Source organism: Rhamphochromis sp. 'chilingali' (genome assembly GCF_963969265.1).
Source record: "Rhamphochromis sp. 'chilingali' genome assembly, chromosome: 14".
Classification (NCBI taxonomy): domain Eukaryota; kingdom Metazoa; phylum Chordata; class Actinopteri; order Cichliformes; family Cichlidae; genus Rhamphochromis; species Rhamphochromis sp. 'chilingali'.
Window position 1 is genome coordinate 23050140 of NC_137941.1, and position 60948 is coordinate 23111087.

Genomic DNA, 60948 nt, shown 5'->3' on the forward strand with positions numbered 1-60948 from the left:
CCCACCCCACCAACCACACATCTTCCAGACTACATAAGACAATAAACACCCAGGCTGAGATCTTCTTCCACCTCTCCTGTATCTCCCCCTCCTGCAGAGGCAGCTCCTGAGGAGAGGAAAGCTCCTGTAAGATGTGACAATCTCCCCCACCAGTTGAAGAGCCCCCCAGGTGGCTCGACGCACCGGCGGCACCCTGCTCCAGGGCTGGGCCCCCATGCACCCACCCGCCCACAACCCCGGCAACACACCAACCAGGACCCAAGCCCCTGAGGCCCGGTCCGGGTCCCAGCCCAGAGACGGAGCGCCCCCAGAACCTCACGCCCATCCCGGACCCACCCAGGGGCAGCCAGGCTACCAGGTCAGTAACCCACGTCCGTCAGCACAGACCCTCCCCTAGCCCCGCTGCACGCAGTCGCGAGGAAACAGTCACCGGAGAGCCAACAGAGCCCCTAACTGGACATGACCGCTACCCCGGGTTGAGCCCCCCAAGGAAGATGCCTCCGGGGAACCCCCCGACGCCCTAAGCCTGTCCCTACCCCCACACCAATCACAACAGTGAAGGCGGGACCAAACTATGACCCCCCACCCCCACTAGGTGATGGAGCTGATCAAAGGAGCCCAGAGCAATTGATCTGATGTGGTGGCAGAGGCTGTATCAAGACTAATGTAATCTAATAGATAATTTCTATATTGGTTAGAATTAAGATTATTTTTATTTTTCCAGTTCATGAGGACTGTTTTCTTGGCTATGCATAGGGCAGTGAAAACCATATGGGCGATATTCTTTTCTGAAGTGACATTATCTAAGCTGCCCAACAAACACACTAAGGGGGAAGTTGGAATGTTACATTTCAGACACTTTGATAAGTCTTCACATATCTCGCGCCAAAACTTCTGAACTGGTGGACAGAACCAAAGAGCGTGGATATAATTGTCCGGTGAATTGGTTTGGCAGTGTGAGCAGTTGTTGGTAGACGTAAAGCCCATCTTGAACATCCGATGACCTGTATAGTGCACTCTATGTAATATTTTGTATTGAATTAATTGAAGACTGGGATTTCTAATTAGATGAAAGGTTTTTAAGCAAATCTGAGACCAGAAGTTTAGGTCTAAGTTAACTGATAAATCCGCTTCCCATTTTGCAATAGGAAGTGATATTGATTCATCTGTTTTAGAAAGCATTCTGTATATTTTGGATAGTAATTTGGGGGGTTTAAGAGTAAGAAATTGAACCACACTTGGTGGTGTTTGTAGTTCAACTTGACCCGGTTTAAATTTCTTTTTTACTATGGATTTAATTTGTTGATATTCTAAAAAATTTTTCTTGTTGATCCCATATTGTGTAACTAGTCCGTCAAATGAAATAAATTCTGTTCCTTCTAGTATATGTTCTAAATATTTGATTCCTTTATCACTCCAATCTGAAAAGTTTATCATATTATTGTTTTGTAATATGTCAGGGTTGTTCCAGATAGGTGTACGTTTGCATGGGATTAATGAAGACGCCGTCAATTTTAGAAACTCCCACCATGCTGTCAGAGAAGAGCTGATGTTGATGCTTTTAAAGCATTCATGTCGTTGGATGTTTGAGCTGATAAATGGTAGGTCTGAGATCTCTAGATTATTGCAGAGTGCTTGTTCTACATCTAGCCAAGGTTCATCTAAGAGGGTGTGTTTTAGCCATCCTGAGATAAACTGAAGCCTGTTGGCTAAGAAGTAGTGCTGAAAGTTAGGCAGTTCTAGTCCTCCTTTATCCTTGGTCTTTTGTAGTGTTTTTAAGCTTATACGTGGGGGTTTATTTTTCCAAAGGAATTTGGACATACATGAATCTAGAGATCTGAACCAATCTTGTGGCGGTTTAGTTGGGATCATTGAGAATAAATAATTTATTTTTGGTAAGACCATCATTTTTATAGCGGCAACCCTTCCCATGAGTGATATGGGTAGAGATTTCCATCTAGCCAGATCATCTTCTACCTTCTTTAAAAGTGGGATATGGTTTAATTTAGTTAGATCTGCAAGCTTGGGAGAAACATTAATACCTAAATATTTTATATTTCCCGATTGCAGTGGTGTAGAAGAGGAATTATGGAAGGAGCAATTAATCGGTAGGACTGTAGATTTTGACCAGTTAATTGAGTAATCTGATATTCTTGCAAAAGAGTTTATCAATTCAATCACCCCAGAGATATTGGTTTGTGAATTTTGGAGAAAGAGTAACACATCATCCGCATAAAGGCTGATTTTATGTTCCACGTTCTTGCATTTTATGCCCTTAATTACTGAATTCTGTCTAATTGCTGCTGCTAGTGGTTCAATAAAAATTGCAAAAAGTGAAGGGGAGAGTGGGCATCCCTGCCTGGTGCCCCTCAAGAGACAGAAGCTGGAGGATGTCTGGTCATTTGTTCTAACACAAGCTGTTGGGGAATTATATAATATTTTTAACCAGTTTATGAAAGAGGATCCAAAACCAAATTTGTGTAAAGTTGCAAATAGAAATTTCCAGTTAACTCTGTCAAATGCTTTTTCTGCGTCTAAAGAGAATATTGTAGTTTCTAGGTTTTTACTGTATGAGTAGTCTATCAAATTAAGTAATCTACGTGTATTTGTTGATGAGTGCCTACCTTTTATGAAACCAGTTTGGTCAGGATGAATTAAGAGGGGGGTTATTTTCTCCAGTCTCTTTGAGAGAGCTTTGCAGATTATTTTAAGGTCTACATTTATAAGGGATATTGGACGATAGCTTGAGGGATATACAGGGTCTTTGCCTGGTTTTAGCAGGAGATTAATGTTTGCAGAATTCATATTTGATGGAAGTCTGCCCTTTTCTTTAATTTCCAACAACGTTCTGTAGAAAACTGGTGCTAGAACCGACCAGAATTCTTTGTAGAATTCTGCAGGAAAGCCATCTGGACCTGGAGCCTTATTATTGTGCATACTTATCAGGGCTTCCTGGAGTTCACCTGGTGTCAGTGGTGAATCCAGTGCCATTGCTTGAGTGTCCAATAATTTTGGAAGAGTTATGTTGTCCAAAAACTGATCAATTTCTTTTTTAGATGGGTTTATTTGTGGTGAATACAACGTTTTATAGAAATCCCTGAAAATGTTGTTTATTTGTATCGGATCATATATTGTGTTCCCAGATAAATCTTGAACAGCAAATATAGTTGTTTTTTCTTTATTTATTTTTAGCTGGTTTGCTAGAAATTGACCGGATTTATTACCATGTTCATAATTTTGTAGGCGTAGTCTTTGTACTAAGAATTTTGTTTTTTTATCAATTATCTCATTTAATTCTAGTTTTGTTTTGCGTATTTTGTTCAATGTTTCCTGATCTTGGTGGGACGCGTAGGCTTCTTCTAGTGATTTGATGTTTTTTTCTAATTCCTGAATATTTTTGTTTTCTTTTTTCTTTTTATGTGATGAGAAAGAAATTATTTTACCTCTCATCACAGCTTTCCCTGCTTCCCATAGAACAGAAGCTGATGTTTCGGGAGTGTCATTATAGTTCAAATATGAAGTCCACTCTTTTTTAAAATATTTAATAAAGTCTTCATCTTTAAGTAGTGATATATTAAATCTCCAGTTTTTTCTTGGCGTAGTATTATTCTTGTGCATTAGTGTTAAAGATACAGGAGCATGATCGCTGACAGCTATAGGGTGAATCTCAGTGTCTGAAATGTCGTTCAGCAGTGAGCTGCTGACCAAAAAATAATCCAGACGAGAGTAGGAGTGATGGACATGTGAGAAAAAAGTATATTCCTTACTGGTGGGGTGAAGGGAGCGCCATGCATCGCAAAGACCAAAGTCGCTCATATACTGTTTGATTATATTTGTGGACTGCCAATTACGCTGAGTTCCCGCTGTATTGAGCCTATCCATGTCTTCATTTAGTCCAAGGTTGAGGTCACCTCCAAGAACAAGTGTGTCATCTAAGTGTTCAGAGAGTGCACTGAAAAAACTGTGAAAGAATGAGGGATCATCAACATTTGGACCATATACACTTGCAATACATAGCTTTTTATCACGTATAGATAGTTTAATGATTAAGAATCTGCCCTCTGGATCTATAACTGTATCGAGTACTGTGAAATTAATATTTTTATGTATTAAAATTGCTGCTCCCCTTTGTCTAGAATTATAACAAGCTGAGAACACATTAGGAAACTCAGGTGTTTTAAGTTCATTCGAACCTCTAAGAGGTCTGTGGGTCTCTTGCAGTGTTGGGACTAACGCGTTATTAAGTAACGCGTTACAGTAACTACGTTATTATTGTGGTAACGAGCACGGTAACTAGTTATTATGCCAAAATCAGGAACGCGTTACTCGTTACTGGGATTTAGATAGGGTCGTTACTCGTTACTTCGTGTGGTGGCTATCGCGGAGCTTCCACAGATTCAGTAACATTAGCAAGTGGTGGAGGCCAGCAGGTGGATGAAGGAAAAGGGAAGCAGAAGGAAAAGAGACCCGAGGCGGCCGCCGGTCCAAGTGTGAACTGAACTTCAGGTAAGAAGTTATGACCTGCAGTCTCTCTGGGTCAGATATGAACCAAGTTTAGGCGGAGTTTATTTTCGTTATTCTGACTTTTTCCGTACTGCGTGCTAGCTAGCATGACGGAGTTTCTAGCTGGGTGGGTGCTATGAAGTTAATGATGTTGCACTTTATTTTGTTCATAAGTTATTAGAGTTGCCAACCGTCCCGTCTGCTATTCAGAGAAAATATTACGCGTTTCTTATTGAGGTGAAAAGGAACAGTTTGTCCCGTAATTCAGCTACGATGAAAAAGACACAAAGCTGGAGTTATTCTGTGTCTTTGCTGCACAGCTGCCTCTTCTTCTCTCATTCTCCCCCCTCCCTCTCCCGTTTCTACTTCAATCATGAAACTGATCAATGATCAGCTGATCGTCTTTTCTCTCTTGTTTATTTATCGCTCACTTTGCGCCAGAAAGAGGAAACCAGCGGATGTCGCGCTAAACAACAGCAGCACGTTTAAGCTTGATCAGCTATTGTTAGAATTTATTTAATATTAATTTCTAGTATCAGCTGATGTTTGCTGGAGCCACAGCTGCAAAAAAGCTGCTGGTCATGATATCGGTTTGGTTATCTGGTGAGAGGGAAACATGAAGATGAAACCAGGAGATGTCCTTACTGAATCATCAGAGCTGTGATGGAGAAACAGGTTTACCTTTTAGGTGACATGAATGAGTTGAAGGGAAGTTATGAACTGTTTCTGAGAGACAAATAACACCAGGATCCTTTTTTAGGTAGCTGACAGCTGGTAACTGTGCAGGGGCGGGTCTAGCAAAGTGTTGCCAGGGGGGCATGTAGGGCATTAACGGGGAAAGGGGAGCACAAAGAAATACTTTTCTTTCTTATTCTCATTTAAAATGTCTCGCTTTTAAAAAATAATTATCTGAATCTTACAACAAACGATTGATAGATTGATGCATATATACCATCAGAACAGTGAACATCACTGTCACAACAGTGTTTATTTTCATTCAAAGGCGTTATGATTTTTCCTATAATGGTGGGCCGGTCTCTAGTCAAAATGCCCAGGCCAATTTTTTGTTCCAGTCCAGCTCTGTATGCAGCTCATCTGCAGTCTGGTGTTGCCTACATCTTCCTATTCAGAAGGCAGAATTTCCGAGTTCTGAGTACAATCGAAAGCACCACGACTGCAGTTTTTGTGTTGGATGTAAAAGGCGCACATGACACTGTGACGTAGGCTAGAATCATGGCAGCAGTAAATGACGGTCCAGGCGTGGGATTTCTCTCGTGGAAATATGCACATTATCTTTTCCTTTCTATTGGTAGGTGGCACAGTGCACTTGTGGCAAGTAAGCAAGCTAGAAGACTGGCAAAGTTATGGAAGCAACACATTAACAAGAGAATTCTGAGTAAAACCAAAGTTACTTTCCCTAGTAACTAGTTACTTTGAAAGTAACGAGTAACTTGAAGTAACTGAGTTACTTTTGAGAGAAGTAACTAGTAATGTAACTAAGTTACTATTTTAAAGTAACTTACCCAACACTGGTCTCTTGTAATAGGACAACATCTGCCTGTAGTTTTTTGAGTTGGTTAAATATTTTTAACCTCTTTTCTCTGGAGCCAGCTCCATTTATATTCCATGTAATGAACCTCAGTGTACCCATAGATGTTTGTGTATAACTAGGGATGTATGCTGTGTGCGTTGCTTAGACAGGTGGAGAGAATACGTCACTTGTTCATAAATAAAGAGAAGGAGAGAGAGAAAAAAATGTGTGGCGAGATGCTCCCTGAGTCTGACTTTGTGTATGCATAGTTACTAATATGAGTAGGCTTGGCTTAAGTGTGTGTGTGTATCTTATATGACTGTGTGCGCTGTCTGACTGATGTAAATGTGCTGCCGTTGAGCGCATGGTGCGTATGTGTCGAAATAAAGGATGTTTGTGGATGAGTGTCGAAGCGGGTGATCGAGGCAGTGAAAGGAATAAAGAAAGAAACCAAGGACAGGGGTGAGCAGCATAAAACCAAGAGGGGGAAAAGAGAGGAGGAAAAAAAAAAACGAGAAGAAAAAAAAAACAGAAACAAAACGTAAACATTCCAATTAAATCACTGACGGAGAGGGACGGTGTTAATTCTGCTATGAAATCACACTTTAAGATGCGATTTGATACTGGTAAGTTAAACAGATGTTAATGCAAGTTAGTGTGAGTGGATAGGGAAATGGTGTAGCTGATTCTTATCTGGTGTGAGGTTAATACAGCCACGGAGTGATGTTGGGGTCGCGGTGGAGCTGTCCGTCCACGTACAGCCGGTCCACAGCCATGACAGCGCGGGAGCCCTTCTGGATGAAGCCGCGCCGGATTGGGAAGAGGACCCTGCGTCGTTCCAAGATCTCTTTGGGGAACTGGTCGTTCACGCTGAAGTCCGTTCCTTTTAATTCCCTGCCGCGGCTTTTCACATGTTGCTTTTGTTTGAAGTGGCCGAATTTGGCCACGATAGGACGTGGTCTCCCGGCCGTAGCCCGAATGGGGCCGAGGCGATGTACCCGATCGAAGACGATGTTCTTCACAGTGTCCTCCGGCAGCTTCAGGTGGGTTTTGATGAAGCTTTTTACCGTGGTCTCCGCGTCCTCTCCAGCGGCTTCTGGAATACCAGAAAATACCAGATTATCACGCATGCTACGAGCTTGTAGATCGATAACTGTTTCTTTTATTTTTTTTATTTTCTCTATTGAGCTGGGTAACATTATCTGTGAGACATTTCACCGACTCCCTTAGCGTGGCATTTTCAGCAGCAAGCGTTTCCACCTGCTGCTGGCTGTACTCCAGGGATTCTCGCAAGCATTTAAATTCTCGGTGAAGAATCTCCACCAAGGACAGCCTTGCGTCGAAACTGGACAATCGCTTGTCGATTGACTCCAATATGTCGGCAATATCTTTGCCGGCTGGCGATGTTGAGCCGGGGGAATCTGCCGGGCGTTGTCTTTTCGACGACGGCGTCTCAGCTTTGGCCGGAGAAGCTGCACACGGGGTCTTCTTCATCACGAGATCCTGAAAGCACTGATCGATGTAATCTTGGAGAGTCTCTAAACTCTCCTCGTTGTTCTCCAGGGTGTTGGAGATTATTTAGACAAATAGTGTTAGTTATAAGACAATTGATAAGTGTATTTGGTAATGCTGAAGCTTAAATGAATTTGTTCAAATCTAAACTACCATTTCGTTAGCTTCATAGCATAAGTGCCTAAGTCATTTTTTGGTCAAATTGAGATTTTTGCCTAACTTTACTCCCCTACCACTGGTGCATCATCCTGTCCGTCTGCCTATGTCATTGGCCAATCACAACACTCATAAGAGTCAAAAAACATACTTGCCTAAGTCATTCATTTGACTTAGGCAGTTTTACCATTGGACTTAGGCAGTTTTGCTACAATCAATTTGACTTAGGCAGTTTTGATGTATGCAAAATGGCTGATAAGAAGAAGAGGTTGACCGCAAGTGAAGCCCTTGCTCTTCTTTTTGATTCATTTACATCTGGTAAAAGTTCATATTTTTTTAGTTTTTTGGTCACTAAATGTATTTTCATTCAATCAAAGAGGTTATGACCATGTTAAAAGATTACTTTTTTGTTGAAAACAAAGTATGATGGCTAGCTAACATTAGCGTTAGTAGTGTAGCATTAGCATAGTAATGTAGTACAAGCTAGCAGCTAGCTAACAGCAGCATGCTACCAGAGTAAATCTTTGGCAATTTCAAAGGCAATTTGAGCATTTTCAGCAAGTTTGCAAATTATATTATGTTTCAAACATTTGCTTTTTATTAGGAGGAGAGTCTAAGGACGGGGGACGCCCTGGGTTCATTGTTAATTGTTAAATTGGACTTTATATTGACTGTGTTCAAATGACTGATACTGGTTGAACTCTATTGCCAGTAATATTCATGTAGCCCTTTGAGGCGACTGTTGTTGTGATTTTGGGCTATACAAAAATAAATTGATTTGATTTGATATTAATAGTACAAATTGATTTTTTTTTTTTTTTTACATAGCAGACATTTTGACTACACAAGTAGATTTAGATGTCATCTTGATTTACCATTTTAAGATACTCCAACAGCATTTTATTTTCTGTTGTATCATCAGGAAAGGAAGTTGATGTGAACTTAGAGGAGTTGGTGGATATAGATGAGGGAGAAGGAGGAAATTATGTTGATATGGGGCAACAGACTGATAAGCAGCCAGAGGAAGGAGAGGAAGATGAAGGAGAGGAAAAGAAAGGGGAAGGAGAGGAAGATGAAGGAGAAGAAAAGGAAGGGGAAGGAGAGGAAAAGGAAGGAGAAGGAGAGGAAGATGAAGGAGAGGAAAAGAAAGGGGAAGGAGACGAAGATGAAGGAGAAGAAAAGGAAGGGGAAGGAGAGGAAAAGGAAGGAGAAGGAGAGGAAGATGAAGGAGAGGAAAAGAAAGGGGAAGGAGACGAAGATGAAGGGGAGGAAGAGGAAGGAGGGGAGGTGGAAGCAGAGGAAGAGGAAGCCAGTCCAACCCCCAGCACTTCTGCTGTTCGTCACAAGCGTCCACTGCCCCATACGTGGAAGAAAAATGTCATCAAAGAAAAGCGTCTGAAGGGAGAGAATTACAAGAATACAATGGGACAGGAGAGACCACCAAAGGCCATGGGCCCACCATGCACATCACAGCACTGCTTCAAGTCAACGAAAAGAAGTTGTGAGCTACTGACTGAAGTTGAGAGAAGAGGAATCTTCAACAATTTCTGGTCCATGCCTTCCTGGGAGACACGCAAGGTGTATATCCAGACTGTTGTTGAAAATGTGCCCATAAAACAGAAGAAAGGTGGTGTTGATTCAAGGAGAACAACATCTCTGCTATACCACCTGCAACTCTCAGATAGATGCAAAATACCTGTGTGCAAAAATCTTTTCTGTTCCACACTTGGTATTGCCCTGAGAACCATTGGATCATGGTTAACTGCAGGCATGAAACCCAACACTCATACCCAGCCCAACCCCAAGATCAACAAGACTGGTCCTCATATGCCAATATCAGATGGAGACCAGGCCTTCCTGAAAGAGTGGCTCTCTGGAATACCTACAGTCCCATCCCATTACTGCCGCCAGGTTCCCTCTTATCAGAACAAGAAGTTCCTGGAGCCAGGAACAGTTTTGAGAGAGCTTCACAAGGAATACCAGAATGCTGCCAATGAGAATGGAAAGCGTGCTGTGAGTGAGACATACTTTCGGAAGGTTTTTGGAGAGCAGGATTACTCTGTGTTCATTCCAAAAAAAAGACCAATGTGACATCTGTGTAAGAGAAGAGAGAGACAAACACACACAGACAGATACAAACACACATAGACACACGCACACCTCTTTTATGAGCCTACAGGCCTCCTCTGCAAATTAATGGGTGGGTGAGGTGAAGTGAGTAAGTCTCCTTACTCTAGCTGCCATTTTGTGATTAAAATTGAAAAGTTACAGTGTATTATGGTTACATTATAGTATGTCATGTTCATTTTATAGTTTGAAGAAAAACTGCCTAAGTCATAGGCATAATCTGCCTAAGTCACTTTTATTAGACAAAAGAAATGATGTTGGGTTTTGTTCTTTTTCCATACTTTTCCTCACATATACTTAAATGTTCTGTGAAAATATCAATTAAAAATATGCATGTGATATTTAGAAAATTAGTTTTTTCTTGTTTTCCGAAAACACAAAAAAATGACTTAGGCAATTATGCTATCAAGCTAACGATTTGCTTTAATTTTCCGCCAAAATCTCCGGCGTCTGACGTCCGTTACAACATGAGTCGCTTACCTTGTCCGTCACTTCCGTCACTTACTCACCTGCCCGAACCCTTAGATTTTTAGTTTTTCCAAATCGTCTGTGGGGCTTTAACAGCAGTACAAGCCCCCACTGCAAAACAAATACTAAATGGTATGTTATCTGAGGTGAAGAACCTCAGTGGGTCACTCAAAGCTACAAGGCTATTAGAAAGGGATTCCAAGTTCACAAGACCACTGCATATTCCTTCATAAAGAAGTTCAAGAGCACTCCAACTATGTCAAGGTTGTAATCCCAAAGTGTCCTCAGCCTTGGTCCAAAAAGGTTGTTCAAGTCAGCAGTAATCTAAGAATGACCTTCAAGGCCATCTTGGAGAACTTGTCAGCCTGAACCAGAAAGAAGCTGCAGTGTACCTGTTTAGCTTTTGGAAAGCAGCGCTTAGAGAAGAGTGAAGCTTTCTAGTCATTCAGTTTGTGATCTGGCAAAACAAAACTCGAGCTGTTTGGCCACATGGTAGCAGTCTTTATATAGAGGAGGACAGGAGTGCATGCAATTCAATTTTGCTTCCTTTAGTACAGGCACAGGATCACAAAAAGTGTGAGCTAGATTCTTGATCCTTGATGAGAACATAAAACAATCGGCCTCTTGTTTGGGTTTACGTGTAACTGTATCCCAGACACAAGGCCAAAGCTATCCAGAAATAGTTCACCAATAATCATATGAAGGTTCTTGAGTGGCCTATGCTGAAAAAGGAATGGCCTAAGATATGAAAGACACATGCAAGAATGTGGTTGTGAACTACAAGAAAACACATCACTAAAACAATATTTTATTGATTATTAAAATGGCCATGGTTGATTATGAAAGCTAACATTTTGAGCACTCTGGCAGAAAAACTTAGTAAAAATTAGAGTTTTCAGCCACTGGTGTTGGAGATCTTGTCAAAATTAATTGAATTATGAACACAAAAAAGTACCATGAGGTTTTGATCACACATCCAATACCATCCGGGGAAAGGATCTAATTCGCAATAGCTTCATTTTTCAGCAACACACTGCCAATGAAAAGCATCCCTTGGATAGAAAAACACACAGTGGAACACTATCAGCCATGGATTGGTCTCCCCAGACCCTGGATTTCAACATTGTTGAAGCAGTGTGGGATCATCTCGACAGAAGACAGAAAAAAAGGCAGGCAACATCCAAAGAAGAGCTTCAAAAAGCCTGGAGAACTATTCCTATAGACTCCTACAGGAGCTTGCTTCAATGAGTTCAGCAGTGTCATAGAAATAAAGGTGGTCACACCAAATATTGTAAAAACTCTGTTCTTACCTTATGTTCTTTACTACCATGTATGTCTGCACGTTTCAAAACATCACTTTACCAACTGACAATTTTTCTGGCAAAATATAATGACACGAGGCATGTCTCAAGATTCTTGCACAGTACTATATATATAGTGTGGAAATATTGGGAAAAAAAACTACTTTTGTGTAATCATATATTAAACAGATACCTTCAGTGAGCTCTCCAGCTGTATGGGTACAGTCCTTTCAGATAAATATAGATGCACACAATTAACTGGCAAGCAAGTGAATGTTACTAAAAATTTCCATATACAAGAGTTTGAAAACCTTTATAGAGTTATGTATTGTTGTAAAGAAGGATATGTCATATCATGCAAAAATAAATAGCAATGTTGGCACAATGCAGATAAAATCTGGGATTTAGACTCTAATACAACATATACGGTCAACCCACCTTCAGAGTGGGGACCGAAGACTACTGTCGAGATTTTAGTATCTGATTAGTAGGGCTGTGCGATATGACCAAAATCTCATATCCCGATATAAATCACAAAAATGTAACATTTTCTGTAAATTCTGTGAATGTCGGACAGCTCGACTTGCGGGAAGTGTTTCCATCTGCGCGTCATGTAGCTGGAGTCCAGTGTTTTAACTGATGCATGAAACTATACATTTTTAAACACAAGTTGTACCAGCCGCCGTTTTCTTTGTATTTATTACACGGCGTGCTGCGGGGAAAAGCTGTTGTTTGAGTCTAAGGTTTATTTTTTAGCACCTGGCGGCTCTTTTTTACTTCTCATCCGTAAATAATCTGCTCTTTCACGTGATTCAGTTTATTTTGAAAAGTCTCAACAGGATCTTGAGCTTTATTGTGAAAGGTTTATGTGGAAAATAAACAAGCGGACACGCGATGGTGGGTGTTACCGTCGTTGTTGCTAACCACAACGCATAAAAACAGGCGGTTGTCTGTCTGTAGTGTGGTTATATTAAATATAAGAGAAAGAGAGAACTTTAAGAAATTAATATAGCCACTACAGTGACCATCAAATGAAAAAATATTGCCGTAAACAGTTTATTTTGCGACACCACGAAACAAACGATAGTGTAAAATGAAAGATATCGTTATATGAACAGCCCTACTGATGAGGTTTTGTTTAGTTTTTTTGTATAGAATGACACTGCTTCTTCATTTCTGTGTGAAACTGTTTCATAATTAGTTTGTGCTTGTGGCAAAAAACATGTTTTGTGAGGTCACTCAAAAGTCTAGTCAAGGCCATCCTTGCACTTTTGTGAAGGTTTTTATCTTGAGGTTGTCAGAGTGTTGTTGTCAGAGTGCAGAGGCACAGTAATCTCCTTTTTCTTTCCGTTTGACCAGTCTTTTCTAATTAGCTTCCAGTACATTTCAGCAGTTGGAAAATTCGAGCATACAGACGCCGTTTGACAATAAATCCACCTGCAATAAAATCTGTTTAACATTTATCGGAGAACAAACAGTCAGGGCTAGGACTGCGCTTTGAACCAATTTGTGTGATGTCTGAATAAAAGACATTTCAGACATCAAATGCACATCTGTTGGCCTAGAAAAACCTATTAGCGCCTGAGCACTACACAGGAAAAACAGAAGAACAAAAGCCAGCATCTTAGAAAATCTTACAGCTCATACAAATCGTACGGTGGTCATAGTGTATTAAGTGTAGTAAACAGGCTGATGTACCATCTCTAACCCAATACACAGACTAATCTACACTTTGCTGCATTAACATCACACCTGCTGTCATGCCTTTTTAACCTGCACAGGAGCTTTACAGAGTTTTCCGAAGACACCTCAACTTTTGGCTCAAATGCCAACAGATCCATCTCTGTTCAGCCAATAGTGTGATGCAGCTTTTTCTGGAGAAAGAAAACGTAAGAGGACTTTCTTTCTTTTTTTTTTTTTGTGACTAGCAGCAGCATTTCCAAGAATAGCCGGTATAGAATTACATATAAAAACAAAAAGGAAAATATAAACATACCATCTGCACTCAAAAAATAAAATTCTGTTTTTTTCCTCATGTAATTTTGTTATACAAGTACAGTATAAAACATGACATTAACTTGAAATTGATCAAATGGAATTTACTTGCTTGGTATCTATTTGGTTCATACAAAGCATATTTTCCTTAATGATTAAATATTTGAATTAATAAACTTAAAAAAAACCCCAAACATTTCAAATGTCAAATAATTGCTTCATGTTTGCCTTTTTTGAGTGTCCCTTCTATTCTACAAGACATAACCTGTCTAAGTTTAAGTGTTTACATTAAAAACAGAAGTCAAGGATTTTTGGTGAGGTAAGTATTTTCTTTAATTTAACTAAAAACAAACAAATAAACAAACAGAAAAAATAATTCACGGTTCCAGTGCTCATGTCCTCTTTTCAAAAAGTATGACTACATATGCTTTTCTCATTGAAACATAACATTAATTAAAAACAGATATTAAAACCAACAACACAACATAAAACTTAACAGAACAGACAATCACTCAGTCAAAAGACACAAAGATATTGCGCCGTGTGCCAGTGCAACACTTTATTCTAAACCTACCACAATATTGAGGTTCAGTTCAAGTTTGTTCAGTCAGCAATAAATACATGAGCTCCTCAAGAAGTTTTTTATGACACGGGGGCCTCGTGCAAGAACAGATTTGTCCCTAAGTGACAGATTTAAGAGAACTTCTCACATTCTGAAATGAAATTCATGAGAGGTCCACTCGTGCACTTTATATAGAGATTTTTTGTTAATTTGAAAGACATTTTCTTTAATGTTGCCTGCTGTGCTGCAGTAATTTCACCAATATTTCTGTAAGACGGTGACCTATTTGCAAGTCACTGTCCGGGTGCAACGTGTGTCTGATAGGATATCTAACTCGTTTAGCTGTTTTCACACCTTGAATTATTCTAGACATTACTTCACAGAGGCGCATGTGATCGGAGACAGTTTTAACCTGCCCGCTCAAGCCTGTGTGAAATCAGCCCGCACTAATGTGAGAATAGCGCAGCTAAATGTTCGTCTGGTGTATTCACACATTTTGTGTCTTGCCTCCTGCCTTATTCAGATGGCCCCCTCACCTACAGCAAATCTAACTGGTAACTGTTTCCTGCTGTGTGCCACATGTAGGAAAGAACAACTATGGATAATTTTCAGATCTAATTCCCTCGACTTTTTCCAGGGAGTCTTGTGTGAAAACAGCTGTACACGGTTTCAAACGGTGTTCTTAGATGCTGGACTTGAAAGCTCTGCAGTGTAAAACTGTTCTTGCATGAGGTCTCATGTATAAAACCTTATGCACATTCCCTGTGTGTATTAAGCTGGTAGTTTACATAAAAGTTCCCAGTGTGAGAGGTTTACCCAGCCTTCATCGGGTCACCTGAGTGGGCTGGATGACTGACATCTCTACAAACACAGTTCTGGACAGCAAGTGAAATTGCAGGGGTGAAGCCACCTTTTTCATGTTCCCTAAAAGGCACCAGTCTTTCTGATTCCTGATGTGCTGACTTGTTGAAATACAAGCGCTCACTCCACTGCTGCTTTTCAAGGCCTTTAATATTTTCAAAGCTATCAGTCCTCCTCTCACGGTTTTCGCCCCTCTGGCTCTAATAATAATAATAATAATAATAATAATAATGGATACTTTATTGATCCCCATGGGGAAATTACTTGTTTTTCTCTGCATTTGACCCATTCACTCAGTGAAGCAGTGGGCAGCCCACTAAGCAGGCGCCCGGGGAGCAGTGTGTAGGGACGGTACCTTGCTCAGGGGTACCTCAGGGTAGCCGTTAAGTGGATTCGAACCGCCGACCTTCCGATCATGGGGCGACCACTTTACCTACTGAGCTATCCCTACCACCGATCTCTATACTGACCCGAACTCAGCCATCCAGGCTTCGTATTTTTCCAGGTCTGCAGCAGAAACAGACTTTGAGATCTTCTTGAGTGTCAGTGTGAAGTCCTCCATGGTCACGGGCATCTGCAGCTCTTCTTTGGACAGAGCTCGGATCTCCTCGGGGCTCAGGCCTTGGATTCGACGACGCATCGCCATCATGGAGGCGTCCCTGACGTATGTGTAAAGAAACAAGCAGGGAGTGGACAGAGGCAGACAGAAGACAGTTAGTCTTGGCACGCCAAACATAATTGCACTGTTTTAAATTACACATTTGCTGTGTTTTAGCCCTGTCAGAAAGGATTGTACCTGAGCTGTGATGAAATCCTGCAGGCTATGCTGTATGTTGGACAATGAGCATGCATCCAAGGTCAATGAAACAATGTGAGGGAGAGATGAGCAGAGACAGCTTTGGATGCATGAAATGCCTGCCATTCCTGGCAGTGCTACAGCAGAAAGGATCCCCACATCAAGGACAGGACAGTGAGGATAAAAGTCTTACACTAAAAAAACTGCTACACTGCACTACAATCAAAACAGTGCTGCGTGTTTGAAGAGACAGAGCTGATAAAAACACAACAGGGACGACGTGACCTCATGATCTGACAGTCAAATTATCATTATCGTGTGTGCAGTTACTCTTTGCATAATTTGCTTATTTAGCAAGTAATAACAGAGTTATACATTTAGGTAGAGATGAAGCAAATTACTAGCAGCCTGTGTTCCTGAGTTGATTGGTATTTATATGGAAAGGTACTAAAAGAAGGCATTGCAGTTATGAATTAGATAAAATTATTTTTTCTCAGGGCCAGATTAAAGTACCACAGTGATTCAAAAATTGGAGGTTTACTAAAAAGACAACGATTTGTAACTTAAATTTAGTCTACATGCAGGTGCAGGCCACAAAACATGACAAAGCAATAGGTGGCGATATAACCCTAACTGTCCACTGACCAAGAAGAAGAGACATAAAGGCCCACACCTTTCAAATTGCAAGGTAAAATCCCTACCCCGGAAGGAGTTTTTCCAAAAGCTCTGTAAGGTTGAGGCTGCTGAGCACGACAACTGCTTTGTGGCAGTACTTGTGAAAAACAGAGAGGAAAAAGCCTGAGCTTCCAGTGTGCTAGCAGGACGATCACTGAGGAAGCAGCACTACTCTTGCTTCAGGCTTTTAAAAAAGATAAATTGCACAGCAGCATTCGTAAGCCACTCTGGATAAAGTGAATTAGGAGAATATAAAATCAGTCAAAGTCTAGTTTTACACAGCACTCGCAAATTGGGAACTCTGCTAAAGACCCAGAGCCAATCAGAAGTTTTTAGCTCCACAGCAACAGTTTGCCATCTCACCACTTATTACATGCTACCCCAACAGTAACGTGCAGTGATAACAATCTTTTAATAGTTTAGGTACGAGCATATTGAAACAAAGAACACAAAGCAGCATTTGCTTTACTGTGTTCTGTATATAAAACATGAAACATAAACTGATAATCAGTTTCTAAACCATGCACACCTGCAGACGTTGGTGATGTCTGCTCCAGAGTAGCCCTCGATCTTCTCAGCAATGAGGTCCAGATTTACGTCTGTAGCCAAATCCACCTCTCTCAGGTTGATCCTTAGAAGCTCGACACGACCAACAGCTACATCCAAATACACACAAAAATTGTTTTAATTTAAGGGCAATGCATCTGAAAACCAGTTAAGGAGAAATGGGAATGAAAAGCATTAGAGAGGCACATAAAACAATGATTAGAAGTAGAGCAGGGCGATATGGCCAAAAATATTTATCACGATATATATTTGAAAATTTGCGATAACGATATAACCGACGATATAATTGATGCGAGACAAAATACAACTCCACAACATTACTAGCGCAAAAAGACAACCTTCCATTTATTTTCACTTAAACAAGAAGCTGGTTTTTATGTACATTAAAGCTTTATAAAAATTTAACAGTGCAAATGCAAATTCCTTGCTGAAAGTTTAACCAAAAGGCATTTCCAGTAGAAATGGGCTGACATATCCTGAGCATAACCATGTATAATATCCACTGAAGTTAAAAAGAGGTGCTTTGCAACATTAAACTGCAGTGTGCAGTACGCATTTTTCGGACCATAAGGTGCACGGGATTATAAGGCACATTAAGCGAAACAAAGCAGTCAGATAAATCAAACTTTATTAAACTCATTCTTCTTGCTTCCTCCACTTCTGTACCATTGATTAATGTTGAATTCTCTGGCAGCTGCTCTATTCCCATGTTGTTGCAGTATAGTAATGACTAACCTCGTATTGTGGATGGATTATCTCAGTTGTTCTCCTGACTGAAGTTTGGTCCGTTTACAGCATCCTGCCATGCGATTGCATTTGTCTCTAACCATGAAGAACCTTCACGTTAACTTTTATAAGTGGAAAAGTGTTAGTGTTCGTCCTCCAGCTCCACTGTTTATGTTATGCTAACATAGCTGTGTCGCTAGCGATCACGTAGCACATCATTATATACCAGCTAGCCCAACTTCAGTAACCCTACAAACGTCACTGCTGTTTAGTTTCCTGTCTTCATTTATGTTGGAAGTGATAGCAGAGCTGTACGTTTGATTTTTTTCAGAAATCTCTCCGTCAGAACATGCTATATCATGCTTAGGTAACTAGCGAAACTAGCGAGCTAACTTCCGCTAGCTTCCTGCTAACTTCTAACTCCGTTAAATGTAATAACTTTTGTTTTCATGGATGCCTGGAAGTTAAACTTTATAGTTACACCTGGTAAAGCAGCAATGCTGATCGTTTTATTAAAGATGAAAGAATTTAGACAGTTTTTAACTCTCAGTGATGCTGCAGTGTTGTTTGACCTGTGCCTGGTGAGGTCACCTGAGGGCAGAGGGATGTAGATCCGCTTTTCCAGCCGTCGTCGCAAAGCTTCATCAATGTCCCAAGGGAAGTTTGTGGCAGCCAGGACCATCACCATCTTAGAGGGGTCGTCACCCTCCAGGGCTCCCCCAACACCTGCTCGCAAAAAAAACAACAAAACAAAATTTTCAGCTTGTTTACGCAACACATTCAGTTTCAAAGTATCTCAAAAAGTCATTTAGCTGTAATGAGGCGCCAAAGGGACAAATGCATTATGACACCTGTCCCGTTTGCTTCTAATTCAAATTTTTGCAATATCCTTGATTAACTGTAACAGCAAGCCGCGCACAGCTTCACCCATTTCTCTAATCCACTAACCATCCATCTGAATAAGAAGTTCAGATTTGACCCTGCGGCTGGCTTCGTGTTCATCAGATGTTCCTCTCCTGCCACAGATGGAGTCGATCTCGTCTATAAAGATGGTCGTTGGCGCATAAAATCGGGCCTGAGAAGGAAGAAGTTTCGCATTGTGAGTTTCCTTTCCGCTGCAGTGCACACACATGTAAATAGGAAGCGGCCGCATTCTTCTGTGCTGCTTTTATCCAAAGTGCTTCGTAATTTCACTTTGATTCACCCATTCAAAAAACATACACGCACACTCACAGGGAAGGAGATAAAATGCAAGGGTTCAGCATTTTGCCCATAGGCCCAAATGCTTATTTCCACACACGCTCACCATTTCAAACAGCAGACGGACAAGTTTTTCCGACTCGCCCCTGTATTTGGAGGTCAACGTGGAGGAGGACACGTTGAAGAAAGTGGTCCCACATTCTGTGGCCACGGCTTTGGCTAACATGGTTTTCCCCGTACCTGGAGGGCCGACCATTAATACACCCTAAAAAGCAAAATGTCACACAATCTTAAAACATTAAACAAGTAAACAAATGAACACGCACACACAGAGAAAGGATCAGGCTGCAAACACAGAAGATCAGTATTCAGTTCACTACGACCATTAACAGTTGTTATATCAGTATGCGGCTCCCACATTCCTTTTAAGAACTTCCTGGGAAATAGACTTAATGGCTGCCTTGTCAAGACTCACATGAGAAGATCGATACCAAGTTAAACATTACGATAGTTGAGCACACAGGAGATTTGGGGGGGAGGGGGCTAGCTCAGTCCAGATGTTAAAAAAAAGAAAAGAAAAAAATCCATTTACCAGCACCTCTAAAGCTCGCTCCTGTGAGAATAGGATATTAGTCTGAATGTGAATGGATTGCCTTCCCGTAGACTGTAATCCCTGTTTGAGACTGGATAATTGCATGTTATTTAAAAGCCTGTGATATTAAACAAAAGTGTCAAACCCTGATTTAAATCTCCTCTATAACCATTTTTTAATATCGCTGCCACTCCGCCGTCTAACACTTCTATATCTGCTTGGCGCCTTTTGCTACGGAGATTACAGAAACCACAAAAGGAAGCACGGCTGACATAATCCATTTCCTTTTAAAGAAGTTTAATTTTTATGCCTCAGTCAATTTAGGCTAGTGTGTCTTATGCTGACTGCAGGACTGAGTCGAGCGACTCGGAATATAAAACAGTACTGCGGTGGGTATTGATCAGAATCTCAGCAGGAGCAGATGGGAGCGTATGTGCACCTGCATTAGGAGTAGAAACACTCAGACGTGCTGCAGAGCACAGAACAAAACGGAACTGCGTAGACCTAAATGTGCGTGCTAACAAAACACATACCTCCACTCACCTGTGTGCTGAGAAAACAACCATTGACCTGTTTTCCTCTGCAACTGACTTATCGCTCTTTAATTTTACTTCACCTTCAGTGATTAAAAAAAGAAAAAGAAAGACTATCCATCTATTTAAAGTTAGTGAAGAATTTTAATTATGCATGCCTATATAAGACAAATGAAAAGCATTGTGCTGCTATAACTCCCCCCATAAAGTATTAACCCTCACATGGTTGGGCCTCAGGGGAAGCAGTCTCACATGATGAAAGTTTAAACGAGGCTGATGCAGAAGAAGCCTCCCATCTCTGTGGAGTCTGTGGAGACTTTGACTTTGTAAAAATATTTTAGTTGCCGCATTTTACTTGTGATCAGGCTACGTGATCAGCCAATCTCCGAAGCTTACTGCTCTTTCTGAATTTAGCCAACTGCATTCTGCAGTGTATTGGTAGATGTTACCTGTTTAGAGATAATATGAATGACATTACATATGCAAGTTGTTCCATTTTATCAAATGACATTTGCAGACTGGTTCTTATTCTTAAAATGTGTCTTCATCTTCCTCATCAGTCATTTATTTGAGGCAGAAGTTTTCACAAATGAAAACTATTTGATTATTTAATGGTTTTTTGTGATGTTTCTCAAGCTCTCTGTGTTAGCGTGCTCTCCCTCTCCACTCGCTGAACCTCGACTTTATGGAAATTTGCATGCATGAACACAAGACAGAAATATAAAGGAAGGCGTCACTTTCTGATTCTGAACAGGCACGACTTGTTTAACATTTACTGTTAATGTTACTGTTAGGCGAGCCAAAATATTATTATTTATTGTCTTTATTTAAAATAAGCACATGTTGACTGTGAACGCCTTCAACGTGATTTTATGCTGTATTTACTTGGAACTGTTAAGTTGTTGGTGGAATCTTTTATCCCACGGCAGAGTTGTTAACGTTAGAAGAGAAATGATAAGTTTGACATTTTAATTAGTCAAGTGAGAGAGAGAAATGTGCTGCATGAGGCCAAATCTCACAGGATCAGATACAATGAGATGATATTTTTTTAGGAAATTATACAGGAACGTTTGGAAACACGTGGACAGAAAGGAGCAAGATAAAACAAAAGTCTGCAGAACCGAACTGAGGCTGACTTGAGTTGACAGTGATAGTGTCAACAGAAATGGCGCACTTGAATAAAGTACTAGATTTAGTGTGAAGCTAACTAGTCTTGATGTAGAAGTTGGTGTTGACCTTAACGCTCAAACTTTGATGTAGCTGGTGCAACATGCTGCAAGATACTCAAAATGGTAGGTGTGCTACTGAACAAAGTGAGTATCTCACAGCTGAAAAACATCTTTATATACTTCTGCAATTACTCGCTCATTTTTTAAAACCCCCAGTAAGGAACTAGATAAAGTTTGCATGTAGAGAATATGTGAAAAATCACAGGTGTGTGTGTGTATGTGTGTGTACCTTCCAAGGGCGGCGAATGCCCTTAAAGAAATCAGGCATCCACATCGGCAACACCACTGCTTCTCTCAAGAGCTTCTTAGCATCTTCCAAATCAGCAATGTCATTCCTGCAGTTTACCAAAGTAATTAGCCAGCAGCACTGTTGAAATGTGTCCTCGTTGCAGAACCTGAGAAGTATTATATAAGTATCAGAGGATACTTCCATACCAGTGCACGTTAGGGTTACGGGACACAATATCTCTCTCCAGCGAATCCACTAGGTCACTGTCATATCCTGTGCCATCAAACTTCTTATGCCCTTCATCCCCCGGCACATCTCCCCCTTTCTTTCCCTGATGGAGACAAAAAGGTGGAAAAGAAACAGAACAAAAACCTGATGTGTTTGGAGCACAGACTTACTCATTTCCTATTTATCAATATGTTCACTAAACCATGACACAGCTGGAGTCTGAACCTTATCATCTTTGCATTTTGTGAATCCCGGCCGGTCTGCTTTAGCATTGGCCTGAGCACGGCCTCCCGGCCCTGCCCCTCGATGCTGCAGGCCAGGGGACTCTTTCCTCTGCTGCTTCACTCCACTGTTGGGCCGCTTTATTGGAACAGGATTCCTACAGAGACACACGCGCAGGAATATACTAATGGATAATAGTGTGATAATAATAGGACACACCTACATAGAGAGCCATCAACCACAGGTTCCCATCGGTTTACCAAAAGTTCCTTTAGAGCATTAGTTATAAACGAGCTCTGCTACTTTTCTGCAGAGGCACATTGTGCTTGTAGAGATGAAAGTGATTATGCAAAATATGTCTCTTTGTACTTTAAAGAGCGCTTCCTTATGGAGATGTTGTGTTCCACAGAGTTTCTGGGTAGCATCAGTAACAATCATCTCTGTCAAAACTGATGTACAGTAAGTTAAATACAGATATAGTTTGTCACTAAGAAAGCATTTGTAATCTGCAGTTAAAGGGGAAAAGTCCATATTTTGTGTTTTTGTTGTTTTAAACTCAACATGAAAAGAACAAAAGAGAGAACTGACAAAAAGATAGCAGTCTGCAAGAATCTTTCTAAGCTTTCCTGGTATTATATGTATTATATATATATTATATATATTAATGGACTCAAAATAATAAAATTTTTCCTCCAGAATTTAGGAAGTGAGGCTAAGACACTGCACTGAGCATTTAGTTTAATAATGGGTGAGATTGGAGAATAGTTTAAAACAAAATTATAACCCAAACCTTTTTAGATCACAGTGTGACATGCTTACTATAACGCTAAATATGTTTGCTGGCTCACATTTTCAAAACTTCACTTATTTATTTTAACTGACCGCAGGAAAAGAAGAAAAAAAATCCATGAAGCTAAAAACGTAGCTCCAACACATCCACACACCTGTGCTCTGCAGGGATGGGAGGGGGCCACACAGCTGGATCTTCTAGTCTCTCCTCTGGCTGCAGGGCTTGGATGTCAGTCGGCTTCTCTAACTTAAAGCTCTCCAGCGTTGCCATGATACTTTTCACTTGCTCGTACTCCTCAGTCAGTTCCTTACTAAGCTGGAAACAAAGGGAAGAGGTGCACTGCATCACTGACCATCCAGCTGAAAATACAGCAGCTGAACTAACAAAAACATACAAAAAAACCCAAAAACGAAACAATGCACAATGTTAGGCCAAAAAAAACAAAACAAAAAAAAACTCCTTCATGAAGCAGGGCGTAAAACACAATATACACACACACACGTCATATATATATATATATATATATATATATATATATATATATATATATATATATATATATATGTACACACACACATACACGTGCGTGTGTGTGTGTGTGTAACAATTTGGGTAGTTAGTTTTAAATTCAGGATTCTTTGACTGCCGTGCTTCTCTCTTACAATGTCTCTGCATTTACACCAGCAACATTACAGAATGCTTTTACATGTGTTTTGTCCACCAGAGACGACCAAGCTAATAGATCGGAACAAACATGAGAAATTACACAAATGAAAACTTTCTTAAAATAATGCACCTTAAACAAAAAAACAAACAAACAAAAAAAAAAACAGCCTTTGACATCAAAGGAAAGCTTTTCATCCAGGATTAAGTCCTACGTACAGTTGAACTGAAGTCTCAGGTTCAGTAACTAATATACCAGGGGACTCACCTGTTGCCATCTGACTATAAGTGCAGGGTCTCTGAGGGACTGACAGTGCTTGTGGATCTGTTGAATGACGCCCTGGTAGTACACAATGGAGGAGTCATAGTTCCCAAGCAAGGCGTACTCACGGCCCTTCTTGGCGTTGTCACATATTTCTGCAAGATTCATGCTTTATAACAGCTACATGGAAAAAAGAAACAAGCAATTGCATGACCTGATTAGTGAAACAGTAAGAGTTCAAAGGTTAATGCTAGTTCAGTGTTTCAATCTAAAGCCTCCACATTTTCTTCCTTTTATTATTATTATTATTATTAAGTGTCCTCATTATAACCGAATCTCATAACAAGATGGGGCAGCTCCTTGAATGTCGGCTGCCCATCAGATAACTCAGAAACGGCTACACCCGGTAAAGCACGTTAGTTAAGCTAGCTGATGTCGGTTTTGAATGAACACATTTGCCCGGGGCGCTTTACCTGATTACTAAATGAAACCTCTGTTCAAATCAGCTTCTTTTTTAACACACCCTATAATATTACCGGCGTTAGCCCTTTGCTAGCTTGCTACTAGGCCACAGACGAGAAAACAAAACGAATCCTGTGCCAATAACCCAAACGGTACTTAATCCTCCCAGCTTGCGTTCAAATTTCCCGTAGACAAAAACACTCACGACGAGCTAAATTAAATTTTAATTGCGTGTTCACAGAAAAAAAAATCTCATACCTGTATGAAAAGCCCTCGCTTGTATGTTTTTAATCAGATGTCCAGCATTGAGGACAGTGTTACCATGGCCGCGGAGAGACGCCGCGCGAGGAATACAAACAGCTTTTTGCCGTGCTGCTTTCACGGATTTGCTGCAGGCTGGTAAATGTGACACCCTAGACGTCGCCGATGAAAGCAACTCAGCTGCCGACCTGTGATCGTATTAATCTAACCTAGTAAGGCCTAAATGTGTTAGATGTATTCTATGTATAACTACAAAATTAGCTACAAGTGACGGATTTGCCATTTTACATGTTTTCGCTAATTTATCAAGAACTATGTCGTGCACAAGTCTGCCACTGGTCGCCGCTAACGTGTCAAATACTGCAAGATATCGTCTTTAATTTCACTACAAAGCTTGTAGCTGTAGTTTTGGAACTTTTAATCATGTAACACGATCCTTTTCAGGTGATTAAGTGAGACTTTTTTTTCCTTAGCAGAAATTAAAGTGGATCTAGATTGTCTACAGGTCATGAATTAAAATGAAAAATAATTGCTGTGAAGCAATAACTGACAGAGCAGTGACATTACACTTCGAGTGGCAAACAACACCAGAAACATTCAGAAAAGATGACACTGAAACAACCACTTTTATTGATTTGCATCTGTACAGTGTATTATTATTATTGTATACATGCAACAAATGAAACAGTCAGCTGTGGTGTTTTTCCTCAGATCCACTGAGTTTCTTTTTCGGCATGCTTTTCAAGTGAACTATGTGGAGCAGCTATATTTTATCCCTTGTGTTCTTGAGCTTTCTTTCCAGACAGCTCTCCATGTGCATGAGCTGACACAAATACATTCAATAACAGCACCAAGTCTCACACTGCACTTTTAAGAACTAAAATATCACTTCAATTGCAATTGCACAATTGCAGTGTTTGTCACAGTATCAGCATATCTTATTGGTCCCTTTACACACACACAAAAAAAATCAAATTTTCTCTTCATTAAGTTTGTCTTTTAATTGCATTGAGAGCTGCAGATACATTGTAGTGCAGTAATGTTGCTGTACTGACGACGGCTGCATATCATTTATGATCATGCATCCACTAAAGTGCGCTCTGCAATCTTCAGTTTGCAGACTCGGCGATCGAAGTGCAGTTTGGGCTACAAATACTCAGCATACCTCCATATGCATTCATGCATTTTACGGACTTGTTTATTTAATTTAGCTGTGCCTCATACCAGGCAGGGAAAATTGTAAAATCTTGCCAAGCTTCTATCATTTCTAGCTAACTGATTTGAGAGTGCTTTGTAAATTTTAAGCCTCGTGTTGTTGAAATCTGCTTTTCTCAGCACACTCCTGAAGGACTGCCATTATAGTATTAAATAATCCAAGTACATCCATGGAGGATGTAGGTGACCTCAGCATTGACAAGTTGCTGCTTCCCGCTCTCTCTGGTTCCACATTTGCCTCAAATTGCTCTCACTGGGTTGCTTTAGTCTCAGGGGTTTGTGGCTCTTCAGTCTGTAAGCTAAAGTCAGAAAGATAGCATCCACGTTTTCCTTCTCAGATGGGTCCTTGGCTGAAGTCTCAAACAGTGGGAAGTTGTAGCTGTCAGCGAGACACTGTGCGGCTGATGTGGGAACCTCCCGGCGGTCCCTCAGGTCACACTTGTTTCCTACCATGATGCGGGGCACAAGGGGCCCCACGGAGTGCCGGCTACACTCCTGAATCCACTCGGGGATGCTCTCGAAGGAAGAAAGGCTGGTCACGTCGTACACAAAGATGACAGCGTGGACGCTGCGGTAGTAGTGCTCCACCATGCTCTTCCTGAAGCGCTCCTGACCTGCTGTGTCCCAAATCTGTAACTAGCACAGCAGAAAAAAATGATGCCACAGAGTCCTATTTAAAGCATATGGCCAGTGTTATTTTATATTTGTGCTTTTGCCAGCCTCCTATTGAACTATAGGAGGCAGCAAAGCGTCATTCCAGCTTCCCTATTTTGTTTATGCTGCTCAGCTCCAACCTTCAACGTTTGTTCTTACTACATATGCTTTATGTGTGTGTGTGTAAATATACATCTCTATTTCTGCAGAGTTAAATACTGGTTTTTTCTTAATGATTCAGCATGATGCATCTTGATTTTTTTTTTCAAAACAAAGTTTTAGCAGCTTCAGGGAAACAATGGAAGGATACTGCACAGCAGAATAAGCTATACATTATCACCACAGACTGGATTTTTGCACTTGCTCAAACAAATGTTGGTTAAGTTAGGATAGTTAGGGCATTTTTGCAGCAGACACTTGGGCATCTTACAGAAGGAGAACCTGAAGTTTAAATTATTAAACCAGAGATGGCTGAATTCCTTTTATCGGCAATCGGGTAATGTGCATCCTGGCTCACTGCCTTTTACTCACTCACTGTCATGGTTTACTGAAACACCGACAGACAGAGCTAACATTAGTGTCATTATTATAGACTGCATGTTCCCACTGTGATGAGTCAAATTGTCTGCTGTGGAAAGTGCTCCAAAATAGACCTTTTTTGACAGCATCTCCAAAAAATGGGTTTAAATTTGCGGGAAAAACTATTAAAAATCTACTTGGGTGACCTGTTATTGTGTTGCATCTGGATCACTTCATCAGACTGGGGCATGATCTGTTTCACTTTGACTGGAAGCTCGTAAAAAGGGGGGAAATCTCCAGGCAAATGAGGATAGAATGAAGATAAACACTTATATGTGGAAGAACAGAAATGACTATGAACTGGCTTTACACCAAGTTTCGTTATTCCCTTTCTTGTGAACAATGACAATGGCCTCATAGGGGTGACAAAGCCTTCATTTTAACAACTGGTCAAAGTAAGCTCCATCACATGCCTACAGGCTGAAAACAGACTCCAGGTCAGGCTCTGTGAGCTGACCTATAAACCTAACATAGCCAAAAAAAACAGTGAACGTTCACAGGTATCTGCCGTGTGCCTTTCTTGAAATGTAGGACTTCTCACCTTGATACTCTCTCCGTCCAGCTCCAGCGTCCTCTCTCTGAAATCGACCCCGATAGTTGCCTCAGGGTTTTTCAGGAAAGTGCCCCCGCAGAACCGGTAGGTCAAACACGTCTTCCCCACATTTGAGTCTCCTATTACTATTATCTTGAAAATCCGAGCGTGTGTAGTGTCGTATTCGTGGTGAGAGGAGAGCTCCAGGGAATCGTTTCGACTGAAAATTGTGTCAAATTCCTCCCCAGGTTTGTTTTCTATTGCCATTGCTCATCTTCTCGCGGTCTGGACGGCGCTACAGCTCTGAAATATCGCGAGACTCCAAAGGAGAGTACCTTTGAACCTATGTACTTAAATGTAGCTGTAGGCTACGTGCAGAATACAAGCAATTCATCAAATTCTTGTGTTATTTAGCTGTACACATTATTCTGTAGAGATCCGATAGAGAACTTGCTAGAGGAAAAGAACAATTAAAAAATGTAACGTGGAATATGGTTAGAGATTATTTTCCCCTTTCCTTTCTTTTGAATTATTCGGGGGGGGGTTGTATCCTATTTTGAATTGAATAAGTGGTAAAATAAAAATAAAAAAATAGACGAATTCAAGTCTGAAAGTCAGTATTTCAGATACTTTCCAATAAAAATCTGATGGTGCTTTACTGCAGTCATAATTACTTTCATGAGTTTTGACTAGACCCCCAACACCGCTGGCTGAAGTACAGCCCCAGTTTAGAGCCTCCACTGTGTTTTGGAGATGCATGTAGATGCTCACTGTCATACCTCTCTCCTGATCTCCTCTGTAAATATTTATGATGACTTGAGTGAGAAATGTCAAATTTGGATCCATCACTTCGCAAGACACAGATTTTCAGTCCAGGTTTTATGTCATTTGGCCATACACAAAAATGACAGCACAGTTGTGTCGATTTTTTTTCTGTTTCCTCTCCTTGAGAATGACCTCATGGCAGCCAGTCTCTCCAATCCCGATTTGCCTTCAAGGAACAGCAACAACCCACCCTCCGCTATTTCTTAGAAAAAACACTTACAAAAAAAAAAGAGACTAGAAAGTCTAACTACTTGGAAAAAAGAAATGAGGGGTGGATCAAGACTTCAGCACAGTCAGTACAAAATATTTCAGAAAAGTTTTTTTAAATCTATAAATTTTTATTTTTAAAATCATGTATGCTATTATACTTATTTACATACAGACATATCACTCAACCACAAACACTTCAGTAGGTATCCTCCAAGAGCACAAATATATTAACCTCATACAAATTTGTACAACTTACAAAACAAAGAGAACATCTAACAATGGAAATCCATTAAACAGAGACAGTCTCAAATAAATACAAACATAAGATTTTTTATTTAAAAAAAAAAAAATCATTCTGCTTTTCTGTAGCAATTCAATCAGTCAACACATCATGAATGTCTCATAAAAAAAAAGTATTACCATTAGTTTCATTAATGACACATTTTTCTATTAAAACTCAATCCTCCTAGAATTAGAACCATGTTTCTGTTTTGCACCATATTAAACTCACAATACTCACAAGAACACTCTTCAGAACCCAAACCTTCCAGTTTCACCACGCAGTGGCAATAAATACGACTTCTGTAAAACTCAGCACTACACACACTTGTAACTCTGCAGCATACACTGATGTTTATTTGACACATTTACCAAAAACAGCTTTATAATCCACAGCCAAGCACCCCATCTACTTCAAGAAACTTCATTATTCATCAGAGACAGTCGGGACTCCACTATTTTAACAGTTTATTTTGTAAACCCAGCTCTGGAACCAGCAGCTCTATTTCTACCATGCCTTCGCTGCATGTCATTACCCACAGTTCCTCCCCCTTTACTCCCAAAACTGCTTGATAAAAACCCCTGACTAAGAGTCACTCATGATTATACTCTTCAGTGTTTTCAGAGGTGCTGACTCAACTTTATGGTCATTGTTTTTGTGTGATTCATTATTCTGCTGATGAGGATATGTAATATTTTATCTCCACCATTTATCTCAGTAAGTGCAAATAGCGTAGGGGTTGCTTGGCTGGGACAATGGCTTCTCTGCAGTCTTCTGGCAAGCAGATAAATCATCACACCCAAGCAATACTCAAAACCCCTCCCCCCCAAAAAAACTGTTGCAACACACACATTAAAAATAAAGTATAGATAAGAAAACACACACATACACTCTGTGATTTCAAACAAAACCATTTGTCACCAAAACATTGTGATCGCACTACATCTAAAAAGGAACCTCTGTCATCGCAAATGGGCTAAACCTGAGAGAGTGTACAGTACATTGGCTCCTAGACTTCACGCAGCAGTTTTTGGAGCACCGCCCGTGTGTGTGTGTGATGTCGCTGTGTGCATCAACTACATAAAAAGGACCATAAATTTTAAAGCCCAGTTCATAACCAGTTCGTTCATAGTCATAAACAAGAGGCACTTGAGATGTCTGATATGACAAACACTCAAGCCATGATTTCACGCTGATCTTAAGCTTGCATGCTCATTTATTCACTCTAAAGAGAAAAGGCTTACCCAAATAACTCTTCATGTAACATAATGTTAAAGCTTAACAGCGGCTCTCCACTTAGGAGTACTAGTGGGCACATTCGTAGAGCTTTAGGTTCTTCTGTAGCTCTCTGGTACAGCTTTGTCAAGCGACATCACTCGAATATCTCAGCTCGAGTTTGACGTGGACAAATCTCTCACAGGCTCTACGAGCTAGGAGAGAAGGGCCTCAGGAAGCATGTGACGAAAGCATTACAGATGTGGCATCCATGTGAAACCTTTAGGTGTTGCACGCAAAAGACGCAAAGCACTACTGCTAATCCATCTTTTTTTTTTCCCCTTTTCTACTCCTTAAACTTTTGTTTCACTTGCACTTTCACTGACACTCTGTTTCCACATGGATCAAGTGTAGTCCCACAGATTCTCTGACATTTTTGAACCAGGAAAAGCAAGGTTGGAAGTAACAGCGTTAAGTGAAGGCTCAGTTCCAGCAATTATTGCAATTATTCCCAATTAGTAACCCCTGTATTTGCCCAGCAGAAATGCTGTGAAAGAGGCACAGTAAACATTTTCTCTGGTTTTATGCATCCCAATATTAACATTACTGATCACACGTATGAAAATATTTTTTTAACAACCTGTGCTTCTCCTGACTGTTTTAACACTGAATAAATACTTCAATGCTCCCCGTTAGACAAAACCAACCTGTAAAAACCCAATAATTTAATTAATTTTGACACTGCAACACACTTCACTACCAGTTCTCATCAGAGAATGAGCTAGAGCTGCCAGAGTCTGAATCTGCATCTGTCAGCCCATCAAAATCCCAGTCTGCACTGGAGCCACTGTCATCGTCCTCCTCTGTGGAGAAGCTGTGGGCAGAGCTAAGGCACGCTGGGTAAACACGCGTTGAAACACATACGGGCCCCAGCGTGGACACGTACACCGCCATGATATTCTTCCACGTGTCCCTGGCCGGGTCGTACTCGTGGATGAGGACTCTGTTCTTGTTGTGCTGCAGTAAAGTCTGAGTGAGGAGGAGCAGCTTGCCGTTGTGTTGGATCACCTGATAATTTAGAGCTCGGCTGTCGATGGGAATGTCGCCGAGCCTCTTCCACTCACCCCTAGTGGGGCTGTAGGCTTTCACCACAGGGATGTCGCACACACAGACAATCTGGTCCTGGAACACACAGGCCTTGTGAAGCTTGTCTCGCCTCAGCGACCCACAGTGGCGCCAGCGGTTCCTCTTGGGATCGTAGCAAAGCATTCGCCTTTTGTTCACCACGTACAAGTGGTCATGTAGGGCTACCACCTGCATTTTACCCAGAGAATGAGGCAGAGGAGCCACAAACGTCCACTGGTTCCTCTGGACGCTGTAACACTCCACCTCCTTCAGTCTGGCATCCGTCACCGGGTTTCTTCCTCCCAGAAGGTACACATGCCCGTTGAGGTAGCCCATTCCAGAATGTATTCTGCCCAGTGGCCTCTCTGCCAACTCCTGCCAGCTGTTGAGCACAGGGTTGTAAAGCCAGAAGTGTTTCGAGAGGTGGGACGCCAAGTACAAGTTGTTTTCAGGGGTGGCACAGGCGATTAAGGACTCCATGGTGGAGCGTTTGTAATCCTGACTGCTCAGATCCTCTAAAGGAGGGGCCATGAAGTACAGGTCCTCCGAGTATGGGTCGCAGCACATTATGTTGTCATTAGGTAGGCCAAAGAAGAGGATCATCTCTTTTGCGCTCACACCTATTCTGTGTTTTGGCACATCCAGAGTAGCAGACATGACACAGCCGTCCTCGGGGGACTTGTTAAAAAATGATGCCAGGTATTTCTCAATGAAAGGCCTTGCCATGAGGCTCTCCAGGTAACACTTGTCCTTCTCAGTGAACAAGTTCCAGCGGACACACTTTAGTGCTTGCAGCGCATCCTCTTTTTTCTGTGCTGCGTTCACCTCGATCCACTGCAGAGCAGCCGAGCACACCTTCTTCTCACAATCCACATCCAGGGTGTCCAGAGACAGCAACTCCTTCAGCTGCTTCAGGTCCAGCTCGCAAAGATCCCCCCCATTACACACCAGGCCGAAGTTCCTGGCAATGAAAGCTTGCGCATTCTCCTTCAGCTCGGGGTTATCATAGGTGTCAGCAAATTTCAGTACCCCCACACAGTTAGACAAGTCCAGTCTCCTTGTCATGAAACTGGAGCAAGCTTTCCTGATGTACTCCAGCTGGAGCATGTTGGCCGCTGCATACAGCCTCTGCACGTTACTCTCCGTGATGGTCACCCTGCCCGTGTAGCAGTAATCGATGATGACGGACATAGACTCAGGATCGACCCCACGGATGACCACAGTTTCCTGCACGCTCTCGTTTAACCCACCGGTGAACATGCCTTTGAAGTAGGGGCTAGCAGCTGCCAGGACGTTGCGGCTGCAGAAGAAAAGTTGGTCGATGGCACCTCTGGTGGGGTTGCCGCTGTGCTCCAAAGACTCCTCTTCATACTCAACTCCGATAGTAACGTCCCCGAGCAGCCGGCAATCGTAAAGCAACTTCAACCCGTTCATCAAACCCCGAGCGTGATTGGCGTCCTCCAGCACCTCGGGACCACTGAAGCAACTCAGCGCCGAGGCCATTGTTGCAACTTAAGCGATTAGTTAGCTATTTCACGTCGGCCAGTGTTTCAAAAAGCACCGTGTGACGCGGTAAACATGCTCGGTAACGCCAAGTTCCCCGAGCTCTGATAATGACACGTCCGTTTACACGTGAAAATCAAACATAAGCAGTGTGGATAAATGCAACAGCGATTTAACAGCTGAACGGTCGCCGGGATGTCTGAAATCCGGCAGCTGTCGGCCTGTAAATGAGCATAATGTCACGGTCAAAGTAGAAAAAGACCCGCACACCACTTCCAAGGAGCTGCTTTACCGATAACGTTCATTTTCACTAAATTCCTCCTCGTTGCTGTTTTCTGTTTTGAGTGTAGCAGCTGGCACAAACGTCAACACGGCCAGGTTTTGAGCTACATATTCCGAGAAGAACTTCCACAATAAAGTACAGTTGTACGTATAGATATCGCGCGTTCTTTTAGTTCATCTTTTTAAGCAGTGCTATACGCTCTGGGTGGGTTTTAATATTCTATTTTGACCACGAATCTCATTTTAAAATACGCAAATTAGTATTTTAAATCAAATTAAACAAATTTAAAAAATCTTATTTTGAAGGCTTCTTTGATTAACTTCCACACTGGCTCGTTGCGCACTCATACAACCTTGCTTAAAAAAGAGTGCCCTCTGATTGGTTTGTGCAACTGGGTCAACTGAATTTGATTGATTGGAACATAATATGGTTCCTCCCACTACTTTCCCCTTTGCTAAAGCGGATAATTCTGGAAATTAAACAATGGACCTCTATGTCTTTTGTGTTTACTTGTATTTTTATATAATTGTGTTATATATATATTTTTAGAAACTAATACTATTTTGTAATAATCTTAATATATCTATATTTCTTATATGTTTATTTGTATTTTTATGTAATTGTGTTATTTCATTTTTATATCATTACCATATCTTCAATTAATCCTTATGTATTATTTCTAATTGCTCACGTGGTCTCAGTCCTTACTGCCTTTAAGCAAAATTATTAATGTAATCCTTTTACAGTCAAATTTTACATTTTGTCCTCAGATAATAATCAAATCAAATCAAATCAAATCACTTTTATTGTCACATCACATGTGCAGGTACATTGGTACAGCACATGTGAGTGAAATTCTTGTGTGCGAGCTTCACAAGCAACAGAGTTGTGCAAAATACAATAATGTAAACAAGCAAAATACAAGAATGGCTACATCTGAAACTAATAAATATATGTACAATATATAATAGTATATGCATTTCTGGATGTGTATACTAAATATTTTTCTACGTGTGTGTGTGTGTGTTAATTAGTTAATAAACTAACTAATAGAAGTTTAGTAAACTAAATTCTAAAAATAGATAATAGATTATTAAGCTGAGGTGAAGGCGGTATCATCATCTGTGGTGTCATCCTTTCATCCAACTCTCAGCGTGAATCAATAAATGTGTTTTATGAGTCCCTGCTCTCAGTTAGATAGTTGTCCAGCACATATTGCCACTATAAAACTATAATATTTTAATTTAATGCTTAATAACTCCCCAAACCCCATTTATGATTAATACTGAAGTCTCTATAGTCTGGCATGGGCTATTTATTTGATTTGCTGTAACACATTAGAGCTTCTTCTCTGTGGTATATGTGACAGCCAGACACTATGCATAAAAAATATGAAATATATGGATTCATACCATCATTAAAAAATCATGTCCCTTGCACTGCAGTTTAGTATATGCATCATTCAGCCACATGTGCATATTGGCCCTTTATGGTCAGATGTTTGTTTAAATGCAGTATACATATCCACCAATAATTATCTCTCCTTAAAATGGTCCCATCAGCCATACCTTACTACAGACTTTTCCATTTACACCTGTGCTCTTTGTAGCCAACTATAACAACATATATACACAGTTGATCCACATAAACTGTCTTGACCTTTGTCGTTTGTACATCAATTAAAATAAATAAACTTTTTGAAATCAAAAGTTTATTTAGGATTCCAAAGACAGCCTTTATCCTTATTGCAAAGCTTTAATTTCTTGCACTACAAAAAGTAGCATATATCATGATTTGTTGGTTAATTGACTCTGAGTCCATTTGCTTCTTTGTAGTATCACATATGCACATGTAGAACACAAATTACAGACATAGCCACAGCTACTTGCGTTTTCACCCAGGTTTAAGTGAATCTACGACTTAGGTCGTTGATTTTACGTAGTGCGTCTCGGTTGTCGATGGTCCTGTGGACTGTGATGAGGAAGGGGAAGGCAGAGGGAAGCTCCACCCTTTGACTCAGTTTCTGGTGACCCCAGTGAAGGCAATGCAGTCTCTCAGCCAGGTCCCGTCTGCCAGCTCGTTCCAGTCCGTCTTGCAGCAGCTTGGTCTTATTTGGCTTGTCCCATGACTTCTCGTACCTGCAAATAAAGAGGGACCTCTAAAAAGTATTTCATGGAAAGAAGAGAAATTCACTTCAAAAGCCAAAAAAAAAAGAACTGTATAAAAGTGACAGAGTGTCTAGAGAGCCCAAGTGACCATGATAAAACACAAATAAGTTATTTAAGTTTCTCACATGAGATTGCTGGGCATCTGCTTCAATTTCTTAAGACTACAATGATTTCAGATGACGTATAAAATTGGACTAAACACTGCTAAGATAAACAGATGTTGCCTTTTGATTTAGAAACACCAGTTTCTAAACAAAGCACATGCTACTTTCAAAAGTATACACACAGACTTTACCAGCTTTCCAGCATGGCCTTGGCCTGGACACTCTTCTCTGTAGAGCTGGCGTGGAAGCGTCCTATCTCAGTTCTGTTGAAGCCAAGCTCATATGCCAAAACTGTCCACTCAAAACCAAGCTGCCTGGAAATCTCCTGCAGCGTCTTTAGATTGATCACAGCATCCTGTAGGCAAAAAAAAATAAAAAAGAGGGGAGGGGGATTCCATTGAGAAAAACGATCTAGTATAAATGATCTGCGCAAAAGTGCAGAAGAAAGCAGATTAGACATACCTCCTGGGCTTTGTTGGGCATTATCAAAAACTCCAAAAGGTCAGCACTGTGCACTCAATATCTGTCTTCAGGTCTGGTTTAATGATTTTGCGCAAAAGATAAAAGATAAGAGATTTTAGTCACCTTTCCTGAGGTACAGTATGTTAAAGTAGGGCGTGTTTGAGTGTTACTCTGGAGATTTAAAATCAACATACTCACTTGTTAAACATTAGTCACTTTGTGACCACCTTGTGACACTAACAGCTGCCACAGTGAATCTTCCAAAACCTCAAAACCCCCTAACTGTAATGTGCTAAAACTGAATTCTACATTTATTTTTTGAGCAGTAGCTTCCATAATATCAGCGATATTAGCATTCAGATATACTTTACACTTGAAGGAATATAGGACTGAACTTGGTTTAGTATTGTATTTTTACTAGGGAAGAATACAGGAATATGGTTTCACCCTTAGACCACCATTACTCCAAATGCTTTTAAGCTGAGTCATATCTGAGTTAAAGAAGGCATAGAGTTTGAACTGCAGTAAGTAGAGCTACAACTCCCCATTCATCCATCCCTTCGCAACTTTTCGATGGCCAGGTCATGGGGGGCAGAAGTCTAAGTCCCCAGCCACCTGTTCCCAAACCAGCCAGGAGACATAATTTCCTTGGTCTGCTCAGGCATCTCGTACTAGTGGGAGATGCTCAAAACAACTGGAGGCGTTCAGACATAAAAACAAAAAGAATTGAGGCGTTTCTGTGTCCTAGAGAGCCTATAGTTATGCCTTCGTGGGCAACATGCTCCTGGTAGGGTTTCCACAGCTCATCACTGGCTGCAATCCCTTTCCCCTTTTGCAATTTACCTATTTTCCCCCTCGATTCTTTACAAACAATTTTAATGAAGAAGAATGAAAAAACGTTTTGAAATGCTTTTATTCACTTTAAAAATTCACTTCCTCTTTAATTTCTTGCCATCCATTAAAAGCATGAGGGCTCCTTGTGCAATATCACTGCAGCAGTTACGCTTATCAAAGAACATTTCGGAATTGAATGTAAACATTAAATAAAAAGAAACTAAACAAAAGATAAAGTGTGTACAAGGTCATTAATGGATCTAATACTGAATGTGTTAATCAGAATTCTGATCCAAAGTGCTGCAAGGTCCAGCCAATAAGTATAACTAACATAAATTACATTACTTCTTCTTCTTTTTCACTTTTTTTTTTTTTTACAGGCACGGGAAGTAACAAAATTCCAACTTCAGGTTCAACTTCATATCTGACACCACAGCCTGAAAAAAATAGTACTTCCGAAACTAATCATATGAAATCATTAAAAGCATGTACAAAAGCATGGGATATATTTTTCTAAGCTTTCGGTTGGAGAGAGACGTTTATTCTGCTCAATGCAAGAATTAACAACGACAAACCAAGAAACACATATCAGAGAGGATCTGTTTCACATTTAACAGCTGATTATCAGAGTATTGCCTGGTTGTTTCATGGTGTGTCAAGTCAAGGTTAAGATCCAGCCTGCTGGACCTGCACGCTCAACAGTCCTCACTTTGTCCTTCAGCAAGGAGTAGTGCTTATATTCATGATATCTGTCACTCTCACAGGTCGCAGCCCAAGTCTAGAGACCTGCTGAAAGAGACATTTTAAATCAGCTGGTGCCTACACAGCGATACCCTGTGCACCTCTCAAATTTCAGCTTATTTGGGTTCAGTAGCAGCCATCTTTCCAGCTGCCGTCCCTCAGGGCACTCAGAGCAGCCAGGCTCTTTGGAGGAGTAAGCAAACTGCAGACAGAAAAAAACCCAATATTATATAAGCATATAAGTTAATCAAAGATAAATAAAAAGATCCATCATCCCACAAAGAATCTTGTCTGTTTCTTTTAAAAGTTTCAGGAATCAGACCTGTGAATCCAGTGTGGTAGGTGAGAATTCTACCATTGAACCACCGATGCCACACCTAAAGATTGCTACATTACCACTCACCCACATGCTGAAAACACTAATAGTCTGACCAGGTTTGTCATCATATACTTCAATTGATTAACCAATTCATGGCTCAGAAAATTATTTTTTTACTGTCATCAGAGGATGAATTTTACCACCTCTGGTGATCCCCTGAGATAACCTTCTCATCAGGTCTAAATTTGAAGTTATCAAGTGCCTTTTTGCACATGCTCGTCAGTACTCATGTTGTTGTAGTTCTCCTTTAAACCCAAAGGAGTTAGCATATGTGTGCTTACCTGCGCGTGGGTTGGGTGATTTTACTGGGACGTGGAACGCCACTTGTTCCTATGAAGGAGGCTGGCCGAGGGAGGGAACTGCGGGGGACAGCTGACTGGTTGGTGCTGGTGGGTTTGAGGGCCTGTGGCAGCAAACTAATGCTGCTGCTGGGTTTAAGGGGTTGAGGCAGCACGGCACTGCTGGAGATGGAGTTCAGACTGGCAGAGGTGGACAGAGAGGTGGAGGTGGGTCCCTGCTGGACTGTGGGGCTTACGTAGGCTGTCGCTTTTAGAGTGTGTCGCGCTGTTGTAGGGAAACTCCCGACACTCTGGACTCGCTGACTGAGCTGGCCTGGGGAAGGAACTGAAGGAATATTGTGAAGCAAAAGTGTCACTGCAATCCCTAGATTTTTAGTTGTCATCATTAGGCTGAGCGTTAACAGTTTATAAAAGTGATTTTTTCCTTTCTTTGATCATTCGCACACATAAAAACAGGCGTCTTACTGGAGGATTGAAGTCGTGCAAGCCCACTCGATGAGTCAAAGCTCTGGCTGTTCCGGAGGGAGGGCATCGTTGGCAAAGAGGAGGGACCGTGGGAGGGTGGGTTGACAGGGGAAGCCAGGCATGGAATGCTGGGGACACTAGGCATGCTGGGAGCTCGGATCAGGTTGGGCATGCTTCTTCGCAGCTTGTCTATGCAACAACATCAACAAAGCTGATCAGGTATTGCAGGTGCCCAGTTAGCATTTTTTTTTTTGGCTTTTCAAAGTTTTAGGATTTTTTAGGGGACATTTTGGTGAATATGAAAGTAAGCGCTTTTAGCAAATATTTAATACATAGCATTTTCTCCTGTAGAAACACATCTTAGTTTTACACTTTAAATTTAAGCAGAATGACACGTCATATCCATTAATGAATGAATCTTTTCTTGTGGTCCACTCAAAATGTTGCACTATTCTTTTATCTATACTGACTTAATTGAACTTAGGACTTTAAAGAGGGGGAAAGTCTAATACTTGCTCCTTAAAGTAACAGCAGTATCAGTCTTAGACAGTCATGCAGTTATCTCTATAGACTGATATCTGCATATAAAGACACGCAATCTGTAGAGAAGGGACAACTGTGCTTTAATAGCTTTCTGTTTGCATTCCTCTTTTAGTCTAATTACATCTGAGCGGGCCTTGGTTGCATGCAGATAAACAGTGTGTGAAGAGCAAAATGATTGCATTTGCTGAAATGCAATCTTGAAACACTTAGCTATCACCTGATTAACATTTATCAGATTTTAAAATCTCTTCAGCATTTATAAAGCTTGACATGCTGATAGAACAAGAAGTGTGGTCTACTGGAAGTCCAAAGATACTGACTGATCACTGAGTTTTTAACAGTCCTCTATCAGACATGTTCCCAGATCAGATCAGGTCACTCACCTGTGCTATTTGTGTATACTGTTTGTGTCTCTGTGATCAGGCTAGAGGGTCCAGAGTACTGGGAGTGTCCACTGAGTGAAAACTGATGGGTGGTTGAGCTGCGTCTGCAGTCTCTGAAACTGGAGAAGGTGTGAGAGTGGGGCAGGCTGCCCCGCTGCATAGAGCCTGTGCGGAACAGTCGAGGCTGGGGAGGTGGGAGCTGGTCGTAACCCTCGTCCTCCTCGTCCTCCTCCTCGAGATCCATCTGACTGCGCCTGAGGGTGTGCAAGGAGAAGCTGGAGCTGCGACGGCTGGCCGTGGCTGTGGCTGAGGTAGAGGCGTAGTCTTGTCGGAGGCCTACAGGGGCGACAAATCAATGCATTTGTCCGAGGAAAGCACGAACCCTACGTGGTATAGGACACATTTCCTTCTGGAGGCGCCCCTCATTCATTATTCACTTACTGAATCGGCAGACCAGACTGATATAGAGAAGTTTATTCTGAAATGTCCTGCATAATTTAATAGCACACAAGCGCATCAAGATATCACTTCCTTTCAACTTCGTAAAGGTCAAACATTTATGTTAGTGTCAGCCATTTATTGGCAATGTTGCACAGTAATCTTTTCCAGTCTCTCCACAAGGCAGTGCATTACTGTTTACAACCAGAGTGGCTGTCAAACAAACACAAAAATCTCAGTCCACGAGGGCCGGTGTCCCTGTAGGTTTTAGATCTCACCCTGGGTCAACACACCAGAATCACATGATTAGCTCATTACAAGGCCTCTGGAGAACTTCAAGACATGATGAGAAGGTAATTTATCCATTTAAATCAGCTGTAATGGATCAAGGACACATCTAAAACCTGCAGGGACACCGGCCCTCGTGGACTGGGATTGGGGGCCCCTGCTGTAGTGTATATATAGAAGTGTTCACGCATTAGTGTTTAAAGCAATGTCAAACAATTTTCATGCCTTACAACAAATTTGTGGGTGGCTGCAGGTACGTAGAGAAGAACTTCAGTGTGACAGTTGGTGTCTGATTAAGGACTGTTTATGCTGAGGCAAGAGTGATTTGCAGCTCCATGCCATCTATCACTGTACCTGCTGGTGTCCAATCAACACCGAAAGACTTGATTCATACGTCTCAGATATTCTCTTATGTTTGGATGACATGAACTCCAACTGTGTTTTCAATCTCATAAAAGGACAGCATTGGCACATACTGCTTTGGCAAAGGGTCAGTTAATCAGTTTCCTATGAGCAGTGTTTCTACATGTTTCAAAATGTCACACTTTTCCACAATCAAGTTTTCAGATTTCTCGGCAGACTCTTCAGACCATGTCTGCCATCTAGATGCAAATAATAAATGTTTATTTTGTAAACAAACTGCCTTACTTAATATTTAATATTTTAGAAGAGAAGAAGGGTTATAAAAATATAGAGCATTATGTGGATGAAGCAATGTGTTAAATATTAAATTCTATGTTGTGACACTGACTGGATATTCTGACTGCAGTTTGATATAATGGCTGCATTGTAAAATTATTATGGGTAATTGTATATAAAAAACTATATTTTTAGATAGGTGCAGATATATAATCATGGATCACAGCATGAATATGTATATATTCATGTAGAAAGAGACTGTGTTTAGATATGTATATGTATTTATAGCTAGTGCATATGTAAATATTAGGCTATATAATCAGGAACACAAATATATGATAAATTAAATAGGGGGAAAGGAAGTGAACAGGAAATGGTAGATATTTGGGGGATTTCAGTCAATGGGGTTTCATCACAATAATATAATACTTGTCTTTTATTTTGTTCTTGTGTGAGTTTCTTTCAGTTATTAACATTTGATACTTAAATGTTCAAAATAAAGATTTCATTCATCCATATATTCTGACTGCATTCTATATATGTGCGGTTAGTTCATACCAATCATTTAACCCAAAATTCAAACAAGTTAAATGCACGGTATTTTACTCAAGTTGACCAAGTTACCTTCCTTTCCTCCATCACTAAGTAACTTATATGATGGTTATTATGATGTGACTGTGATGTTTTGTTCAGGGATCTTCCAGTTTCACACAGTTTCAGGCACTTGTGCAGAGCTGTTTTCCAGTCCTGTGATGCACAGGCGTAGAGGCAGCTCTGCGTAGGAGTGCGCTATGCGTCGGGTGTCGTACTTCTTGCCTTCCTTTTCTCGACTGTAGCCCACGCTTTCTAACACATTGGTAAACATTTTGGCTGCGATGGCTCCCTGCTTCAAATGCCTCGAAAAACATTCTGCTTATATCATTTTTATTAGCAGAGATGAGAAGAAATTAAGAGGAGCAGTCTAGAAACATTAACAGTTTCCTAGATTTTGCTTTTCTAATTCATTCAATTATTTGCTGTAACAGTTCTACAAAGCCTAGCAAAGTGCCTCTGCAAGCAGCTGCTGTCCTTTGCGTAAGCCATAATTCAAACCACCGACCACATTTCTATGTCGGAATATAAAGTGGACAAAACACACACAATCTGACAATACCATTGCAACCCATCACGACCTCTATCTGTAGCAGCGTTTCCTCAAATTTCTCCTATTTTCCCTCACATTTTGTATGAAACATCTAAACAGTCCACTCACTCTCCTCCTGAAGTCGTGCCATGACCTCCACATCTGTCATGTCCTGCAGTTTGTAGCTCATGGAGATCGAGTCATCTTCCAGCTCTGACACACCCACCTCGCTGTCCAGGGAAGACTGAGGGGTAATCGCCGCGTGCCGACGGCCCACGTCTAAAAAAAACAAAACAAAAACAAAAACATGCACGTCAACATCCCAACATTCACTTTCAAAGCATTTCTCTGACCACGTCTCTGAGTTATGAAATTTATGTGTACATAACTGTCGCAGATGGATGGTAACTCACACCTGATGAAACTGTAGAAATTAATGACACGGCAGAGGAGACGTGTTGCGGGTGATTTCTTACTGTGGAGAGTGGAGTTTGACAGGAAGGTGGGTGTTCTGTCAGCGAGGCTGCAGCTGGCCCTGAGAGGGAGACTCGGCTGGAGATAGGACTGACCAGATGACGGCAACGGAGCTTCAAAGGAGAAAATCACAGCACGAGAGAGAAGAAATTCAATCACTGATGACTAGCCTAACCTGCACTCTCTGCTGTTTGTGTTAATATAGAACACAGATGAACGAGCTGAAGGAGCTGTCTTCTGGTGGAGTCTGAAAGTGCTTGCCTCCATCTGTTTGAGGGTATGACCTTATAATCTCCTCCCTGCAGTTTGGTGTAATCTGATTGTAAACTCCAAGGAGCAGGTTGTTTAAGAATCTGGGTTATGTAGCGAGTTCCAAAAGCATTTTGGAAGCAACAGATGCTTTTGGCTCGATGTTGTTATTACTTTTGGATGAGACAACAACTATGAGGTCAGCAGAAACGGTTTTAATACGAGCAATGACGATTATTGCGCCCTAAAGGCTAAAAGGCTTTGAATGTTGCCAATGCAAAATTTTAGCTTTTGCATTATGTGAATTTTTTCCTGTCATTTGCTTTGTTTTGTGATGTTGTTAGATTTTGTTTTCAAGGGGTTAGAGACGCAGGTTTGAGTTACCTTGCAAAAGTTGCCCAATTTAAAGAGAAACGAGATTAAACATTACCGTCAAGGTGTCACTATGTTAGCATGCTTCAATTAATTCTAATTAACTAATTAATTAAGTTACAATGACTCTTTAAAAAAGAAAACTGTTTTTTTAATGTTTCATTATCGCCCACTCGCACTAGAGTAAAACCTGGATGGCAACATCCAATTACCTGGTGATTGCACTGATAATTTTTGCTTTCAACCAATGGATTGGCCCTAGATGCATAGAGCATGCAACTCCCTCAACTTCTGAGCAACCAGAGGAATGTCAACTGCAAAGGTCTGGTGGGAGGCAACCTGTCTCAGACTGCCATCCTGTGTGCAAGGTGTCACTTTGCAATAGAGGACTTGTTTCCGCTGGCTGTGTTCTGGTTAAATTCAACTAATTGCAGTCGTGGTCCTCGTCTCCATTTCAAAAACAATGAGCTCATGTTCAAGTTTATTGTACACTTTGATCGTGCCACAGTCTCCAAAGACTGTTTCATCTAGTATGACTGTACCATTGTTGAAATCACTTCCAAGCATCTTTATTTATAAGGGCCAAATCACAGTCACCTCGAGGCACTTTATATTGTAAGTTAAATACCCAGTGGACTGGCTATGTATGTGTGTGAATGTGCAAACCCATTAGGATTCATCTTTGTCTGTAGAAGATCATCAAATCAAACAGTTTTTGAGAGATTTCAGTTTGGGCCAAATCGGGGAACCAATCAACAAACTTTCATTTCCATCCACAGGCCAACTCTGACAGCATGCTTACAAATGAGATAATAAGAAACGTAATAATCCCCCACCCCCCCAAAAAATAATGGCTCTTTTAAATAGTGAAACTTACCATTTAACAAATTAGTTTGTTTAGTGATTTCAGTTTGTAGGTACATACTGACCCACTAAGCCTACCAGATGTAAGAGTGTCTGTTTTGTGGTTAGCAGGAATCAGATGTGTATTGGTGTTACCTGAGGACTCGGTTAGTGCAGCAGGTTTAGTGTAAGGCAGGATGGGGCAGCTGAGGGTGGAGAGCCCCTCTATGCAGCTGTACGGACGAACGGAGGACACTCCTCGCCACCGCTTTGCTAGAGACAGGATTGCAGGGAAGGGCATGTTAGTCTGATTGCTTTAGCATGTAGCACAAACATACAGTACATGGGTTATATATTTTAAGACACTCTGGCCAAATGTTAATCTGCTTCTAGCAGATCAGTACTGACCTTGCAAATGTCTGAGCTCGGACAGAAGAGGCTCATACAGTAAGACGAGGTTTAGCTTACCACTGCGGCTTATTGGGCTAAACTGCAGTTATCTTTTGGCTAGGTCTCAGGATAAGCAGGGATTGTGCATGTAGGCTACAACCCATTCCCAAAATCAGAATTAGATTTACTATGAACTAGTTTTTTTGGTGTACACGGTTTATTTATAGTCCTTAAATGTGATTTTCATTACTTTATTCATTTTATGGTTCAACACTACAATAACAGGGATAGCACAGTAGGTAGAGTGGTGGCCCCATGATCGGAAGGTCGGGGGTTCGACTCCACTGAACGGCTACCCTGAGGTACCCCGAGGTACCCCTGAGCAAGGTACCGTCCCTACACACTGCTCCCCGGGCGCTGCATTGGTGGCTGCCCACTGCTTCACTGGGTGAATGGGTTAAATGCAGAGGAGCTATTTCCCTATGGGGACTAACACACACACTTTACACTTTACACTTAACATGCACTTTATTAACGGCAACTAAGAGCATTTGGGTTTGGGTTACCAGATTGTTTGCTGTCATATCTATTAATTTCTGATAAATAGCCATTAAAGCAATTAGTTGCAATATAAAAAACCCTAGCTACAGGGTACACTTTTAGAGGATGATACTATTATTCTTGTTAATTAATGCCAACTAGCAGTGAGTAAATTCAGCTTGGTTACATAACGTGCATTCAGTGTGTCTGATTGGTAGTCTGAGAGGGTTACACCTGACAAAGTGGAGCGTTCGGCACTCCTGACACAAATAAGCTCAAACTCCACTGGATGAAACTAGCATTCACAGCCAGTTGCACCAACAATGGCTGCTGGCTCTCAAATACAAGGATGTATTCATGACCCCGAGGAGGAGAGCCAGCCTTCCCCGAATACAGCTTTAAAGGAAGAAGAGAACCGTCAACGGCACAAACACACACCAAAAAACATCAACACAGACACTAACAAATATGCATTATCAGGTCACAGTGTGGAGACCACCCACAATTAATATGAAAATATTCCATCACAGGAAATTCTTTCGGATATTAAAGTCAAAGCACGCAGGTGAGCAGCATATAGAGCTTTGAAAGTACAAGTCTCTTGCACAGGCTCTTGGTGCAGGGAGTGCTGAGCGAATCTGACTCGACAACCCATTTAATGTAAGCATGTTTCTATGGTAACCATATCCCCATGCATGAAAGCAGAAACTATAAAGCACCAGATCTGAAACTGGGCCCAGCAGCAAATATATATTTAATAGCACGCAAGTATATGAGCCGTAATGATTTTGGATTTAGGTTAGCTCGTACATATGTCCCATTATCATTTCTGAAACCTCAATAAACCCCTTGCCCCACTTAGTGGAAACATGCTTAGAGAAAAGGATATTATAGCATGCAAAGACTTTGCTTTGGTCTGCCACGAGTAAAGGTTATGCAGCTGTTAGTAAAACAAAAACTGTGAGGATAATGACAGAGACCGTGTTAAAATGAAAGCAATGGTGGATAAAATGCACCGTCATTGTCAGCAGTAATATTGTTGGTAACTAAGTTGGGTTTCAACCATCTAATCCTTAAACAACTTTTGTTTCAATGACTTTGCTAAAACAGTATTAACATATACATTTAGCACAAAAACTAAGGAAATTTGAGTTTGGTCGACTATTTCTTTGTTGTAACAATGCTTCTTGACGATAACTGTTGGAAAGTCTGTTTATTTCCCCTTAAATGCTGCCATATTTGCAAGAAAAATGCATTTGTGTGTTGAGCAGCACAGCTGAGTATGTAGGTTGCGCCTGTGAAAAGCTGGTGACCAGCATGTGAGGAGGAGGTGGAAGGCTATTGTGGCCGTGTATGTTTCCTATACATGCTACAAAGGCCCCTGTTTGTTAAATGAATACATTGTTAAGCTGTCAGTATGTCTTGTTTCTTCAGACTTCAATCATCCAATCCAATAAACAACACGAAACAAGAGTCAAAAGCAGAATGAGCTGTTTGCTGTTGGCAGAGAAGATCTGGCAGGTTTTCATAGATTTGGCAAAAACTCAGAATCAGTATGAAGCTGCAGTGATTCAATCAGGCCGGCCGCAAACTGCAGACATACCTGTGATACTAGTTCGTCATTCAAGAAAGTGACAACAGCTGTACGACATATATGTAAGTGACAGAGTTAAAATCAGCATGTGTTTTATGGGAATGTTTTTTCCCAGAAGAAGCTATGGAGAAAGAAAATTTAAGGCTGTGAGATGTAGTCATCTTACTTTGAACAGCCATAAAGCATATAGACCAGCACAGGCCAAAACTGAAAGGCTGTTAATGTGCTCATGGGCATATTGTTATTAATATACATGCTTTTAATATAAGATCAATAGTCTATGTTTTAATATCATAGTTACTGTCACTACGGAAACGCCATTTGATTCAAAGACTAAGTAGCTACAATAATAACAGATTTATCGATTCTAGATAATCACAATAATCAAACTGTTATGATCATATAACAGATAAAGGAAAAGATAAAATCAGATCAAGACTGGATCGTCCATTATGAAATCTCATACAGCACAATATTTGTAATACCGTAGTTTCATGCTTAATTCTCATAATGCTGTATGTGAAAACTATGAGTGGATTGAGTTATGAGTTACTCATGAAAATAGGTAATTAGGTGACATATAAGTCTCGCAAAATGTATATCAAATATGTTTTTTTAATAATTTATTTTGCAGGCTACACTTTATACTTTATTTTTATTTATAACCTGTATTTAAATTTAAAATGTAAAAATTCCATCACTTAAAATATACTTTTTTCATAAAATCCAGTAAAATCAGGCTGTTATTAGAGGTTCAGATGGTGCAATGATGATAACTTAATGAAAGCTTTATAATTATTTCTGCATTATTTTGCAGTGAACACAGGGTTTAGCCTTTCATGAACACACATCAAGCTCTTCCAAGGTGATCTTTCTTTAATTCATGTATAAATATCTTCATCTTTAGTGGATCTTAAGTACAGCCTGAGATGTGTACACGTGAGTCCTCTGCTACTCCAAAAATAACCACTCACTGAGAACACAGGGTGAAGTAAAACTCACAACTTTAAAGAGAGAGCGAGTGAAATGTTGGAGCCGGTGAGCTCTGTGCAGTGAAAACCTCCCACGGTTCACACGCTGCAGAAGAAATTCTGCTGCACATGGAAACATTTTGTGTGAAGTGTTTTTCAGCTTATGATCACATTTCAGCAGCCAGCGAGGCGGATGTGGCCACACCTGGGGCTAAGTACACTGTACCTTGGTCCAGTCTGTGACAGAGGGTCATTTTAGCGAGCTCCACCTCAGGCCCCGGGTGGTCCAGTACCTGCCTGCACCACTGGAGAGGGCTGAGGAAACTGTGGCCATGCAGCTTAGCTTTGGGACTCACATACAGCCTGGAAAATGCAGCAAAAAAACTGTTAGATCTTGTCACCTTTACAGGCAGCCCATGTTCTTTTTTTTACACACAAAACACAGATGATAAATTAACTCGGGGCTGCTGTGTATTTGCAGTGCAATCAAAAAATAGTTGCTAGAGAGCAAAGAAAATAAATAGCAGCTCAAGATCTCAAAGAGTGTGTTTTACAGCCCCAACATTTCTCAGCTGCTATTACCCAGTGAAATAAAACCACTGTGGCTGTGTGATTTTTATACAATCCAAATGCCAACCAAATGCCCTAAAAGCTTCTACAACATGGGAAGAATCTCTGGGACCCAGACTTGGAACTGAAACGGAAAATGGACGGACCAAATGCATAGACTTGCAAATGGCAATGTTATCTTTTCTGTTGTGAAATTTAGTCAATGATCAATTAGATGGAATTTATTTTTATGTAGTACATGAAATTATCAACCTATTTATCCGCAAATCTCTTCTTCTTCTTCTTTCTTTACGGATCGCCACAGCACATCTTCTGCCTCCATCTCACCTCATCCTCTACCATGAGTGAAAATAATTTAATTGACCTTTATCGTCAGCCAGAAAAGAAATTAAATAAATCCCAAGAAATTGCACGTTTGTCACTGTGTGTGTGCCTGTAAATCCTAGTATACTAGGTTCCCGGCCTGAAGCTAAATATCTAAGGAAAAGAAAACTTGCCAGACAGAACTGGGCTTTTTTCCCCTCCAGCAACTAGGCCACAGCATTACACTGACTTGGGGGTGGAAGGGTAATTGTGTTAAATGTAGTAAAGCTATACCAGCACAGCGGCTGAACTGTATCTCATCAGCACTGCATTCAGCTGTGTGCTACATTTTCCACATCGTCACACCAGATACATAAAGCTGGAAACGGTTCAGCAGTCAGATACCTTAGTCTACAGCCTGTGCTTCAAAGTAGTTCAGCCTATGGCTGAACACAACACACAAAGCCGAGCTGTTTGATCAGAGGCTGAAGGGGGGTCATTGTTTCTAATTTCATCCAGCGCTGCCTACTCTGAATAGATACCTATGCTGCACGCACAGTGCATGCTGGGATGCCCAAAGCTTGTGTCAGATCTGGTTTTTATTGTTTTGCTCCTCGTGTAAGAGTCACTCTATTTGCCAGAGTCTGTAAGTCTGTTCCACCAAAACAGATGCAATCAATACATACGATACATGACATACACTGCCTCAAAATGATGGCTGGTTCACTGTCATGTGGCCCATGAAGCATGTATTAGGGTCAGACCAACAGAGGGGGAAACTGACTTTCACTGTAAATTCAAACAAGGCATGTAATGAACTGGTAGACATAAACAGAGCAGTTACCAGCTATCAGGCTCTAAGACGGGGAGCACGACGTTGAGGTCCAAAATCTCAACCTCATCCAAAACAGTCGTGTCTCCAGCGGCGCCGCTGTCCTCCACAGCGGCATCAGGAGACGCCGAGCTCGGCTGAAAATAGGCGAAAGGTTCCTCCGCTGAGCCTCGAGGTGCGGGGACACTTGAAACGTCATATTTAGCAGAGAAGCTGTCGCTCGCGCACGCCGTACCCCCGTGCAGACACGACAACGAGGTCTGAAGATGAGGGCCGATGGAGCAATTGTTTACAGCGTTCGCTCGAGTCCGCAATTGTTCGTTTTGCTTCTCCAATTTTCGCACCAGTTCCTGCAGCTTGAGCACCTCGAGCTCCGCGCTGGTAATTTTATTGTTGCCATTGACGTCTGCCATCATCTGGGGGTTCAACACCTCTGCTTCCATTTGGTAAAAAACACATTGAGATGGGCGGAAAAATAAAGCACGGCCTGTCTGCAGAGGGTCCTCTTCTATTCAGAGAGGGTGTCCAGATTCCCCCCTTTAAGCTGCTACACACACTCTCACAGATACACACTGATGATGCTGCTGCTGCTGGGATGACTGCACAGGCTCCATCTGATTGGTCAGCAGCTTGGAGTTCAACTCCCATCGCACCACTGCTGAGGAAGTATTTATTATAGGCACACACAGAGCGGATAACCTGAATGTTATTCTCAAGCTACACTTTCGGTCTTGCACACAAAAAAAAAAAAAAAAAAACTAAAAAACGACCCCCCCCCCCCCCCCCAAAAAAACAAACAAACAAACAACAACAACAACAACAACAAACAAACAATATAAGTAGCCCAGTACAACTGTGGGGGGCATTTAAAAAAATACTCATTTATTTTTTTTTAAAAATAACAAAAAAGTAGCTACAGCAATGGCAACCACTTCAATGTGTACTCCCGTTTCGCTGCTTGTTAATGCAGTTATGTTTGCAGGTACATTTAAGCATGCAGACATGGTCAAGACAACCTGCTGAAGTTGCAACATAGCATGAGATTGGAAAGGAAAGGAGATTTAAGTGACTTTGAATTTGGCGTGGTTGTTGGTGTCAGACAGCCTAGTCTCAGTATTAGAGAAACTGCGGATCTACAGGGATTTTCCCACACAACAATCTCTAGTGTTTACAGAAAATGGTGGAAGTGAGCAAAACGTGTGTGGGTCAAAAAGCCTTGTTGATGTCAGAGGGTCAGAGGAACATAACCGGATTGCTTTGAGCTGATAAGAAGGCAGTCACTGAAACAAACAATCGTTACACCCAAAGTATGCAGAAGAGCATCTCTGAATATACAACGTGATGAACCTAAAGGGTGCACACACTCACCAAAAATGCACCATAGTGATTTGAAAAATGTTGCCTGGTTTGATGAGTCTCAGGGTTTTTTTGTATTCAGATGGCGGAGTCAGAAATTGTAACGAATGCGCAACGTGTCAGACCAGCAGCAGAAGACCACACCAGGTGTCACTCGTTAAGCTCAGCCTACAGTTTGCATGGATCACCAAAAGTGGACATCCCTTTATGACTACAGTGTATCCATACTCTGATGGCTGCTTCTAGCAGGATAACGTGCCATGTCACAAATCATCTCAAACTGCTTTTTTGTGACATGACCACAAGTTCAGTGTACTCAAATGACCTCCAGAGTCACCAGTTCTCATCCACTGAAGTACTAACAGGAGATTGTCATTATATGCAACTTATAAATCTGCAGCAACTGTCTGAAGCTGTCATTACAATGTTCGGCCTCTTTAGAAGTTCAAATTTAGCATAATTTAGTCCTTATTATGGGCTATGTCACTAAAATAAAATATGATATAGTTTCTTGAATACAAATTAGTTGGGCTAATTGATTTGCATGGCAAAGCTAGAAGCATATCTCATGCAGAAAAGATGTTGAAGACTAAAATATGTATCGAATATACAGTGGATATATAAAATCGATGTAATGTTTCTTTTTTAATAACGTAAACCCAAAATCTTCAATAAAAAGTCTTAATAAAATATGAAAGCATAATATTTTTGCACATAAGTGAAGACCGTAACCCAAATCAAGTTCCTGAACCCACTAAATTAACCAAACAGTGCAGAAGACATGAGATGATTTTATGATAATATATTGTATAATTATCCTAAAATTGTCAAATATATCAAGTTCCATTAACTGTAAATTATGACTTTAATGGGTAGATTACATTTCACTGGTATATAATTAAGGAAGAAAATGAACACAAACGTCTTAAAAGAAGTAGAATATTTTAATTTTATTAGATAAAGACACTTTATAGCTTTTATTGCACAAAGAAAAAGCCCCCGGCCCTCAATATTGCAATGTATCGTTTTAGAATGAAGTTTCCCTACAAAATGCAAGCCAAAGACAATAAGAGCTGATATGGTGCATAGAGGTAGATACAGAAACACCAATATCAAGGCAACACAGCTACTAAATAGTTTATTATATACTGCATTCATGTTATTAAAATGTAACTGTCATTTCACAAAACACCCACATAAAGATTTGTCAGCTCATTGTAATGCTAGTCCATGAGATCCCACGACACCCAAAGCTGATAATCAATAATCCATTAAGTATATTTGGAGCATCAGCGTTGCCATTTTTCTGTGGGGGAAGGATGTACAATTTGAACTAAGACCTTTTGAAATTAAAACAAATAGAGTAATACATACGGTACAAATATTTAGTCACTGGAGCTTTACATCCAGGAAAATGAAGAAATCCTAATAATTACTTACCTTTGGTGACCTCAAAGCAGTTCGAACAGTGAACCATACGCTTGTAAATCCACAAGCTGTCCCCAGCCTTTAGATTACCCAAAGTAATGTTACACACCTCACACTGCCAAAACACAAATGCTCACATGAGGAAACAGAATCCTGAGACAACAATGGCTCTATACATCAAAAATATTCTGTGAGGTCTTAATAATTAGGAGTTCATGAGTCACTGGTAATTTCAAAACAATACTAAGACTTTACTTTGGTAAAGTCTTGACATAGTTGTTTTTCAACCACTGCTTGTTGTTGACCAAAGAAAGGAAAGCCCCATCTTAAAATTATTTTACTCACTTTAAAGCAGGAAGCATGGCATTTCATATTTATGTCATCCAGGACCATCTTGGCATCACCAGTGAAGGGCTTACGGCAGACTGTGCACAGATCTTTCTCTAGCACTGTCCTGTGTGGGACAAAAATTTATCAAGTGTTTATATTAGAGTAAAAGAAAAGTGACTGTATATATGTGTTCTTGATTTAATTCTATTAATTTTGTTTCGGTTTTATTTATATAACACCAAATCACAGCAACAGTCGCCTCAATGCACTTTATATTTTAAGGTAAACCATACAATAATACAGAGAAAACCCCAACCCCAGTCAGACACCACCTATGAGCAACCCTTTTAACAGGAAGAAAACTCTGGCAGAGCCAAACTCAGGGAGGAAGACAGGATAAATATCAAGTTTACCTTCTTAACTTTCAGCAAACTATAACAGCAACAATTGGATGGACTGGTGCAAAAACAATTACAGCAGAAATAAATGGTCCCCTAGTTCTACCTCAATTTTTTTTGATTGCCTTGAATGCTGAGCAATGCCCCCTACAGCTAGTTAGGTTTTTAAACAAACACGTGATCTTTAGGTTTACTTTAGGTGTATTTGCTAAAAAGCAATTATTAACATGCTGACATGCTGTATTAAGGTGGTTAATGTGACAGATGCTTAAAATCTGCATATCAGTACATTAGCATGCCGATATTCATGCTTTGCTCAAAGCAACACTGTATCCAAGTACAGCTTCACTGAGCTTCTAGATGACAGTCAGTCTGCACACTTATTTCCACACAAATGTTTTCAGTGTCTAAAAAGGCTATTGCTGCCCGATTCCTACCTTTCAGGAGGTGCATATGCACTCTTCACGGAAGACTTTGAGTAGGTTGGCTCTGACAGAATGTCATCTGACCTGCTGAGAGAGTTAATGAAAGAGTGTTGTTTTACTAACTCGTACAGTGTTTGTGTGCCAGTGATAAGTTTTGGATTCGTTTGTTCAAAAAATAATTTAATACCTGCGGCTGCTGTATGATGTAGAAGAGTAGATGGAGGGACTTGTGATACTGGTGTACTCATAACTGTAAAAAGATAACATGGCCCAGAGATTGCATGTGGAGTTTAGAATATGTTTAGCGCATACTGTTTATAATGTCTTTGTTTGCTTTGCTTCATACCTGGAGTCTGGTCTGGAGTAAGTATAAGTGTTGCGGTTGCTGCTATAGTCATCACTGAGTATGAAAAAAGGGAACAAATCAGGAATAATAGAAAGAGTATAACCACGCTGCACTATATTTTTATAACAAAAGGTTGAGAGACAGTGATAGTAATTACCTGGTAGTTATGGTATAGGAGGTGGTGCGAGTGGAGGGTATATCACTGGAGTATGAACTGTAGCTATAAAGAGGCAATGGATTTAGTTTGATAAGAAAGAGCTGGATGTAGAAAATATTGTTATGATTAAATAAATTAGAGTTTGATGAGGTATAAAGAAACAGAAATTCTAAAGGAGAATAATAATAATTTGAATAAGTAAATGGGTAATCCAGGAGTGCTCTGTTAGTTTACCTGGAGAGGCTGCGGGTAGAAGATGTTGACACTGGAGAGGGACTTTCTCCTCTAAATGACAAGATAAACAAAAAAGGTCAATTTGACAAAACTACACACAAACTACACAATTTTTTTGTCATTTTTGTCATTCATTTCTACTGCTTACCCTCTGCTGCTCTCCACAGTGACAATCTCTGTCTTTTTGACGCTTGAGCTGCTAAAATGGCAAAATGTGAGGTTTCATCCACCACAATGGTGAAATAGTTGTTTTGTTTTTTAATGACTAAATGTTCGCTGAGATGTCTCACCTGACTGGGGAAGAGGAATCAGATCTGATGGAAGTAGGCAGCAGGGTGTCATACAGCTGATCCTCAGCTCTGCAGTGACAGAAATGTAAATTTAGTGATTATACTGTATGTGCAGTTCTTATTTTTTTTAAATTCTGTTTTCTTTTGTACAACAGTTGAGGTTTATACAAGGTTTATCTTACTTAAAGGAAGTCTTTGTGGGGGTTTTAGCTTTAAAAACATCACTGAAAAAGTAAAAAGAACACCAAATATTTTACTGTACTGTTTGTGTATTTATATCGGTGCCACTGTTTGTGTATTGTGCTGTAGTAACTTACTCATCATAGCTGCTTTTCACTGTCACAGTCTTAGTAGTGGACACGATTGATTTGCTGTGACGAAGCCAATATCAGGTATTACATAATGATCAGTAACGTATGATTATAGTGTCAAATTAAACAGCATCAATTTACTTACTTTAAATGATCTCAATACACCATTTATAAGAACATACCTAATATATAACATATAAGGTATACTGTGACGTGCATTGTGTGCTTTTCAGCAACTCTACTTTCGACATCATTAAATTCAATAACAATTGCAACAATTTATTAGATTTTTATTACAGTGTGTATAAAGGCTAAACGGGAGGACTCATAATGAAAGAGTGTATGCATTACCTATCATCAGCCTTGACTGAACCTGGAATGAGTGTATCATAGAGTTGGTCTTTAGCACTACAACAGACAAAAGTAAGAGACATTGTTAGTCGTTTTTTAATCACATTTTGCTGCGTCGAGCTTGGAAGCTCCCTAAACTTTATGGTGCTAATAAATATTTTTTTAAATCTCTGGCATATTACAGAGTTTAATAATAGTTATTTACATGGAGTCATGACGTCAGCAAACTTAGTCATGTCAGGAATATTTAGATTCCTGAACATTTACTCCAAAGTTACTGCATGCAAAAAACACTAATCATATTCACTCACACTGCTCTGTCAGATGTGTTGTGTATACTATTTATTTTCAAATGGTTTATTGATCAGCTATGTTTTGTTAAACACTAAAGGAGACTAATACTGTGGGACAACTACATTGTGGTAGCTCAATGTTTTGGACAAAAGTACATCTCATGGCACAGTGCAATATCAGATAGTAGAATAACAAATTAAATTTATTGCTATATAAAAAATGACTTTTATCTGACTAATTTGAATATGTCATCTTAACAGTATGCAGAGGGTCAGAGGAACATAACCGGATTGCGCGCGCTAGGATGGTACTCACTTTGTGTCAGTGCTGCTTTTCACTGTCACAGTCTTAGTTGTGGAGATAGTTGTTTTGCTGCATAGAGAAAAATGTGTCTTACTGAGAATGTAATTACTGAAAGCCTGGTGCCATGACCAATATAATCTAAGTTCTGGGCTTCACCTCTCTGTGGGTGACAGATCATCCTGGATGGATGAGGGGAGGTGCGTGTCGTAAACTTTGTCCTCCGTACTGCACAGAACAATAAAAATATAAATAAATCTGAAATTGCAGGTGACACATGGGTTATAATACTACACTAACTGAATAATCTGTGTCTTACTCTTTGGTGAGGGTAACAGTTGTCTCCGTCACTTTGGGTGTCGTTAAGGTAGGTGAGTAGGGTTGGTATTCTTGCCTGTTTGGAAAGATGGGGAAAAACTCAGCCTCTCATGTAGCATGATGTGCTTATATGTGGCCTCTTTAAGAAACTCTAAATATACATCTAAGTGCTGCAATTTCTAAGATGCTTTTAAAATACTGGGTTAGCTTGTAAAGCAAAAGCTGTTGTGACTTATTATATCTGAAGGCTCAGCCTTACTGGCCTATGACTTCTAAGTGAAAGTAGCAATAAGTCAGTATGAAAATATTCAGTGTTCAGTATACTACTAAATCTTAGTTTTAGCTATACACATACACAGTGAAATTGTATATTCTATGAAAAACTAATTACACCTTTCATATTTTCATTAAATTTAAGAGGGTAAGTTGCAGTTAGGAACCGATAATCAAATACACTTAATTGATCACCCAACCTGACTGACATGATGTTGCAGGAGACTCGTGACTGATAAAATCATTCGAAAATGTATTACTTCAAGTTTTTGCTGCTAAAGGTTGTTCTACAAGCTAATGAATCCGTGTGGGTACTTAGTGTTTTACAGGATTGCAAAGAGTCCTGTCAAGAGTTTCCTTCTCACAGGACTGGTGTATAAGTTCTGGCAAGTACAGTCTGATATTACTATTTCACAGGGTCATTATGATTGATTTCATTCCATAAAAACAATTGTTAAATGTTGAACTTGGTTTCAGTGGAGCTCTTTTTTAACGAATTGATGTATAACTGGGTAGTCTAACCTGTAATGATTAAAACTGATGTTGGTCATGTTACTAAATATACTTGTTAGTTGCTCGACTTCAGATTCAACAGCCTGATGAGTGACGATGATGCTGTTTCTCATACTGAAGTAAATAATTAAAATATTGCATCTACTATAAATCACTACATTATTTTTACCCTTTGCTGGAAGTCCTGACCCGGTCAGAGAATGTCCCAGAGCTGATTGGAGTTTTAGTCACAGGAGACCTATAAAGGCAAATAAATGTCAATAATATGATACGGATTGCATGTGTAATAATGTAACTTGATGCAGTGTTCCCTACTTGACACTTTGGGTGGTGGTAGTAGTGGTCTCAGTAGTTGATCCATCCTTGGTGACTGTGGTTGTTTTGGTGCTGAAAAAAGAGAGACGTGAAACCCATTTACTTAACGTGTCATTGTAATGTGTTAACTTGCTGGTGTGTTCATGCATTCCTTGTGTACCTTGTCTTTGGATACTCTGTCACAGTAGTCTTGGTTGTGGTGGTGCTGCAGGGACATGGAAATACAAGATTACACATTATATTAATTTCTCCTCTGTTGATTATTGCATTAGATGCAATGGACTGGAGCTTTACGTACACAGTGGGTGAATCTGCCTTCACAGATGAATATGTACTGTAACAAAGAGGCAGATCATTCAGGTGATTTCCTATTCAAAAATTCCAGAAAGAGTCAATTTTGGGCTATGAGTGGTTTTACAAAAATGTACCTTTTAGTGTAGGAGGTCTTAGTGGAAGAAAGAGTGCTGCAAAACAGAAAAAAACTCTTACTTAATCTCATGCCTTGAAGTGCACAAATTAATAATAACACAACTGTAACAAAACTGTGACTGTAAAAGAAGAAAACTGTACTAACTTGGTCTTCAGGTCATTCTGCTTTCCACCGAACCTTCAGTGAGAGAAATGACTCATTATTGTTCCTGCCATTTATATGGCTTTTATTTAAATATATCACATGTGTCACACAAATGGTACCTCTTGCTGAGCTCTTGCACAGATGTAGCTGTGTTGCTTGGTTTGGTGGCTGTTTCTTCTTCAGGCTCTAAACTGTGAGAAATGCATAAAAATTTACAGGATGCAAAAGAATAAGAGACTCTTTTCTTAACTTGAAACCAGTCATCACAGAACATATTAGTGTTCCTTCATTTGTCTGCAAATTAAGGTGAATTTAAATGTCTGTTTTACCTCGCAAGAGTTTCATTGGATTTGTATTGACCTAGAACACTTCTGGCGAAGTTTGGATCTTGGCTGTAGGAGAAAAAAAACTATTTACACAGAGATGACTCAATGCTGTGACTCGCAAGAGGAATGTGAGAAGGCCTTTTTTAAGGTTGAAAGAAATCTGAGCTTTGACCCAAAAGTCACACCCAACAATTCTGCCATTCTCTAAATGCATGTGTGCGTAAGCATCTGTGTTTTAACTTTTATCCTTGTTGTACTTACTCAACAGGTTCTTCCTCATCATCTGGTTTTCTGATCCAGCTGTTGTCTTTTAGAAGAGAAGTCTTGCCTGGTAATACAGGACAGAAAAAATTACACATTTATCATTCATTTACTTAATTAAGTAACACACTGTTTTTAAGGACTTAAAAGTTAATACCTGTTTAACAGAACATAATAGAGCCAATTAAAAACTAATTAGCACACTGCTCCTGAAAATTAAATGAGGAAGGTATTTATAAAGTTTTCTAATCAATGAATACTCTTTTTTTGCATCTCAGGTCTTGTCTTTACTGCTGCACACTGCAACAACTGCACATTGCTGTATTCGAGCTGTGGTTTCTCTCACTGTGATGCACTTAAAAATTAAATTAAAATATAGCATGTATGGGGCGAACATAAGTACTGGGCTTGTGCATTTGTAAGTATTTTAAGTCTTAGATGAAATAAACTACTCTGTTTTTAAAATTGATTGGTTCATTATTTGTAATTCGAATTTCTGTATCATTTATATCACTATTAATATACAAAAATATGTATCTTTATATATTTATAATATGCAATATATCCTTCAGTCTATTTTACTGTTTTTCCCCCATTGTTTTTATTTTGACAAATTCTTTTTAGTTTACATACTCATTTTGACTACAAGCAATAATCTAACCTATTTCAGTGAGTGTAATAACAAAGGGAAACAATTTCATGCATGTTTTAAATATATTAAGTATATTATTAACATAATTAATAGGCAGCAGAGTCATATAACTACTGGAACCTTTCAGTCTTGCATCTGCTATTTTAAAAATCTGCATTACTTAGAATTTGATTTGTAAATTTTATTCTTTGATATTTCTCAACTTACCAGTTTTGTAAGCGCTCATTTTGAAATTTTACCTGTAAGTGTGAAACAACAAGAACATTGATGAGAAAACAGGGAAAAAATGGAGCACAGCTCATTAGCCACTGGGTGGCACGCTAGGCTAAAACCTTTTATGTGCCGTTGGTGTCTTTATGCTGCATAATGAAGTGAACAAGTAATCACTGCTTTCTGCCATCTGTATACTTGTGTCATGAGCACACACATGCCCTTCATGGACAGACTGGATTTATGAGCTTGCCTTGTTGGGTTTGACACTGCATCTGTAGTAAATCAAAAGTTCTGTTTAACCCCAGACTCAGGAAATATTAAGCTTAAACTGGTTAGTCTTGATTTGTACCCACATGTAAGACACACCCACCCACAACACACCTTCTCCAAACACGCCTTTGTCATCAAAACAGAGACCTTTTGCTGAGAAAGGCGTGACAGGCCACAGTCGATCGATGATAAAGCTTGCGCCCTTTCATTTCACCCTCCAGCACGAACATACATCATAAACCTCAAGGTAGACTTACAACCCCAACAGAAGTTATAACTGTAAATGGCATATTTGTCTGTTCATGAGTCCAATTAGTTTTTTTTTTGTCATTGTTATGTGTTTCTGGATATTTAATTATCGGACAAAAACAACAACAACAACAATCTTCTAGTTTCTAAAAGATAATTTAAATGTTTTCAGATAAGATATCATAAAACAGATCAAATCTCTCATCCAGTGGTTTATCAGATCTGAACTGTTGTGAGAAAAAACATTAAAGGCAGAATATGCTCAAAAAACGTTTATGCCCAAAATGCTGACTTTAAGTAATTTGATTACATGTAAAGTTTCCATGTAATTTTGTTACATAAGTACAATTTAAAATGTTACATTTAATGGAATCTGATCAAATGAATTTCACTTGATTTTATACATTCTGTTTTTACCAAGCATATTCTCCTTGATTATGATTCATGTTTTGAATAAAAAAAACTTTTGATTTTATCACTTTCATCACGTTTCACTTGAAATAATTTCTTCATCTTTATTTAGGGTGATTGTTTTTGAGTGCACAACTGCAAATCAGTCCGTTCTGACTCCTCTTTTTATCTGTAAGGCACCATTATTTCCTCAAAAGAAATGCAATCTGACATAAACACTACAACGATATCATTACATAACCCGACATACAGTGTGTTCTCTGATTTATTTTCCTTTACGCCTCAATGCAAAACAGCATCTCAAAAAACTCGTCTCATATACAATCTCAATTTATCGAGTATATTTTTAATACCTCTGAAGTATCATTGCACACAGTTTCAGCTAAAATAAAAAACTGATAAAACATTCACACACAGAGAAAGAGTACATACCTCCACAGAAACCTCTTTGACTTAATGGAAAACTCTCACTTCCAGCTCGGCGCTCAACACCTGTCTGTCACGCTACACAATCACACCCTTGTCATTCCTTTTGCTTTAAACCTTAAGGGAGTGGAGATTCAAGGCCACCCACGGGCGTGGCTTTACGGAAGAATCAGAGAATAGGTTTTCTCTCTCTGTCGCTCTCATTCTACATGTTTCTATCTCCGTCATCAGTGTTTCCTAATTGCTTGTTTTTCGAGAACATGGAACTGGGTGGAGTGCTGAAAGACCTGCAGCTCAACTTGAGTGATGAGGAAGCAAACCTCCAACGTGGGTGTGGGATTCTCTCTGTCCTAATCCTACTACAGGCTTGAACTTGCATAAATATATTTTTAACACTAGAAAGTAATCTTGTGGCTTTTTTATGCTCATTGTGGTATAATGTAAATTGAAGATAGAAATATAAAGCATGCGCACACACTTCACTCACTTCATTAGGTACACTTCTAACCAAATTAATCCAGTATGGTAGTTCTGCTATAAATTCCACCTATTAAGAATCCTCTATATTTTTGCTGATGTTGTCAGTAAGATGATAATTCTATTGGGGTCATGAGACTGAGAGTGTACTCAGTTGCCTGTGATTTTAAATGTAAATGCTGCCTGTGGTGGTGTTTTTATTGCATTCAGTTTTGCAGATAGACTAAATGAAGTGGCTTGTGTGTGTATTTGAATATTTTTGGAGGCGTTTTAGCATTTAGTACGACAGTTAAGAGTAAAGCTTGGAGAAAGACAGCACCAAATGGCATGGTGCAGATTCAAACCAGAGCCTTTGCAATAGCCCGACAGCTGAATGAAGGGAGCTCAACCAGAACCCTGTGTTTTTAATGTTGAATGTAGATTTCTGAAGGAGTTGCCAAAGGTACCAGTTATACCAACTTAACATGCAAAACAGGGATGTTAAACTTGTTTTACACTTGTTTTACACCCCTGCGCTAACTTAATATAATGAAAGACGTGCAGTTTGTCAGTATGTCCCTATTTTTCTCCATGA

The 60948-nt window shown here is 40.2% G+C and overlaps 6 protein-coding genes across 9 annotated transcripts; all 6 read right to left on the bottom strand.

Moving 5' to 3' along the window:
- Positions 1-15241: 15241 nt before the first annotated feature.
- Positions 15242-24752, bottom strand: katnal1 (katanin p60 subunit A-like 1). 2 transcript variants are annotated; one of them, XM_080903951.1, is made up of 11 exons: positions 24449-24751; positions 23735-23908; positions 22958-23118; positions 22017-22170; positions 21770-21894; positions 21564-21669; positions 19087-19245; positions 18729-18855; positions 18372-18506; positions 17017-17143; positions 15242-15675 (listed from the first exon to the last, which is right to left on the bottom strand). In XM_080903951.1, exons 2-11 carry the CDS (start codon positions 23894-23896, stop codon positions 15477-15479), a joined length of 1455 nt encoding a protein of 484 aa, XP_080760077.1. In that variant the 5' UTR covers positions 23897-23908; positions 24449-24751; the 3' UTR covers positions 15242-15476. The 2 variants fall into 2 exon arrangements, with proteins under 2 accessions (XP_080760077.1, XP_080760078.1); XM_080903952.1 differs by having other exon boundaries at positions 15538-15675; positions 18353-18506; positions 24449-24752.
- A 288-nt stretch (positions 24753-25040) lies between these two features.
- On the bottom strand, positions 25041-27721 carry LOC308410056 (ras-related protein Rab-33B). Of its 2 annotated transcripts, none has more exons than XM_080903145.1 (2): positions 27441-27721; positions 25041-26296 (listed from the first exon to the last, which is right to left on the bottom strand). In XM_080903145.1, the coding sequence occupies exons 1-2, from the start codon at positions 27696-27698 to the stop codon at positions 25856-25858; spliced, it is 699 nt and encodes a 232-aa protein (XP_080759271.1). In that variant the 5' UTR covers positions 27699-27721; the 3' UTR covers positions 25041-25855. The 2 variants fall into 2 exon arrangements, with proteins under 2 accessions (XP_080759271.1, XP_080759270.1); XM_080903144.1 differs by having other exon boundaries at positions 25042-26302.
- Positions 27722-28805: 1084 nt separating this feature from the next.
- On the bottom strand, positions 28806-33009 carry kbtbd7 (kelch repeat and BTB (POZ) domain containing 7). The gene has a single exon (XM_080902009.1). The coding sequence runs from the start codon at positions 32587-32589 to the stop codon at positions 30718-30720; it is 1872 nt and encodes a 623-aa protein (XP_080758135.1). The 5' UTR covers positions 32590-33009; the 3' UTR covers positions 28806-30717.
- Positions 33010-33595: 586 nt separating this feature from the next.
- On the bottom strand, positions 33596-35775 carry LOC308409489 (uncharacterized protein). The gene is made up of 3 exons (XM_080902287.1): positions 35607-35775; positions 35336-35499; positions 33596-35010 (listed from the first exon to the last, which is right to left on the bottom strand). Exons 1-3 carry the CDS (start codon positions 35625-35627, stop codon positions 34776-34778), a joined length of 420 nt encoding a protein of 139 aa, XP_080758413.1. The 5' UTR covers positions 35628-35775; the 3' UTR covers positions 33596-34775.
- Positions 35776-36543: 768 nt separating this feature from the next.
- Positions 36544-49469, bottom strand: slain1a (SLAIN motif family, member 1a). Its single transcript, XM_080902286.1, has 9 exons — positions 48889-49469; positions 47398-47534; positions 43833-43949; positions 42215-42325; positions 41868-42017; positions 39251-39586; positions 38325-38513; positions 37842-38184; positions 36544-37383 (listed from the first exon to the last, which is right to left on the bottom strand). Exons 1-9 carry the CDS (start codon positions 49317-49319, stop codon positions 37308-37310), a joined length of 1890 nt encoding a protein of 629 aa, XP_080758412.1. The 5' UTR covers positions 49320-49469; the 3' UTR covers positions 36544-37307.
- A 1688-nt stretch (positions 49470-51157) lies between these two features.
- On the bottom strand, positions 51158-60032 carry scel (sciellin). 2 transcript variants are annotated; one of them, XM_080902598.1, is made up of 27 exons: positions 59904-60032; positions 58536-58567; positions 57677-57743; positions 57419-57481; positions 57209-57280; positions 57090-57122; positions 56944-56979; positions 56814-56849; positions 56676-56720; positions 56516-56587; positions 56370-56438; positions 55416-55490; positions 55256-55324; positions 55112-55168; positions 54503-54559; positions 54158-54211; positions 54023-54064; positions 53841-53909; positions 53699-53746; positions 53551-53601; positions 53317-53379; positions 53160-53213; positions 53001-53063; positions 52826-52900; positions 52006-52114; positions 51673-51775; positions 51158-51538 (listed from the first exon to the last, which is right to left on the bottom strand). In XM_080902598.1, the coding sequence occupies exons 2-27, from the start codon at positions 58552-58554 to the stop codon at positions 51522-51524; spliced, it is 1518 nt and encodes a 505-aa protein (XP_080758724.1). In that variant the 5' UTR covers positions 58555-58567; positions 59904-60032; the 3' UTR covers positions 51158-51521. The 2 variants fall into 2 exon arrangements, with proteins under 2 accessions (XP_080758724.1, XP_080758723.1); XM_080902597.1 differs by having other exon boundaries at positions 53699-53749; positions 59904-60028.
- Positions 60033-60948: the final 916 nt, after the last annotated feature.

Excerpts from the sequence above, each read along its gene's own strand:
- LOC308409489 (XM_080902287.1), bottom strand. The coding sequence starts at position 35,627 with ATGCCCAACAAAGCCCAGGAG. Across the intron at positions 35,500-35,606 it reads TGCCCAACAAAGCCCAGGAG|GATGCTGTGATCAATCTAAA; the intron begins GTATGTCTAATC and ends TTTTGCCTACAG. Across the intron at positions 35,011-35,335 it reads AAGGCCATGCTGGAAAGCTG|GTACGAGAAGTCATGGGACA; the intron begins GTAAAGTCTGTG and ends CTTTATTTGCAG.
- katnal1 (XM_080903951.1), bottom strand. The coding sequence starts at position 23,896 with ATGAATCTTGCAGAAATATGTGACAACGCCAAGAAGGGCCGTGAGTAC. Across the intron at positions 23,119-23,734 it reads TTATAGTCAGATGGCAACAG|CTTAGTAAGGAACTGACTGA; the intron begins GTGAGTCCCCTG and ends CTTTGTTTCCAG. Across the intron at positions 19,246-21,563 it reads GCATTCGCCGCCCTTGGAAG|GGTGTATTAATGGTCGGCCC; the intron begins GTACACACACAT and ends TTTGCTTTTTAG.
- LOC308410056 (XM_080903144.1), bottom strand. The coding sequence starts at position 27,698 with ATGGCAATAGAAAACAAACCTGGGGAGGAATTTGACACAATTTTCAGT. Across the intron at positions 26,303-27,440 it reads TGGACGGAGAGAGTATCAAG|TTACAGATTTGGGACACAGC; the intron begins GTGAGAAGTCCT and ends CTGCTGTGCTAG.
- kbtbd7 (XM_080902009.1), bottom strand. The coding sequence starts at position 32,589 with ATGGCCTCGGCGCTGAGTTGCTTCAGTGGTCCCGAGGTGCTGGAGGAC.
- scel (XM_080902597.1), bottom strand. Across the intron at positions 53,750-53,840 it reads GATTCCTCTTCCCCAGTCAG|CAGCTCAAGCGTCAAAAAGA; the intron begins GTGAGACATCTC and ends TTGCCATTTTAG. Across the intron at positions 53,380-53,550 it reads TCTACCCGCAGCCTCTCCAG|CTACAGTTCATACTCCAGTG; the intron begins GTAAACTAACAG and ends GCCTCTTTATAG.
- slain1a (XM_080902286.1), bottom strand. The coding sequence starts at position 49,319 with ATGGAAGCAGAGGTGTTGAACCCCCAGATGATGGCAGACGTCAATGGC. Across the intron at positions 43,950-47,397 it reads CTGTCACAGACTGGACCAAG|CAAAGCGGTGGCGAGGAGTG; the intron begins GTACAGTGTACT and ends TCCTGTCTCTAG. Across the intron at positions 37,384-37,841 it reads ATCACCCAACCCACGCGCAG|TTTGCTTACTCCTCCAAAGA; the intron begins GTAAGCACACAT and ends TTCTGTCTGCAG.